The sequence below is a fragment of the Ziziphus jujuba genome, chromosome 9 (genome assembly GCF_031755915.1).
Source record: "Ziziphus jujuba cultivar Dongzao chromosome 9, ASM3175591v1".
Taxonomy (NCBI): domain Eukaryota; kingdom Viridiplantae; phylum Streptophyta; class Magnoliopsida; order Rosales; family Rhamnaceae; genus Ziziphus; species Ziziphus jujuba.
The window spans coordinates 9,266,906-9,338,994 of NC_083387.1; the positions used below are offsets into that span (position 1 = coordinate 9,266,906).

General features: G+C 32.0%; 4 protein-coding genes, 1 long non-coding RNA gene and 1 other non-coding gene across 7 annotated transcripts; 3 read left to right on the forward strand and 3 right to left on the reverse strand.

Moving 5' to 3' along the window:
• Positions 1 to 3,828: 3,828 nt before the first annotated feature.
• Positions 3,829 to 11,546, reverse strand: LOC107404303 (laccase-11). Its single transcript, XM_060820527.1, has 6 exons — positions 11,439 to 11,546; positions 11,190 to 11,341; positions 10,840 to 11,084; positions 10,587 to 10,715; positions 9,997 to 10,471; positions 3,829 to 4,408 (listed from the first exon to the last, which is right to left on the reverse strand). Exons 1-6 carry the CDS (start codon positions 11,544 to 11,546, stop codon positions 3,829 to 3,831), a joined length of 1,689 nt encoding a protein of 562 aa, XP_060676510.1.
• A 9,477-nt stretch (positions 11,547 to 21,023) lies between these two features.
• LOC107404302 (aureusidin synthase) lies at positions 21,024 to 26,751 on the forward strand. Of its 2 annotated transcripts, none has more exons than XM_016011249.4 (3): positions 21,024 to 21,179; positions 21,366 to 21,532; positions 24,934 to 26,751. In XM_016011249.4, the coding sequence occupies exons 2-3, from the start codon at positions 21,429 to 21,431 to the stop codon at positions 26,495 to 26,497; spliced, it is 1,668 nt and encodes a 555-aa protein (XP_015866735.3). In that variant the 5' UTR covers positions 21,024 to 21,179; positions 21,366 to 21,428; the 3' UTR covers positions 26,498 to 26,751. The 2 variants fall into 2 exon arrangements, with proteins under 2 accessions (XP_015866735.3, XP_048337374.2); XM_048481417.2 differs by lacking the exon at positions 21,024 to 21,179 and adding an exon at positions 21,676 to 21,751 and having other exon boundaries at positions 21,391 to 21,532.
• LOC112489642 (uncharacterized) lies at positions 26,609 to 27,972 on the reverse strand. Its single transcript, XR_003053936.3, has 3 exons — positions 27,367 to 27,972; positions 26,980 to 27,197; positions 26,609 to 26,885 (listed from the first exon to the last, which is right to left on the reverse strand). It is a non-coding gene; the product is annotated as an uncharacterized LOC112489642 (long non-coding RNA).
• A 3,783-nt stretch (positions 27,973 to 31,755) lies between these two features.
• On the forward strand, positions 31,756 to 31,843 carry LOC112489575 (small nucleolar RNA U30). Its single transcript, XR_003053851.1, has one exon. It is a non-coding gene; the product is annotated as a small nucleolar RNA U30 (small nucleolar RNA).
• A 1,873-nt stretch (positions 31,844 to 33,716) lies between these two features.
• On the forward strand, positions 33,717 to 35,509 carry LOC107404305 (uncharacterized). Its single transcript, XM_016011253.4, has 5 exons — positions 33,717 to 34,156; positions 34,275 to 34,354; positions 34,755 to 34,873; positions 34,971 to 35,047; positions 35,175 to 35,509. The coding sequence occupies exons 1-5, from the start codon at positions 33,922 to 33,924 to the stop codon at positions 35,198 to 35,200; spliced, it is 537 nt and encodes a 178-aa protein (XP_015866739.1). The 5' UTR covers positions 33,717 to 33,921; the 3' UTR covers positions 35,201 to 35,509.
• A 6,351-nt stretch (positions 35,510 to 41,860) lies between these two features.
• LOC107403364 (basic helix-loop-helix protein 79) lies at positions 41,861 to 45,903 on the reverse strand. The gene is made up of 7 exons (XM_016010242.4): positions 44,797 to 45,903; positions 44,194 to 44,427; positions 43,960 to 44,094; positions 43,773 to 43,844; positions 43,387 to 43,602; positions 43,161 to 43,263; positions 41,861 to 42,611 (listed from the first exon to the last, which is right to left on the reverse strand). Exons 1-7 carry the CDS (start codon positions 45,388 to 45,390, stop codon positions 42,574 to 42,576), a joined length of 1,392 nt encoding a protein of 463 aa, XP_015865728.2. The 5' UTR covers positions 45,391 to 45,903; the 3' UTR covers positions 41,861 to 42,573.
• Between the last annotated feature and the right edge of the window lie 26,186 nt (positions 45,904 to 72,089).

Here is a 72,089-nt window from a genome sequence, read left to right on the forward strand (position 1 = left end):
CGTACCATATAGTAATATCTAATATAATCCAAACAATCCTAACTCTAATAAATTTTTAAATTATACTACCGTTGCTAGTAGTTTTTGTTTTTAATAAGTTTAAACAATATTAACCTATTAAATCAATGAGAAAATTAAGATGAACACCTTCCATAATTTGTATGCTTTTCAAATTTGCTTCTGTGTTCTAAAATATTACATAAACAAGCTTACTACATTTCCATTTTCTTTGCAATGTCACACCATTCTTGTTCATAATTTTTGAAAATCTCACATGTGAATTTATGTCTCTTTATCATTCACTTTTTGTATGTGTCCCCTGAAGCAAATTTCATTCATAAATCATCTAGCACACAAATTAAATCTCAAAACTTGAAATTTAGTGGTGAGAGATTTTGACACAAATTAACTTCAGCAAAAACCCCCCAGGTCCTCCAAAGACAAACCTGTAATCCCAATAGGGAATGGGTGTGTTTTGATCATTTTGTAAAGTATAACACCCATATTTATCTAAAGTAATGTAGGCATAATTAGATGGAGCCGTTGGTACAGAACCTTTGGCCATAAACTGTACCATTCTGAAATGAGAAGCATAATCATAAAATCCATCTGGTTAATGACCACTACCTATTGGTGGGCTTGTTCCATCTTTAGAAGCTCTGCCAAGTCCTCTCCATGCTACCTCTGAAGCTCCATTTCCTGATTCTCCTACTATTTCCTTTGGCCTATACCCTATCACTGTCCTTTCTTGTACCACAAACCACCAATTTCCAGTTATTGTATCCTATACAATAAAAAAAATTAAAAAAAGAAAAAAAACCTCAAAATCAAAATTAGGTATAATATTGATTAATTTAAATACCATTTTAATTATTACCCGGTAGATCATAAATTGATAATCATATGTTGTTCCACCATAGATCGAAACTGATGAGAGAGAGGTTTTAGGACCTATATTTGGGTTTATTTCTTTAAAACCCCTTGCCCAATGAGTTAAAGCAACCCGATTTTTATCCATCTCCCTTTTCACCAAAATTCATCAATTAAAGCTAAATTAGTTACATTATTAATTGATTGTACAAGTTGTCAAATACGTACGGTCCAATAGACAAACAATCGAGGGTTGCTATCCCCGTTGGTGACACCTACAAAAAGTATAAGAAGTTGTTAATTTTCTCTGCCTGTCTCTTGAATGGAAGTGATAAGAATAAGATTTTCAAAAAAAAAAAAAAAAAAAAAAAATTTCAAGCAAAAACCCAAGAGGATGTAGATTGAAATGCATTACAGTCCAGCCAGCAGCGAGAATGTTAGGTCGGTCAGGAGGACCATTCTGAACCAAAACAGTGTCAAAGCTAGACCGGTCTTGTGCCACGGTTACATTGTATGATGACCCGCTTCCAAAATTCATATGGCCAATGTGGTGAAACATTTCATTTGAAGGATTTGTTGCCCTTTCTTCTTCATCTTCATCTGTTGCTCTATGTATGGGAATTGTTCCATAGGGGCATGCTTCCTTCTTAGACCTTGAAGTAATGGCGTAGTCCCAATGCATGAATTTTTCATCTCCTCCAATGGAAATTCACTTGGTCTTTAACTGCAAAAGATAATAATGAAATTCACTGTATTAATTAGAGGATCCAAAAGCTAGCTATGGTAATTAATTAATAATTAATAGCAACAAACTAGATTAGTAAAGCTAGTATATATATAACTGGCGGTTTTAATTTACAATTAACCCCTGTTAGTGAAATGAAACAGTTTACTAAGTTTCTCTTAATTTAATTTATGATGTCAGGAAAATCAACTGGAGAAATTTTCAACCGATGCTAACCATTGATGTACTCCAAGAATAATCAATGTTTATTATAAGTAATTATGCTAACTAAGCATTAATTAAAGTCAATGAAATTTACTTATTTCTCAATCTTTTGTATACATGGACTTTGTGAGTCTTGAGCAGAGGATGATCTAGTGCAGGTTGACTTTGCAGGCAATAATAATTGCATTGATGCACAATATTGAAAAACGATAGAAGAAAACAAAATGTTATTTGTAGTTTGCAGGATATATAGCAACCTTTAATATACATGTAAGACGACCTTTATGTTAATTGAATATTATTAGAAATAAATTATTTACGTAAAAACAAACCCTTATGAAGAGCAAAAGTCAATAAATTACCTGTATCGTTGTGACTGCTTTACAACCATAGCTTCTTAAAAAAAAACATAAAATTAACAAAACTGTAATGATGATTTTGGAAACCATATTGTTACTGTAATCAACCCACTACTGCTAAATAAAATAAGAATGCAAAACAATATATACTTATATATCATAGACACACACATACACATGCGTTGAGTACAGTAACCATTATAGCCAGTCTTGCCTTGCATGTCTTCCACATGTGGTAGGAAATATTAATACAGGGGTCTTAAATGTGAGGATGGAAAAATGAACTCAATTTTCTTTCCATAAAGATGTTATGCAGACAAATCCATTTTAAGAAGCTATGGTATTGGTTTCCCTTCCGTTTGATCACATGATTTTTGACAATTGACTATGGGTTGGTAAAATCTAACGGTTAACCGAGAAAGCCATTTTTTTTTTTTTTAATATTCTTCTTAAAATATATTCTTCTTTAGTAATTTCTTAGTATTCTTACCCTCATAAATGATAGAGGCATACAAGTCTCATCTCTATTTGCCCCAAAATAGAATTAGAAATGCTTTTCCATCTAATTAATTCCCTTCCAGCTGATTTTGAAAAATGATGCATTTATGGCATATTGCCTTTTTTTTTTTTAAAAAAATATTTATATATCTTCGTTAATTGTTGGGGAAAAAAAAGTGTTGACAACCTCCAGGTAACCTTCCTTAATATCTTTGCTAATGATCACTAGTGATAGCCTTAGATCCTAATTCGATCAAACTATAGCTAGTAAAAAAAAAATATATATATATATAGATATATATCTATACACACACGCACACTTGACTCCATATTGAGAGAAAGTATGACATGTAATCATTGCGCCGCATCAGAGTGCATCGTAAGTAGAATAAGAAATAGTCTTGTTCACTGTTGAACTCTACAAAACAATTGTTGAGCTTTCGGTATGCTTTACGAGAAAGTTGAGCTTCCATGGTCGACCAAGCATCCTAAACCTTCACTTCCACCTAGAATTGCACGTCATGTACTGAAAATATGAGAGACAATGGAAAGCATATTGCAATTGCCAAGCTCACATTTGTTGTATGAAGAGTTTGGAGCCAGCGGTCGAAACCTTGACACTTCCATTACCGTGGAGGTGCAGGGGCCAAAGTACAGCAGGGCGAATAAAAAGAAAGAAGAAGAGGAAGAGGTGTTGGTTAATGTTCATGGAATTGATGTTAAAACGAACATGTGCTCGTGAAGTTTGATGTGTACGTGAATGTAGATGAAGATGAAAGCTTTTTGGGTCACATTATTACAGCAAACCGAATCACGCATCTACACACCGGTTGATGGGAATACGTATATCGAGTACATGAGATGATGAATTGAATCAGTATAATTAAATCTTGAAGTCAAAAGGGTTCATTTTCAGTTTGATTGGGATGGAGAATTATTAATAATGAATCATAGATATCCAAGCACTGTAAATTCATCAAAATGTAACTACATTTGTGCAGAGATACATTAGTTCTGTCCATGATTAATTAATTTCATGAAACATATGGTTTTTATTAGAAGTAATTAGAAAAAGAATCGGTGGTGTACAAATTTTAACTTTATTACATATTTCAAAGAATTGGTATATATTCTCTGCATGTTGCAGGAATCCTAACAAGGTGGAAGGTCTTTAGGGGGAGGCGAAATAGATTGGTCTCTGCCTTTCCCATTTTCCACAACAAAAGCAGTTTTCAAACCCCAACCAGTGTGAAGCTCCAAATGACAATGCATGAACCACACTCCTGGATTGTCAGCCCTGAACCTTATAGCCGCCCATCCACCGGTTGGTACTCCAACTGTGTTTCTTTCAGGTGGATCAACCAAGTTGAACTTAGCCCGGTCGCTTTTAGGATCGAAATTCCCTATTCCACTACCAACAACAAAGAAATTATAGCCATGGAGGTGGAATGGATGGGATTCCACAGTGAGAAGATTGGTATCTTGAAGTATCAACTCCACACTTGAATTGAAAGCAATCTTGCTAACTCTGGTGCCTAATGTGGTGCCAAGGTTAGCCGTCAATGGTGCTCCCGTGTAGTTAAAAGGCATCGGAGGACGATCAGGAAAATCGGTTGTAAACACTCCTTTGATGTTGTAATAGTGAGCTTGAAGAAGACCAATCCGGGGCATCACAAAAGTGATGTTGTTCAAAGAAGCAGTGAGCCTTGTTCCATTGAGGCAAGTCAGGCATGTGAAGTCCAGCCGCACCAACCAACCGCACCAACCACACAACCTCACCAACCACAGCCTCACCAACCACAGCCACCATTGTTGACAGCCACCATTGTTGATCAACAATTGTGGGCTAAGATGTTGAAAAGTGTGGCCTTGTAAGCCTATAAATAGGCTCCTTACCATTTCATGAAAACCAAGCCAAGAGAGCAATCTCAATCCTCCCAAGTGAGGAGAATTGAGAGAAAACTCCAAGAGAGAGAGTTGTTTAAGTTCCAGAGAGAACTTGAGAGAAGAGTGAGCAATTCCAGAGAGAATTGGAGAGTGCAGAGAGAGGTTCCACGAGAGAATCCTCCATGAGAGAAGTTTTTATTTTTGTATTCTATTTTTAAGAGATTAATAGAATTCTTTTATTTTCTTCTCATATTTCTTCTCTAAAGTGGTCAGAGAACCACAACAAGTGGTATCAGAGCTCCTGGTTGAGAGCTTGGGTCCAAAATTTGAAGAAACAAAGCCATTGTTCTTCAAGTTGGTGTTTCGGAAAGTTGTTCAAATAATTAATTTGACAATCCCAGGTGAAAGTACCCGACGAGAGGAGAACAACGAAGTTCGCCGGAGAGAAAACGGACGTCCCACGCGCCCGCACGCGCCGACTGAAATTTTTCTGCAACTGTTCACGCGCCCACGCGCCGCACGCGCCGTCTGGAGGTTGAAGACGACCACGTCAGCAGCCACGTCATCAGCCACGTCAGCAGCCACGTCAGCACACCTGCCACGTCATCTGCCACGCCAGCCGACACGTCATCTGCCACGTGTCGCCACGTCATCTGACACGTCATCTGCCACGTGGTGCCACGTCAGCACCATCTGCCACGTCAGCAATATTTTCTGAAATTACGGAACAGCCCCTGAAGTTTCGGAAATTACGGAACAGCCCTGAATTATTGGAAATTACAGAGTGACCCCTGTAGTTTTCTGAAATTACGTTTTGCCCCAAAATTTCTGGTAATTATATTTTGACCCCGGAAGAGTCAAGTCCACCATTTTCGGCCGTTCCGGACGCAACGGTTAACTCCGTTTTGCCAAATTCAGCTCCAGTTTTGGTCAAGCCATAATGTCAATGGAAGAATCATCTTCGGGAGCTATGGTTAAGCTCACTGCCACAAATTATACACTTTGGAGACCTCGGATGGAAGATCTCCTCAATTGTAAGGATCTGTTTGATCCTATAGAAGCTAAAGGCGAAAACCCCGATCCCAGCAAAGTAGCAGAATGGAAGAAATTAAACAAGAAAACGATCGGTCAGATCAGGCAATGGATCGACCACAGTGTCTTCCATCATGTAGCGAAGGAAACGGATGCATATGCCCTCTGGACAAAATTGGAGGACATGTACCAGGCCAAGACTGCTCGGAACAAAGCCCTGTTGCTTAAGCGATTGGTACATCTCACATTACAGAGTGGAACTTCTGTAGCCGAGCATACCAGTGAGTTCCAGAGCTTGGTAAATCAACTATCTGCTGTGGATTACCAACTAGGGGATGAGGATCAGGCCCTCCTACTTCTAAGCTCTCTTCCAGACAGTTGGGAGACATTGGTAGTCTCTCTCAGCAATTCGGCCCCGAATGGCAAACTTACTATGGCTATGGTTAAGGATGCCCTATTTAATGAAGAGGCCAGGAGAAAGGACATTGGCATGGATCAGTCACATGCCCTCGTCATAGAGAGAGGAAGACAGCAAAGAGGTGGTCGAGATAGGGGGAGAGGCAGGAGCAAGAGCAGAGGCAGATCTACAGATGGCAGAAAATCATCGTATAAGTGCTATCATTGTGGCCTGGAGGGTCACATGAAGAAGAACTGCAGAAAGTTGTTGAGAGAGCAGAGACTCCAAGGTAATCAGCCGAAGAAGGATGGAGAGACACTAGTCACTTGTACAGGAGAAGTGGCGCTCTGCTCCACCGAAGAAGAGACATGCCTTCATATATCAACCCAAGATGTTGAGTGGGTAGTCGATACTGCAGCATCCTACCATGTCACTCCACACAGAGATTTCTTTAAAACGTATAAAGCAGGAGACTTTGGTACGGTAAAGATGGGAAATTCCAGTTTCGCAAAAATTATGGGAACTGGTGATATTCAGATAAAAACGAATGTTGGTTGTACAATCATTTTGAAGGATGTCCGTCATGTTCCAGATCTTCGGCTTAATCTACTTTCGGGAGTAGCTTTAGACAAGCAAGGCTATGACAACTACTTCAGCAAAGGCACATGGAAAATGACGAAAGGTGCCATAGTTGTCACCCGAGGACATATTTGTGGAACGTTGTACAAGACTCATGTGAAGATATGTGCAGACAGCCTCAATATTGCAGAAGGAGAGGCGTCTCAAAATCTGTGGCACCAGAGACTCGGTCACATAAGTGAAAAAGGATTGTCCACTTTGGCAAGGAAGAAGCTTATCATTGTTTGCAAGGATGCTGCGCTAGATCCTTGTAATCACTGCTTGTTTGGTAAGCAACATAGAGTCTCCTTCAGTTTCTCTGCATCGAGAAAATCAGAGTTGCTTAGTCTGGTGCACTCTGATGTTTGTGGTCCCATGGAGGTGGAATCATTAGGTGGCAACAAGTATTTCCTGACCTTCATTGATGATGCTTCACGGAAGGTGTGGGTATATTTCTTGAAGACAAAGGACCAGGTACTGGATTACTTCAAACTGTTTCATACCATGGTAGAGCGTGAAACAGGAAAGAAGCTGAAATGTCTCCGCTCAGATAATGGAGGCGAGTATACTTCCAAGGAGTTCGATGCCTACTGCAGAAGACACGGCATTCGACATGAGAAGACGGTCCCTCGCACCCCACAACATAATGGAATAGCAGAAAGAATGAACCGAACCATTATGGAAAAGGTCAGAAGTATGCTCAGTATGGCTAAGCTGCCAAAGCCATTCTGGGGAGAAGCTGTTCGTGCCGCCTGTTACTTAATCAACAGATCACCGTCAGTACCGTTGAATTTTGAAATTCCGGAGAAAGTGTGGTCGGGTAAGATTCCCTCCTACTCTCATTTAAGAGTGTTTGGTTGTATAGCTTATGTACATGTATCCAAGGAGCTCAGACAGAAGCTCGATGCAAGATCTACTCCATGCATCTTTATAGGATATGGAGACGAAGAATTTGGATACAGGTTATGGGACCCGAAAACCAAGAAGGTTATTAGAAGCAGGGATGTAGTATTCCAAGAAAACCAGAAAATGGAAGACATTGAAAAGCCCAGAATGTCTCCTAATTATAGTTCTAGTGCCGAGAATTTTTGTCCTAATCCAGCACCAGCACAAATAGCCACAGAGGATAATGAGGTGCATGAAGATATACCAGAAGCAGACCAGGAGGAAGAAGGGGATAATGAGCAGGGGGAGACTCAATCCTCTCAAGCAGCTGCAGGGCCATCACAGCGGTCAGATGATGGTACACCTCCTGAAACCAGTGGTTTACAAGTTCGGAGATCTGAGCGAGGCCGAATTCCATCAAAGAGATTTTCAGAATCTGAGTATATTCTGCTTACTGAAGAAGGGGAGCCAGAGAGTTTCCAGGAAGCTGTTTCTCATCAAGAGAAGGAAAAGTGGCTGCAAGCAATGCAAGATGAGATGGAATCCTTGCAGAAAAATCATACTTATGAGTTGGTTAAGCTTCCAACAGGAAAGAAGGCACTAAAGAATAAATGGGTGTTCAAGCTCAAGAAAGATGGCAGCGGAAAGGTGGTGAAACACAAAGCCCGAATGGTGGTCAAAGGATTTCTTCAGAAGAAAGGAATTGACTTTGATGAGATTTTTTCACCAGTGGTAAAAATGACTTCAATTCGAGTCATTTTTGGTTTAGTAGCAAGTCTAAACCTAGAGCTTGAGCAGATGGATGTGAAGACAGCATTTCTTCACGGTGATTTACATGAAGAAATCTACATGGAGCAGCCAGAAGGATTTGAGGTTTCAGGGAAAGAAAACCTCGTATGCAAGCTAAAGAAGAGCTTGTATGGCCTCAAGCAAGCACCAAGACAATGGTATAAGAAGTTTGACTCGTTTATGGTGAGTCAAGGCTATAAAAGGACTGCAGCAGACCAGTGTGTTTACATTCAAAAATTTTCAGGTGGAAACTTCATTGCACTTTTGCTATATGTGGACGACATGTTGATCGTTGGACAAGATGCAATGAAGATTAGTAAGCTGAAGAAAGAATTGTCTAAGTCTTTTGATATGAAAGACTTAGGACCAGCTCAACAAATTTTGGGAATGCAAATAATCCGAGACAGGAAGAAGAGAAGGTTATGGCTATCTCAAGAGAAGTATGTTGAACGGGTGATAAAGAGATTCAACATGGATAAAGCCAAACCGGTCAGCATTCCACTTGCAAATCATTTTAAGTTGAGTAAGAGAATGTGCCCCTCATCCAAAGAAGAGATAGAGGAGATGGCTTCAGTACCATATTCTTCAGCGGTAGGAAGTCTGATGTATGCAATGGTGTGTACCAGACCAAGCTCATGCAGTAGGTGTTGTGAGCAGATTTCTTTCAAATCCTGGAAAGAAACACTGGGAAGCAGTCAAATGGATTCTCAGGTATCTTAAAGGTACATCGAAGCTGTGCTTGTGCTACGGGGGAGGTGACCCAATCTTAGAAGGCTATACAGATGCAGATATGGCCGGAGACCCTGATAATAGAAAGTCTACATCAGGTTATCTCTACACTTTTGCAGGGGGAGCTGTGTCATGGCAGTCAAGATTGCAGAAGTGTGTTGCTTTATCCACTACTGAAGCAGAGTACATTGCCGCAGCGGAAGCGGGTAAGGAAATGTTGTGGTTAAAGCGTTTTCTCACAGAATTGGGCATCAAGCAAGAAGACTACAAGATACATTGTGATAACCAAAGTGCCATGGATTTGAGCAAAAACTCAATGTATCATTCCCGTACAAAGCACATTGACATTCGCTATCATTGGATACGCGAAGTAATAGGTCAACAGTTGCTGAAACTGTTGAAGATTCACACAAAAGAGAATCCAGCAGATATGCTAACAAAAGTTGTTGCTCAAGAGAAGCTGAAGCTATGCAGAGACATAGCTGGAATAGATGGCAGATGACCATCAGTTTTAAATGCGACTGGAGGGGGAGAATTGTGAAGTCCAGCCGCACCAACCAACCGCACCAACCACACAACCTCACCAACCACAGCCTCACCAACCACAGCCACCATTGTTGACAGCCACCATTGTTGATCAACAATTGTGGGCTAAGATGTTGAAAAGTGTGGCCTTGTAAGCCTATAAATAGGCTCCTTACCATTTCATGAAAACCAAGCCAAGAGAGCAATCTCAATCCTCCCAAGTGAGGAGAATTGAGAGAAAACTCCAAGAGAGAGAGTTGTTTAAGTTCCAGAGAGAACTTGAGAGAAGAGTGAGCAATTCCAGAGAGAATTGGAGAGTGCAGAGAGAGGTTCCACGAGAGAATCCTCCATGAGAGAAGTTTTTATTTTTGTATTCTATTTTTAAGAGATTAATAGAATTCTTTTATTTTCTTCTCATATTTCTTCTCTAAAGTGGTCAGAAAACCACAACAAGGCATTGGTTGATTCCCAAACCAATAGTGTAGAAAAGGTGTCTGTCAACTTTGAGAGGTACAGTTGCTGGGAAAGCAGGGGAGTTCAAACTTCTAAGCTTTGAATTATAGGTCAGAGCAAACTCTGTATCATCGGGAGCTGGGATTTGGGGAAGGATTGGAATCACAGAGTTTGGAATTCCTTTGTATTGAAGTATAGCCATGGCACTTTTGTTGTCGATGGAAAGTGGTGCGTCCATGAAAGGCCTAGCAGCCATGAAATATCTGCCAGGAGCTTGGTTGGTTTGGACAAGTACATTTGTGGTCTGTCCTGGTGCTATTAAAATTGCTTGGGTAGTAAATGGCTTCGTATACACTGCATCAATCTCTACCACCGTCATGTTATGTTCGGCGATGGCAAAGAACAGCTCATCATTAAGTGCAGCATTGATAATTCTTAGTAGATAGGTCTTTCCCTGTTCAACTTCCAATGCAAAAGTATCTACCAAAACAAAAAAAAAAAAAAAAAAAAAAAAAAAAAAAAAAAAAAACTATTGAGAATGGGAAAAAAGGCTCATCTAATACTCAATAGATTGCAATGACGAAATGGGCTTTACGTTTTTCAGAACAAGGGGAGAGAGGTCCTGGCTTGCCATTAATGGTGTGTGCATCTGAAGTATTTGGAGGCAAACCCAATTTGTTTCCTTGCTTTACAACATCTTCAACATCGTTATTCCACCACTCTCCTATACACCAAGCAATTAAATTAATGCCTTTAATCAAATGTCCTAATTATATAATAAAGAAATGGAATATATATATAGATATATTACTTATAAAATATTTGGTGGGTCGATTAATGTGATTTACCTAAGAGAATATTAGCTTCCCTATAAGGTTGTGGAAAAGGGAAAAGAGTTCCTTGTTTGGGGAGGATGACAATTGCACCATAAACTGTGGCCCTTAGCCAAAAGATGTGGGCGTGCCACCAAAGTGTTCCTCTTTGTCCTGTTATATTAAAATCGTAGGTGTAACTTTTCCCAGTTTTAATAGGACACTGTGTGATATAAGCTGGTCCATCTGCCCACCCATTTCGATATTGCTTTAATCCATGCCTGCAAAATTAACATCCACAAGATTAAGTACCAATGATTATTTTTTAATAAGTAGAACCAGTTAAATTCTTACTGCTATATATAGTTCCAATAAGGATTTCATACCAATGAATGGACATGTTATATCTTGCATAGTTTGTAACATTAACCAAAACTCTATCTCCTTCTCTAGCATAAATTGTAGGTCCTGGAAACATCCCATTAACAGTAACAATGGGCTTGGCATGGCATAGCCTACTAACATTCTTCACTTGTATCTGCAGGAAACAGAAGAATTGCGCAAAATCAATGTTACGTAATGTATAGGTACATATATATAAACATAAATTGTGATTTGAACTTTGAAGTGCTTACATCGAACTGGTATTTCTTTAAAGCAGCTTTGACAGGAACTGAAAATAGCCCAAATAAGCAAAAACAGAGAAACAGACAATCCAAGCCATGAGTGTTGCCTTTTGCCATTTTCAAAGCTTATAATTTGGAAAAAGGTAGAGAATGTCAAAGTTTGTTTGAATATGAGACTTGGGATGTCAAAGGCTGTTGGTTTTATAGGTAATACATAGAGCAGCTTAATAATTAGAATATTGTATATATGTTAGATGGCTGTCGTATTGTCGAATTAGGTGGTGATGCCTGTAAAAGTTGTACATGAAAGCTTGTAAGCAAGATATAGATAAAGACATTCAAGTGTCTTAAGCCCAGTCTTGAGAATGTACGTTAAAGATTGCTGCAAAATTCATGTTCTAGTAATAATATAAACTATATCTAAATTAGGGATATATATATATATATATATATATATTTATATATATAAAAGAATAAGACCTACGTAAAAATATAACCACTCAGATCTTTACCGTTAAGGAAAAGGGGTTGGTGGTTAATGTTATACAAGTATTAGCTAAAGGAATTTTCTCCATCACAAACTTTATACCTTAGACTTGTTTGGTAATGTTTCGGGCACCTGATTTGGAACCATGTAGTGTAGTTCATTTCGGGTTTGTATTTGGAATGTTTTTAGTTTGTGGGTGGCGTTTGGTCTTAGTTTTCCTTCTTTTTTTTAAAAAAAAAAAATTTGAAAAATATACAAATATAAAAGCATGGCTATGTAAATGTTTATTTTCAAAAGCTTTGTTAGACGATATGGAAATTTTATAAAAAGAAAATTTTTCCCTAAAAAGTCAAATTAAAAAATATATATATATATATATATATATATAATTAATCATTTTTGTACATATTAGTATTGGAGAAAATTAAATTGGTAATACATTTATATCATTTAAATTTCAATAATATTATTTTGCATAAATAGTAATTCACATTTACCATTGAATATGGTTTAATGGGGTAACAAGTCATTTATTCTTGGCCACTCAATAAAATTATTTTGTAAGATCTATATAGGATCTACATACTTTATTTTGATATTGTACAAAGTTGTAAAATTTTTGAATTATGTTGCTTGTTCAATTTATGTTACACATGATAAATGGTTGTTTCACAAATGATATGATGTGATAGTAAATCCAACTATATGTTGTCTAAATATGCAGGCTTGCCATTTTAGAATAATTAACAAGATTTAATTGTCTTAATGATTAAATAATTTTAAAAATAAAATTTTAATTAAGAAAAATTGAGTAATTAAAATAAATTCTAATAATAATAAATTAAATAGTTTAGAATCTTATAGTTATATTTAAAGTTTTGTGAGATCTGGTCCATTTCAAATATTTAAGATATTTCAAATATATAAGTGATGAGCTTGTCAATATGCCTGTATTTTCGATTTGGAACTTTTTTTCCTTGTATTGCTTTAATGAATTCCATTTATATTGGTAAAGATTTAAAATTTTTCACTTTTTAAACCATGTGGAACATTGTATTCTTCTTCAATATTTGACATTTTTTATTAATAATAAAAATAATATTTGAATAATCGAATATTAAATTGATAAAATTCCAATTTATGGTCCAAACAATAATTTTAAATTCAGAAATGAAAGATTTTATCATTTTAAAACTTATGTGATTAAACTCAGTTATTGTTATCTTAGACTGTTTTCCAAAAAAACTAGCCGCCTGATGCTCTGTGCTTGCATTGGGCAGCAGAGAGTATCGTTGTAAACATTATATCTATCATTTCTAATTTTGACTGTATTTTTTTTGGTTGGGCACCAAGGAAGGCAAACAAGTTAGCACACACAATGGCAAAATGGGCGGCTAAACAAGGTTTTAGTGGCTTAATTGACCCTCATTGGCTACCTCTCTCCTTTAGCGGGTGTGAGACTCGGGACAGTGCACCTTTGGAAACTCCCCGAGTCTAGGATATATTTCTTGTTTCATGTTTTTGTTTTAATGGAATCCCAATTTTAGCCAAAAAAAAAAAAAACAAAGAATGATACGGGGAGTTTGCCCCTTATTTATTTATTTATTTTTTAATGGGTGATAATTAAGGGGAGTTCTTGAAACCATAATTTTTCTCTTTTTTTGAGCGCTCAATTGATGTATAAGAGGATTTATAATACCCTAGTGATTAAGATGAACAAGCATATTATATTTGATACTGTAGTAGGTATGACTTTTGTGGCTCTCAAATCTTTTCGAGAAATTATTATATAGAGTAGATATCTCAACCAATTTTATGCCGAGAGAAAAGACAAATTAAAAAAATAACAATAATATTACCAAAAAAATTAAAAACAAAATAAATATGTCCCTTGGACATTCATCCCTGACCATAAAATCCATTAATATTACTGTCAGCAATTTACAAAAGATTAATGTATTATTCATAGGTTTGATCTGGTCAAATGGTAAAAACATTTAAAATATACTTTTCAAATTCAATGACGAAACCTTTAACCTAAGGTAAAATTTCATCTCCTAGTAGTAATGAACTTAATATGATTCACAAAAAATTAAAGAAATTAATACTAAAAAATTGGACCAAATAAATGTTTAGTAGTCGAGCGAGCTGGATTAAGATCATATAAATAGACCAATTGATTTCTTGTCGGATGCTTGAGAACGCTGACCTAGCGGAGGTGACCCGCAAAACAGTCCATGACCACCAAATTCAGTTTTTTTTATCCTCGAGGATAGTTTTATTTATTTATTTATTTATGTATTTTTATAAATGTCCTTGGAAATAGTTTGAGGTTACAAGAGTATTTTTAATGGCATATGCACTTTTCTTATTGATATTTTTTGAGTTTAGCATTGATATAAGTTTTTCAATGATAAATGTCAATATCAAAGCTAAATTTTAATATTGGTTCTCCCATGTACATGCTAAAAAGTGACCTTAGTAAATTATAAATATTTATTGAATGATTATGGATCTACTTTTATTAATTAAAAAGTAAAATTATAATAAGTTAAATATTAAAAATTAAAATTATAATAATTTAAACATTAAAGTAAAAGAAATAAAGTATAAAACGATAGTGAATCCTACAAACTTTATTATAACGGAATTCACTTTTAAAATTTGGCAATTGCATTACTAAATTTCGTGTCATTAGAGAATTTAACAACTTCTCTTACGCCAAAATTTGGTGTTGCAACAGTAAATGTTATTTTGTCATTAGCATTTTAAAAATTTGGCATTAGCATGAGAGCATCTCAAATGCATTTTGCTGTTGATATTTCTAAATTTTGGCATTGATATATCTTCTCCAATGCTAAATGTCAATGTTAAAGCCAAATTTTGGTATTACATCTCCAATTGCATTAGGCAAAAATTAGCATTGACAAACATATATTTTATTTAATTATATTATTATATTGGGCTAGATCCCTCTTTCTTTAATTTTAACAATTAAAAATTTAAAATCTATACTATTTAATGATGTGGACCTCACAGATTTTATTGTAATATATGATCTATTATTAAAAAATGTCAATTACATTTTTGATATCAAATTGACATAAAAGTACAATTGATATTTTTTGCAATGTGCCATCTGACAGCACGAAAACTATAATTATGCTATTTTTTGACGTTATAATGGAAAAAGGAAAAATATAATGTCATTGGACATACTTTAGGCTTTTAAATGGTAAATATCAATGCTAATGTCAAATTTTATCATTCATGCTCCAATGACAAATTTCATCACTCATGAAATTCACTTTTGGATTTTTTTTTACCAATTAAACATAAAATAATATTAATTAATTCATTAAATGATATGAGATTTACATGCCTTATAAAAATGGAACCCAATGTTAAATTTTACCAATTGTAAATTTGAATGATATGAGATTTACATACCTTATAAAAATGGAATCCAATTTTAAATTTTACCAATTGTAAATTTGATGTCAAACTTAACTCCAAATTTGTCAATGACAAATTTTACAATTTTCTATTAAAAAAGCTAAGTGGAAAAAAAAAATATTATAGATAATGGCATGCTATCGGATATACTTTAACATCAAAACAGTTCCTGTCCCCCAAGTTTGGAAAAACTTTTTTGGTGTCACATATAAGTGATGGACAAGACGATATCCCATTTTCATTTAATTGTAGACATTTACAACTTTTCCATATAAAATTTTAATATTAAAAACTTTTGTTTATATAATTCGATCCGTATTTAAGACGGGTTTCGCGGTTGATGGAGGAGGCGGAATTTAAGACAAGGTTATCGCTTTTGCCACCGAGCTCTCTCCTCTCGGGACCCATTCATGTGGTACTAGTACTACTAAACAAAACGCAAACGTTTTCTCTTTGCCACCTATCAAAATCGAAAATAATTTTTATATATTTCTTTTTTTTTTTAAATAAAAGTTTATAATGATATTTATGATTCGGAATATAAAAATTAAATATAACAATCATAGGATAATATTACGTTTTAAATTATTTTTGTATAACTTAAACTAAAAATTAAATATGAAAAACTATGAAAAAAAAAAACATATTTCATTGTTGGATTCTCATCATAATGTTTTTGGGAAAATACGCAGATATTTCATAATATTGAAACGGAAATTAATTTCTGCTAATCATTTTAGGTTTTCATGGAGTCGATATTATATTAAAATCCTACATTTATATATAGGCATGTCTACTTTTCTGGGTTTAGGCCACAACCATAATAAAAGAAGAAATATGAAAAAGATGAATGGGGCTATGTATAAAATTCACAGAACAATATAGGGAATTACATAATATTTGCATTGAATTTTGATTAATAAGTTAATTTTTTCAAATAAAAATAAGGGTTAATTATTGCAATTCCATATCTTTGATTTATAGGATTTTAGAATGAGACTTTCAATTTTTAAAAATAACTATTTAGGTCTTTAATTTTTAAATTTTTTGTATATTGGTCAAATCTCTAATTTTGATTAAATAAGCTGATAATGGTGATGCTTTTGTTTTCATTGATCAACATTTTAATTTTTTTTCTCATAGACTATTGTAAATTGTTTGAACGTTTGTTTGTTTAAAATTTAGAATTTAATCTATTTGCACAATTTAAAAATTAAACATCTAAATCGTTAAATTTTAAAAATAAAAAATTTAAATTATAAAATTTTTACAAATCAAAAATATTAAAATACAATTAATCATAAATATAATAATATTATTTTCTTTTGTAAAGGCATTGTCTTAATTTTTATTATTTATTTATATATATATATATATATATATACACAAATATAAATTTTTTATAATAAATTTTTTAAAAACTATCATCTTTACATAAATTCGTTTGATAAAAACGTGTGGATATCTACATTACATAAATTCGTTTGATAAAAACGTGTGGATATCTACACCTTAGACGGACTCTATAAAGCATAATCTTAATATTGGTGGTTGGATGTTGATATGCGACTTCTCTTATAAATGCACGAAGGCGTAAATATTTTTGAGCTCAATTTGAAATTCTTTTATTGTGACGAAAAACCACTAGAATGCCCTCGAACGAAATGGTTTTGTTTCAGCAATTATTCAAGCTTGTAGAGGATTAATTATTATTTATTTTGGTTTGTGAATTTAAAAATTATTTTTTTATATGGTCTATCGACTTTATGGTGGTGGGATCGGCTGCCTTTTCAATCGCTAGATTGGCTTTCGTAAACCAAATCATAATTATATGATTTATAAATTTTAAATTTCAAAATTGTAAACAAATCATATTAAATAAAATTGAGTCAATTAATATACTACTTTCTAAACCACAATATTTATAAAGAAATAAAATAAAATAAAATAAAACAAAGGTTTACACATACCCTATAGCTTGGGGAAATTGGATTTTCGGTCTTCCCATTTAAATTGTTTCAATTTACTTATTCAAGTTTTAATTAATTTATTGTATTTTGGTCTGATTGGATATTTTGGCTAACGGTCATTACCGATTCTATCATATTTAATCAATATTAAATACAATTTTTAACAATTTAAACTTTCTAGTTTTAATTTATTACAATTTAAGTCTTCTAATTAAAATAAAAAAATTATATTTTAATATCCAAAACTGTCCATTCTCGTTAGTCAAAAATTCAATTAGATCAAATACAATAAATTGAAAGTTAGTTTAAATTGAAACCTTTCAAACTTGAAAGCCAAAAGTAGAATTATCTAAAACTGAAATAAAAAGAAAAAAATGCTAAAATGTAAGTCATTGGGAAATAATTTAAAGCTTAGATTTTGGAAGAAACCAATCAAAAAATTTCTACCACTCCGAAGTACTTGATAGTTGGATACTCCTCCATATGATTTAATGCCATGTGGATTATGTTTCCACACCAAAGAAACAAGCCATTCTCTCTATAACGTCCACCCATTTCTCCCCCAAACATGGCTCGCTCACAGCCCCATTTTTTGTCTCTTCTGCAGTCAAAAAAAAATAATAACTATAAATAATCTTTTACACGTTGACATTAAAGAATAATTTTAAAATTAATTATATATTTATATCATTTAAATGATATTAATATATCACATAAACAGCAATTTATATTTATTATTTAATCTGTTCATATGTTAATTAGATTTAGATAATAAATTTTTTTATACCACATAACTAAGCAATTTACATTCATTATACTTTATGCACAAAAAAAAACTTAAAGAAAACATTCAGTGAATTCATGATACATCAAAAAATTATTATTTTTATTTTTTTATTGTTTTATTTATATTTTTTAAAATAATATTATTTATATCTTTTTAGAAGAGTTAAGTTGTAATTTTTAAAATTTTAAAGATTAAATTATAATTAATGTGAATTTTAAAAAGTTCATATGTAGTATTTTCTTTATTCTACTATTATGAAAGACAGTGTTTATTTTTTAATGGGACGGACTGTTTGGTTACACTCATAATCATGTATAATCATTACCTAATTACACGCTAATGCATTCATCGGATGGTAATAAATAATTGTCGTAGATTGGGGACATCGCACACAGTAGTGCGTATGTATATATATATGTATATATGAATCAGTTGCTACTATATAAAAAGATTTTGCAATATCAATCCACCATACAAACATGTCTGATTTATATATATATATATATATATCAGTTTTGAACCTTTTTTATTTTATTTTGAGGATTATTCATTCAATATAGATATAAAGTTTCATATTTTGAACTATTATACATAATTTTGTATTATACATATGTTATAAGGAATGAAAACTACATAAATTAAAATTTTTATTTATTTTTTCTTTTACACTATGATCCTCAACTAAATCTCTCTTGGTCAAATGAAATAAGTTGATATAGTGATAAGTCCTTCACACTATAAAGTTGTGAATACAAAATATGCTTGTTTCCCTTCTAAAATAAAATTTCTGTAACCAGATAAAAAAAAATCCATCTCTCTTGGTTGGTCCTATTCCTGGATGGACCAAATGTATCCATCCTGCTAGAGATTCATGTAAATGCTATGACGACAATTTCATTTACAATTTAATTCCCAATGTGTACCAGTCGCAAAACATGCCAAATTTTTCAGAAAAAGAGAAAATTAAATAAGCATGCCAATTAATAACTGCCACAGACTCCCTGTGTTGGACATTATTACATTATCAATTGATAAGGATTTGCGGGGCACGGCTCTTTTCTTTTCCCAAAAAAAGAAAAAAAAAAGAAAAAAAAAAGATGTGGGCTATGGTTTGAAATTTCTTTTTCATATATATACAGGGACATTTTTGTTTCTTTCATTTGACTAGTAGAAAATAGATTTTTAAGCACCAAAATTTCAGATTGCGTTTGGAATTTGAGTTCCATGAAGGAAAACAAAAAAAATAAAAAAAGGAAATCTTGGAGATATTATTTTTTCTTTTTCTTTTCTTTTTTTAAAAAAATATCTTCTTAATTATAACTTAATAATTATGATTGAGAATTTATAACTTAATATCTATTAATTTGAGCCAAAAAAAGTCAATATCTATTAATTTTGAATGTTTATAAATAATCACATCATTTGTCATATTAGCAGGTAAACAAAATTAATTTCTGCATTTATCCTCATAACAAAATCAGTGGACACTTAATAATTGTCCTTACGGTTGGGTGTCCTTTTCTAACATTTCTCACCTGTTTTCAGGGTTTGGACATGGAAAGATGTTTTCATTTCTATTTTAATTTAATTTTGTGATACGGATCCACGATTAAAGGATATAGAAACAAGGCAATTAATATTAAATATAAAATTATTTTTTCTATCGATCAAATATTTAATATCAATTGCACGTATGTGGTTTTGCTTAATTAATTTACTGAATTCAATTTATTTTTTATTTAGACATATTTATTCATGTATCACATATATATATATATATATATACATTAATTATATTCAATTAACTATATTGGAGATCTGGGTATAGGTTTAACTGATCTTAGAACATTTTTATTAATCAGTTATATTCAATTAAGAAATAAACCTAGATTTAAATTATCTTTAATCTTATATTATCGGTTTTTTAAATTTAAAAAAAAAAAACTTAATAGTGGATTCTGCTTGATGATACATGTGGAGGAGCCCTGTTCATGATAGAAGGTTTATAATTCCAGATTTTGGCGATGGCGGCAGAAGCAAAAGAGTAAGAGAAAGATAGAGAGTTTTGTTGCTGAAGGGGCTGGCGGCGGTTCCAAAATTCTGGTTCTTTGTCCCATACATGTGTCTAAGGCGCATCATAGACCCATTCCACTGAAGCATTATTATAACACTTGTGAGAGAAAAAAAGAGTTTGAATACAACATGTAAATGTATGGCCTTGTTTTTTTAAGAAATAAACAAGATATAAATATATATATATATATATATATATATATATTTATATATATGTATTTTTTTTTTGGTCAATTGGAAAGAGAGATTTCATTACCAAATTTTAAACCCAATATTTGAGGGTTGTCGTCATCAATGATAATTATTAACTTGATTATCTTAAAAATTCAATATTTAAAGGTTGCTATCAATTATAATTGCTAACTGCATTATGTTAAAAGAACAATAAACACATACAACATAGACATTAATTATTGGAAAAATAAAAAAATGTTAAGCATATATGTGCATTACAAAATTTGACCAAAAAAATAATTTGTATTACAAGATAAATGATTTTTTTTATTAATTGTCGTATATGCATTACTTTTTCGTTTAACTAAACACTGCATACCCAAAAAAAAAAAGAAAAAAGAAAAAAAAAAAAGACACTGCTCCCAGATTGTAAAGTGCATGAATAATACGGCTATATATATAATTTTCAAAAAGAAAATATAGTTTTTTTTTTTTTTGTTTTTTTTTTTTTTTTTGTTTGCTGAACTGCATTAAGTATAGACGTAGCTATCATGAACTTGTGGCATGCAATTATTCGACGAATAATACATACACAGTTTATTTATTACGCTTGAAATGACTAATATATATATATATATATGTTGCCAGCGTAGATGGACTATATATTTAAAAGAATAGCCATGAGGGCGTGAAAAAGGTCATCATTCTCTTTCACCCCCAATTAAAAATTCTTGTTTCCAAACCTGACCAGGCAGACCTCAACCTGATGGAATACTAGCTATTACTTCTTCAGAAGCACAAAGGTATACAATTATTTCATCATTTCTTTCTGATATCAATCCCTCTTTTCGAATATAATATACAAAAAAAAAAAAAATAGGTTCATTATCTATTACAGAATCAATATTCAAATGATATATAAAAATGGCCGTACGTGCAAGGCAGTTTCTTTAATTAATTGGTTAATTTGCTTACCATTCTTTGAACAGGTGGGTAATTAAGTTGCAGTTTTAGCAAAACTTGAGCAGTTGTGTTGGGGAATTTGGCAAAATATGGATGCAGCAAAGGAATGTGGTTTTGCAGTCAGCTTGACGTTCATTATAGCTGCATTAATATCTCTCACCACACTTCTCACCTTCAACTCAGATGAACTTTGGTACGTCTTATTTATGTACTTTATTATTTTGCTCCCCTAGTTTACAGAGCCGTTATCGATGCATATATACCCATCCAGTTGGTAAGAGGAGACGCTCCATTTCTTTGTCAACAAGGGTTTGATTAATTCTTATATTTGGACAGCAATCTGGGAGTTTTATAGCTTCTAAATACACCAGGCCGATATGGGAAAGTGCCCTCTTTAAGATTTCTGGATGAGGTATTAGTCGAGGTGTACAAATGCTTACCAAACACACTCTAACCCCTTTAATGCCAAAAAATAAAAAGAAAAAAAATCCCTAACCTCGTTAATAGCAAAGAAGAAACAAACAAAATATATATATATATATATATATACACTCTATATATATATAGAAACAATATTTTTCTAAAAAAAAAAAAATTCAACATGTTTTAAAAACAATTTTTTTATTTGGTTTATCTATTTATTTATTTTTATGATGTGATACCATATCATTGGTTGATATAAATAGTGATAAAAAAAATAAAAAAAAATAAAAAAAAGCCAGAGATCTGGATCCATAAAACTTCATTGTTCATAGGATTCTCTCTGGTGATCTTTCTACATGTATATTTAACTTCCTAGAAAACAGTATAGACGGCCATGAAAGTTAAGAAATATTCCAAGCTAGAATTCACAAGACTAGAGATCTATGGATATCGGTCGCTTTCGTGAAATTTCATAGTTCACCAAAGATTCTGCTTTGAGCTTGATTAGCTAGCAAATTCAGACTTTTAGTGTAGTCTCAAAGTCGAAAATGATTCTTTCTGGGTGTGGCAGTATATTGAAAGAGCTCATTCGTTACGTTACGCAAGGCATTTAGTTTTACTTTTCTTCATATATTATACATACTGTTAACAAAAAGAATTCATTCATGTGGATGAATGAGTAAGTGAGATTGGTTTAGTTGATAAATCCTTCTATCTAGAAGATTGTAGATTCAAAATATTAAAATAAGGAGATTGTTATAAATGCATACAGAGGATTGAGTCTCTAGTTCATCCAAACCATCTTTTCTGTAACTGTGTCATTAATTTGTTGGTTGTTCGTTACTACGAAAAAAAAACCATAAAACAATTAATTTGGAAAAATCGAATTTAGATTGGTTAATTTTTATTATCACTTGAACTAAACAGCATTATTGGTTTTAAATAGTATAATTACGGATTAAGCTGGTTGTATTAGCATAATTGTTTATATATGTAGTGGCTCTTTCATTCACAAATTTTAGATAAATTTTAATCTAAAATTTATTAATAGGCTGCCTTTTACTAATATATTATTATAAAAATAATTAAAAATTATTCTGAATAAATATATTCAGGATTCTTGTATAAGATATTATTATTTATGAAAAATATTATTTGATATCTGGTGATGAAGATTAGCAAGACATAGCAAATGACTATTTAATTGACTATCATTAAAAGCTTTGTTTTTTTTTATTAGATTTTTAATATTTAAAAACAAAAAATAAAATTCCCTAATTAATAGTTGCCACAAAGATATTAGTAACTAAATATATATATATATATATATATATAGCTATATTTAAATAAAATATTTAATATGAGAATAATTGTGAAGTTTCGTTATTTGAATCTTATCAATTATTGATATTAAAAATTATATTTATTAATTATCAAATTTTAACAAAATATAATTTTTTTAAATATAATTTTAGTTTGTTATTAAATACATATTTGATTTTTTTTTATTTTTTATTTTCAAATGGTAATACTTGATATGATTTAATAATCATAAAGAATAAGTAAAATGAATTTTACTTGAAATTGATTGTATATATAACAATAAGTCTCTAATATAGGAATCTTAGATTTTATTAAATTCAAGATTCTAGACCGTTAAATTTGACCAAAGGTCCAGATTTGATGTTTAAGAAACTTAAATGCCCTTTCAAAACTCTAATACGTGTTTTGTGTGTTCTTACCGTCACCCGTCTCCATCGTCAACATCTTCTGTTAATGGAGAATCGTTCTTCAAGTCGCATTTGTGTTTTTTAGTTGTCCACGATAATTGCTATTTTATTTATTTATTTATTTTTTACCTTCTTATTGAAAAATTAATCCGGCTAGAAAATTGAGAAGGAAAAAAAAAGAAAAAAGAAAAAAGAAAAAAGAAAAACACCAACCTATTTCTCCACTCCACACTATTATAATTAACAAATAAAGACAAGAATATCGATCCCCTCATTTCGAGAACCACCAAAGTCAGATTATAAAAATTTATTTATGCATATGGTATGATGCAGTTTAAGAAGCCATTCCAAGTCCAAGTGCAACATTGTCCTAAATTGTCCTAAATCATGGTTATTACTCCGGTAGTTTAGTGGATTGAATATAATCTCCAAAATATTTGCTTTTAGGGAACTAATTGTGGATTGATTTTGATTTGGTGTTATTTATGTAGAAACAATGTGGTAAATTGAGGCAACGGAGTATAATGAGGAATGCTAGTGGAGCGAGAGTCGAGAGCATATGAACGCGAGATAAAGGAGTGAGATAGGAGGAAAAAGTCACATGAGTTTCTTAAACATAATATCTAATATAGATCTTTGATTATATGACGATGAATATTTAAATCCTGAATTAAAATATAATTCAAGATTTTTATATTAAAATTTTATTTATAAATATAAATACGTATATATATAATTTTAATAAATGTAATTTTTTTTTATCTATTAAAAAAGATTGATATCTAAAAAATTTAAAATTAATTTTTAAAACAATTTAAAAACTAATGATAAATGTCCCCATAATTATATATTTTACTCTAATAAGCGGTAAGCCAAAATGACTACCTTAGGTTATAGGGTGTACACGTTCTTCTTTGAGTATGTCATATATTCTTTGTCGTCGAATGCAAAGACTAAAGCCCAAAAACAACAAAACTATATACATAAGCAAGAATATTCTGAAGTCCTTCCGCAAAATAATAATAATAATAAAAAAAGAATATTCTCAATTATTATTTTTTTTTTTGACAAAAAGAATATTCTGAAGTCGGAGTAAGTATTTTTCTAATCAGAATACATCAAAAAGAATATCTTCATATTTTTTTTTTTTTTAAATAACTCTATACAATCTCAGGGTATTCATTTTTATAAGCTTGAAAACCGTAATATATATTTTTGTATTACCATATTGCTGGATTATTATGTAAAATTCAATACTAATAATTAGGTATAAATAAATGATAAGAACGATATAAATTGCAATCTCTATAAATCTTTTTATTAAAATTTGACAAAATTAACTAACTGTTATTCAAAATAACTATATGTTCATTATGTCTTTGAATAATAGTAAAAATGAACTGACATAACACAACATGGGATTTTTATTTTTTATTTTCAGGGAATTCAGACACAAAATCTTTAGAATTAATGGAACTATTGATTCAGACGAGGATGTAATGAGTCCAAACTTAACAAGCTGCCACCAATCTTATGGTCGAGACGATCTCCTAGTCTACTGTTGTCCTCCTGAAAATCCACAAAACCTTAAATTCATTGACTTCAAATTCCCGGAGCCTTCAAAACCTCTAAGAGTTCGCAAACCAGCTCATCTCCTAGACGAAGACTACATATCCAAGTACAGCAGAGCAGTGTCTATAATGAAATCCTTACCCTACTCAGACCCTCGAAGCTTTTCTCGCCAAGCCAACCTCCATTGCATCTTCTGCACAGGTGCTTATGATCAGAAATACTCCAATATCTCTCTCAACATCCACAGAGCATGGTTCTTTTTCCCATGGCACCGAATGTTTCTTCATTTCCATGAACGTATTCTCGGAAGTTTAATTGGGGATGACACTTTTGCTCTCCCATTTTGGAACTGGGATTCCCCTGAAGGGATGACAATCCCTGAAATGTATATGAATGAGCCTTTGAATCATAAAGAACGCGATGGCTCTCATTTTCCACCCAAAGTTGCTGATATTGATTTTGTTGATAAAGAGAGTGGATTAGGACCTCAAGAACAGATTGAGAAGAACTTGGCTATGATGTATAATCAGCTTGTGTCCGGTGCCAAGAAGACAGAGCTGTTCATGGGCTGCTCTTATTATCCCGGAGAGGGAGGGACTTGTGATGGACCTGGTACTGTGGAGCTTGCACCTCATAACACATTGCATACTTGGGTTGGTAGTAGCTTCAATCCTCAGAGGGAGGACATGGGAGCTTTCTACTCTGCAGCTAGAGATCCTCTGTTCTATGCACACCACTCAAACATAGATCGAATGTGGGAGGTTTGGAGGGAGATTCATGGCAAAAACTTGCCCATATCGGATCCTGCTTGGCTTGGTTCTTATTTTTATTTCTACGATGAGAATTTACAACTTGTTAGAATCAAAGTTAGTGACGTTCTTGATCTGTCAAAGCTTCGCTATGCTTATGAGAAAGTCAATCTTCCTTGGCTGAATAAGCGTCCTAAACCTTCAGTTTCTCCCAAACTTGCTCGTCAGGTATTGAACTTGAGAGACACTGGTGGAAGCAGGTTTTTATATGCAGAATTTGGAGGAAATGCTCGTAATCTAGAGGCTTCTATGACAGTGAAAGTGTATAGACCAGAATACCAAAGGACAAAGAAAGAGAAAGAAGAAGAGGAGGAAGTCTTGGTTGTTTATGGAATCGATGTTGAATCAAACATGTACGTGAAGTTCGATGTGTATGTGAACATAGCCGATGAGATGAAAATTAATCCAGGTTTTAGAGAGTTTGCAGGTACTTTTGTTCGGCTACCTCAAGCTAGGAGTACAGATATTGGAAGTAGGAAAAGTACTCTTAAGTTGGGGATTTCAGAACTAATAGAAGACCTGGAAGCAGATGGAGATGATAGCATTTGGGTGACATTGTTACCGCGAACCACATCATGCATGAACACAACGATCGATGGAATATGTATAGAATATATGAGATGATTAATGAACTCAAAGTTTGTTGGATTTTTAGCTATAGAGAGAGAATGATAAATTTTTAGTATTGCATATTCTATATTAGTTTGAGGATAGTACTATTAAAGGGGCATGCTCTGGTTAGGTAGATATAACTGATTATTGAATTTCCTAGCTTGTAATAAGTTTGTACACCATCAAAGCCTATGATCACATTATTACTTGATTGTAATAAAGAGGTAAATAGAGTGCTTATAATGAACTTCTCTTGAAGTGGGTTAGCTGATGCCCAAATCGATCTTTCCCTACAGTCATGTCTTTTGTCAAAAATGGAGCAGCCTTGTGACCTTTTCAACTCTTTTTGACCTATTTGCACCAACGCCATAACACTTGTACTGTCCATACTACACAGTAACTGCATACATGCAACAAAAACAATACATTCAAAATTTCTCACGAATTCTTCTTTGATTAGGATTTAAATGATGAGCTAGCTATATATATGGTACCTATGGGTTGTACGGTTTCCGCAGTCATCCCATCCCTGAGTCGTTACAGTGCTGGACAGTAAGTAAGAGCAAAAACCACCCTAGAGTAAGAGCTTCATGGCCTTCCAACAAGAGCAGCTCCAGTAGAGCCTCTGATTTTGTAGCCTAAGAAGGTAAACCGGGTATTCTTTGTTGAAGATGTCCGGTGTTGAGCAGTTACAGGCTTGCAAATGGCACCTCTACATGTAAAAACAGTTTCTTTATCAATACTTGATATTTATTTCATATGCAAAATGTTATGAATCAATTCTCACGCGCTTTTGGTCAAACACCTAACGAGCTCTAGGATTATGACACAATATATGAAACCAACAAGAAAGAACAATAAAGCAAACAAGAATTTTTTACGAGGTTCAGTTGCAGAAGCATCCCACGTCCTCGGTAAGGTCCTCACAAAGAAACTCCTGCCCTATGAATTCAAGATTGTACATTCTGATTTTCTTCGCTGGTTTACAAAAAGATTGATCTCTTAACTCTTTAAACCGCACAAAATCCCTTTACACCCTCTCTCTCTCTTCACTGATTCTCTCACCCAGAAAGAACCCTAAGACTCAGAGAAGAAAGAAGGAGATAAACGAATTACAGAGAAGTTTCAGAAGAAAAACCCATTGCTCTCTGATCCACTGTAGAGCATAAGATAAGCTTTTCATACGTGTTTCTCAGAAAAAAGTAAAACCAGCCAACGCCCAAAACTGATTCTTGAAGTCAAATAAAACGCACAATTTCACTTCTTTTCCACAAGTGCTAGGAATGTGACCTTCTAAACCAAAAACAGTGTCGTTTTACGCTAGCAGCTTCTCAACTCCTTTAAATCAGATTCTTTCTTGCTAATTTCTCATTAAACTAACTAAAACAAAGGAAGCTCTTAATTTTTTTTTTTTTAAAACTTCATTTTTATCTCAATTATTGTTTCTATGCACACGCATAGAGTCCTTTTAGTATATGCATAAACAGTGTCGTTTTACGCTAGCAGCTTCTCAACTCTTTTAAATCAGATTCTTAAAATTAAAAATGGGTGAAACAGGGGTATAAAACAGAGGGTGGGGTGATGTAGAGTGTCTAAGTTATTAGGCACAATGCTTGCTTGTTTCTCAGGGAAATTAAATAAATGGATGTAAAATAACTTGAACCCGCTACACAATTCAAAAGTCAAAGTGGGACAGCAAAAAAAGTATTGTAGTTCTTCTTCCTACCTGTCAAAAGGTTTTTAAATATATATATATATATATATATTTTTTTTTTGGTATAGGTGATTGATATTGGTCATGTGTGAACCATAATTTTCTTACTTAAAGTATAATTTCTCATCCAATCATGTTAATGAAATTGAAGTTTTATAATTTGAGCTAAACAAAATCATAAGCCGAAACAGAGAGAGTTTGGCCTAGATGGACTATATATTTAAATGACCAATATATATGAAATATATTGCCGGCCAAGATGGATTATATATTTAGAAGAATGGAGTGTTGAGGGCTTGAAAAAGGTCATCATTTTCTTTCACAACCGATGAAAAGTTCTCGTTTCCAAACCTGAGGTAGACGCCTCAACCTAATCTTTCTCTCTCTTGATCGAATATGCTAGCTACCACTTCTTCAGAAGCATAAAGGCATTATTATTTCTTCATTTTTTTTTTTTTTTCTGATTTCAATCCCTTTTTTTTTTTTTAAAAATATAATGTACAAAAAGCTTTATTATACGCTTACAGAAATCAATATTCAAATATACATGGTATAAATGATACATAAAATGGCAGTGCATGGAAGTTTCTTTAATTAATTGGTTAATTTGCTTATCATTCTTGTAACAGGTGGTTAATTAATCAAGCACTTGAGGAGTTGTGTTGGGGAATTTGGCAAATATGGAAGTGGCAAAGAAATGTGGTTTTGCAGTTACCTTGACGTCCATTATAGCTGTATTAATGTCTCTGACTCTTCTCATTGTCAATTCAGATGAAGTTTGGTATGTCTTAATTATATACTATATTATTTTGCTCCCCTAATTTACTAAGCCCTTATCAATGCATATAGCTAGAAAAAGTATAATACATACCCACAAGGGTTAGTCCAGTTGATAAGGGAAAATGCTCCCTTTCTCTGTGACAAGGTTTGATTTTGTGGGAAGCACTTCGGGAGTGTTATAACTTCTGAATGTACCATGCAAAGATATGGGAAAATGTACCCTAAAGATCTCTTGAAAAGATAGTAGGAGGGGAATATAAGGATGCAATTAGCCAAATTGATAAAGGTCATACTTTTTTATATTTTTTTGTCCAAGTTCGAACATGTGATAAATTGGAGAAACGTTAATTATTAAAAATAAAAAATAAAAAAAATAAAAGGTGAATATAATAATAATAATAATAAAAATCTCGATGACCTCTTTAATATTGAAAAAGAAAAATAAAATCAAGCAAAGGGGAAAAGTATATACATATATAAACATATTTACAAGATAAAGATTTTTTGTTTTCAAGATAAAGATCTTTTCATTTCATTTTCTTTATCCTTATTCTTATTTTTGTATGATTAGTAATTTTCATTTCATTTTAAAAATAGATTCTTTTGAATTTTGTTTATTATATTTCTTTTGTCAATGATGTGATATTATATTCTTGGTAGACATGAATAAAGACATCAACAACAAAAAAGAAAATGGAAAATTAAAATCCTTAAAACTTTAGTACCGTTCGTAGGATTCTTTCTTTTGATCTTCCTATATGCATATTTAACTTCTCAAAATGCGTATAGACGACCATGAAAGTTGAGAAATATTCCAAGCAGGAATTCACTGGACTATAGGTCTGCGGATCTCGTTTTGGGGAAAATGGATACTTCATCAAATATTCTGCTTTGTATTATGAGCCGGCAAGTTCAGATCTTTTGGAATAGACCATAACCAGAAGTAGAATTAGCGTAGAGCAAGGCATTTAGCTTAATTGTTCTTTATATATATATTCTTAATAGAAATTGAGAAATCCTTTTTGGATAGCCCAGTGGCATATAACCTTCAATTTTGGATTCAAAATTTGGTGACAAATTCCTTTTTTTCTAATTTATTAAAAAAAAATAGAGAAATGAGTCTGCAGTTCTTTCAGACCTTCTTTTTGTATAACTAATATCATTTGTTGTATAATTATTTTAGATCGGTTAACTATTTAGTTAAATAGTCCACCAAATCATTATTTGATACATATGTACTTTTTGGACTCAAAAAGCTTATATCATACGCACGCTTGGCCCAAAAATGGAATCAAATTGTAACATCCAAAAACAAAATAAACCCCGTTCTTTTGTTGTAGAAACCAACAATCCCTACCTTTTGTTATAGAGTATATGCCCCGTTCTTCTTCTTTGACTATAGATCATCTTCTTTCTCGTCGAGTGCAAAGACTAAAGCCCCAAAACAACAAGAGTACTACATCTAAAGAAAGAATATGCTGGATTAATGTCGAAGCTTATGAGTTCGACAGACGAGCATGAGCAATACCGTTTAATGAGATATGCGATGAAGAAATTCTCAGTATTCGATTTACTAAGACCTCTATGGTTGGTGGATTGTGCTTTGGGATGTTCAGCGCTGCATTTTTTGGGTTTGCAAAATCTGATTGCTGAGAAGCGGGGTGTTCGTGATGATATCAATGTTTGGTGGGGCGAGTTCAGCCACTGCTGCTAATTGTTGGTCTTATACTAACTTCTTTACTCTCTTTGCCCCTCATACTACTATTATGGTACTTGAAATGCCTAAAACCTCTGAAGAGAAAAAGAACTGTATGGACTCTTGCAACATTTGCATATCTAACTTGCTTTCTTTTTCTATCATAAACCAATGCCAGGATCACTCCAACGGCGTGTGATAATTATTATTATTATTATTATTATTATTTACTTCAAAGATATGCTGTGACTACACATAAGTAATTAAATTAAAATATGCCCGTTAGTTATAAAAATAATTGATTAATTAATTAAATTAATATGGCAAAAAACTTTGTATTACAGCATGATGTAAACATAAAGTGAATTGAAGCTTTCCCTTAACTTTTACACTTATTCTAATTAGTTAAATTATTAATGTGTTCATGCACTTTTCTTCATGCAAAGTAATGACACCGAAAATTTTGAGAACTTTGTCCATAAGGTACAATTCATTTGGTCAAGGAATGTCCTTGGTATCACATGCTGCATAAATGTAAACCTTACATCTTTTTTTTTTTTTTTTTTCTTTCCCCCAATATATATTGATGTAAATCTTACTTTAAATGTACATTTTTATCACTCTATTTACATGTGAAAATTAAAAATAAAATAAAATTATGAATATAAAAAAGAAGTGACAATTACGACAAAATTAGAAGGTAAATAAAATTAATATTATCTGATAAATTATCCCCCAAAAAAAAAAAATGGAAAGCTTCTAATCGATATCTTTTCTAAGGCCCGAACCAGTAAATGGGTCGAATCAAAAGTCCAAAGAACAGCAGGCCAAGGATCCAGTTAATTCGAATAACATGGGAAGGGCATTTAAGTAAAAACGCAAATACCAACCCATCCGGCTATAAATACAAGGATGAAAAACCCTAGCTCCCAAATTTATTTGAATGGAGTCTGCTTGATCTGCAACTCTTTCTGTTTCTCTCTCTATCTCTATGTTCGTCTAAGGCAAGCCCTTATCAAATTCCAATCTGTTTGTGTTTATATAAAATATATATGTTTGTTTTTGTTTATAAGAGAAGGTTGCAATGATGATGAGAAATTCATAATCTCGTTAATCCGATTTCTATGTGAGGATAACTTTCTTATCCATTCTTTCTCTGTTTCTGAGCACCTTTTCTTTCTTCTTTTCGTTTTGGTTTAGTTTGTATTTTAATTTTAATTTTAATTTTTTTCCTTTCCTCCAATTTTGTAGTTATTGACAAATTTATTCTGGTGATATTTACAATAAAATAAAACGTTTTTTTTAATAGTTTATCAAAAAATTCTGCTGTGATTCTGAAGAGCCAATCAGACCCAAGAAAAGATTTTAGCAAATGAAGACTGATGAGAGCTTGTGCATTGAATATTTACGGCAGTAACTGCATTAGTTCATTCATTCTGAGGTTAAAATAACGACCCGGCTTGAGTCATTGCCACCGGGCTATATAGAACATCTATTGGTAAAAAAATAAAAAGCGCGGATTTAACTTTAATTTTTTGGGTGATGTAAGTTGCTTAATAAACTACATGCCAAAAGTAAATAAATAAATGAAAACCATACGTTTTGTAGGATTTTAAATTTTAATGAATAATATGTCAAAGAATAATAATAATAATAATAATATAATACGGGTCATGAGGCTGACTAAACTCGAGCTGGTCATCTTATTACTTATTGGGCTATCGATATTTTAGCATCTCATTTCATTATTAATATAATCCAAATCCAATCAAAATTACAAATAATAATAATAATAATAAATAGTAATTACCAATCAAAGTTTACAAAATATATATATCTAATCAAAAATATTAAAACTATATATATATTTTTTTCAATAGAACTATTAAAACTTTTTTTGTTCTAATATTGGCTAGACTGATTTTTTTTTTTTTTAAATAAAAATAAAATATTAATGAACCACCTACCTTGGACCCTTTTCCAACCACAGAGTAGAAAAAACACAAAGAAAAACCAAATTTTGCTACAGCAAGAGCAGCTGCGTTCGTACTGGTAGGAGAGAAAGAACAAGGAAAGCCCGGAAACTGATTCAGCAAAAGAGGAACCCATCAAGAATTTAGACACTCTTGGATCAAAGGCTCCACTTTATCATAGATCAAAACAATACGCCTGTAGAGAATCTGTTTCTATAACCCCACTTTGATGAGAAACCATAGTCAACAGCAAAGATACAAAACCCCTCATGAATGGCTATGGCTGGCTATTAACTCCGCTGCTAAAAGGAGAACTCTGCTGAGGGATTTGCTTGCCAACTCCCACTCATCATTCCTGATAACCACCCCAATTTCCCAAGCTACTGCCTGCTCTTTGAAAGCACCTTCAGTGTTGATTTTCACAACAACTAACTAGACTGATTGAATTGATGTCATCTATAAAAATTATTTTGAATTTTAATATCATATATAACTATCAAATAATTTTCACATTTGACAAGTATATTTATAACTTAGAATATAAGTGTAACCTTATATTTATTTGTGAATATTTTTGTCTACTTTATCAAAAGAAAAGTAAAGTAGAATAAGAACATTTCAATGCAATGGTCTAAATATTATCAAAATAATAAATGTCTCATTTTCTGTTAGACAAGTTAAAATTTTTTTAAAAGCAAAAGTTTAATTGAAAATTCACAAATTATTTTTTTATACGCATTATCATTAAAAAATAATTTTAAAATTAATTATGTATTTATTATATAAATTAAAATTAAATATTATTAATTTTTATACTACAGATAAATCTGAATAATCCATTGTTGGACATGCTTTACTACTGGTAAATTGTGATCGGTCAAATTGAAAAAGATTTAACCAGACACATACGCAAATTTTAATAAAATTAATTTGATTAGTCTATCACTGTGAAATGAAAATTACGTCTTAACAAATAAGTAGAATGGATTAAGAAAAAAAGAAAAAAGAAGAAGGGGAATGAATAGGCGCACAATTGAGTTGAGACACGCAACCAATGGGCGAAGAAAGAAAAAGGGAAAAGGGGCACGCAGTCCGTCTGGGCTGGCTCCATTCCAAATAGCATATTGACCAAAAAACAAGTTCCCTTTTTTATTTCCATTCCATTTCCTCCATTTTTCATTTTCTACCTTCCCAAACACCCCCACCCAACAACCAAACCGAACCGAAACCAACAAAACGAAGCAAGCAAGCAAACAATCTGGGAAATCCGATCATGGAGACGCTGATGGAAGAAGAGGAAGAATACAGCTGGAGAGATGTGAAGCTTCCTTCATTGATTCCAGTTGTACCAGAACCAGAGCTGGAGAGGGAAACAGGGGAAAGAAGGCGAGGCAGAGATTTAATCATAGCCATAGATCATGGTCCCAAAAGCAAACATGCTTTTGATTGGGCCCTTATCCATCTTTGCAGGCTCGCTGATACTATTCATCTTGTTCATGCTGTTTCCAGTTAATTATTAACATCCTATCTCTCCTTTAACTATTTTTTTTTTTTTTTTTGAAAGGTTGCAATTTGATAATTTCGCTGTCCTTATTTGAAATTATTTTTTGTGTATATGTAATATAGGTGTGAAGAACGAGGTTGTTTATGAGGCAACCCAAAGACTAATGGAGAAGCTTGCTGTTGAGGCTTTTGAGGTCGCAATGGTGAGTAAATGTTCATCATCAATTGCCCCATTTTAAGTACCCCTTTTTTTATGTTTCGAATAATTGTGATGAACTAGATAGTTAATTATTATTATTATTATTATTATTATTATTATTATTATTAGATTTTAATTTTCTAGGAACATGAAATTTATTCTTTGATAACTTTAGGGTAGCTGATCCAAATAGACACGTAGAATAGTAAAATCAAACCAACCAAAATAATAATAAATCATATTGGATAAACCAATTTAGGTGACCCAACTTAGCATAAACTTTTCTTTCTTCTTCTTCTTCTTTTTAAAAAAAAAAATAAAATCAAATCAAAGAATTAAACAAATTCAGAATACAATGATTTTTAATGGGTATTATTTTAATGCTTATTCTTTGATGAAAATAGGTGAAGACTAAGGCTAGGATAGTAGAAGGAGAAGCAGGAAAAGTGATATGCAAAGAAGCAGAGAGGTTAAAACCAGCAGCTGTGGTTATGGGTACTAGAGGCAGAAGTTTATTACAAAGGTGATGATTATGATCTTGTTTACCTTTTTCTGCTTTGTTTACAGACAAAAAAATGAACAAAAATATAATAAAATTGGATTGGTGGGATTTTGTTCAGTGTACTGCAGGGGAGTGTAAGCGAGCATTGCTTTCATAATTGCAAATCAGCTCCGGTTGTGATTGTACCTGGGAAAGGTATTCTTTCCTAGCTACCTACCCACACATAACAATTTGCATACCTTGATGCTCAGTTTCGTATGGTGCATGGGAGTAGAATGTGCTGAAACAATTAACATTTATTTTGGAATCTTTAAATTTTCAGAAGATGGTGATGAGTCGTTGGCCTAGTGGAAATCACGCTGCTCTCAAATTCCTGAATGCCTTATACCTGTAATCATCTTATATATTTGTATATTGTATTGGGGGGACTGTCTGAGTTGAAGAAAGATTGTATAAATTATGTAGCTAGGAATTCTAAATCAGAGCAAGTTTCTTTTGGTTTTTATTAAGTATGAATTTGAATTTATTGTATTTTTAGTATAGTATTCGATGTTCGATTGGGGTTGTAACAAAGAATATGTAGATTTTAGTTAGTCTAGTTTTCTATTCTTAATAGAATAGGGTTTTTTGGGGAATGCATCACCAAGATTTCTTGTTTCTCTTTCTCTCTCTCTCTCTCTCTCAGTTATTTATTTCTTCAGATTGCTCTTTTTCATTCTAACAATAAAATCATTAAAAAAAATTTAAGTGAATGTGAAATGAGTTTATTAAGCATTTCCAGAATTTGTGCTCATGCTTGAATCGTCGTGTCCTGGATCTTCTTTTTAGTTTTTCTAAGCCAAAAAAAAAACCATATATATAAGAATCAAATTAATAATATCACTTCGACCCAAAAAAAAAGAAAGAAAAAAAGAGGGAAGGAAGAAATTACAGTCTCAATTAGTTAATACTTATGAGATTTAAAAGAGTTGAGGAAGACAATATCTTCCTTAAAACATTACCAAGACATTCGCTAATTGAGCAAGAGAAGAGAATCACAAGTTTCGTTTTATTGTCGATTAGTCTATAATAATTTTATGTATTAAAAAAAGAAAAAACACTTTAATCGACGAAATAATATTTACTTATTTCAGTATTGAGTAATAAAAAAGAAAAAGAACAAAAATTATCTATGCTTTTACTTACTAATGGTAGAGGTAGTACATTAAAAGGGTCAACACAAAATTTTATAAAATTCAATTAATCTGTAAAGTAAAAGAAGAAAAAGAAAAAGAAGAAGAGGAAGATTGGAAAAGAACATAAATAGCAAACGATCAAAACCCAAATCTTTTTGGCGCAAAATATGATAAATCTTATTACCGAGTTTTCCTTTAAAGGACAATTATTTTATTAGAGTTTGAACATATAAGTCCATTCATTAAATTAATAAATAAAAGGGTAAGGCCAGTTTAGAATGCAGGATTGAAGACTTGAAGTTGAACTTGAACTATTTGAAATTTTGTCCAACCAACTTCGATTAATTTAAAATAATCTAATTATAAACTTAACATAGTCCGATACTGCGTCTTAATAGAGGGATTATCCCATTGTGGTGTGGAATGCTCTTCTATTTCACATTTTACGGGGTAAAAACCAACATTTCAATGGTTTAGTATTCTGTTTGGGCTTCCTCTACTTGCTCTGGCCCAGTAATGGCCTTCGGTTTCTACTCAGGCTGTGTATTGGGTTTGGGCTCAATCTCTGTATTAGGCTTAGGATCAGGCTCAGTATTGGGTTTTGTCTGTGGATTGGTCTTGGGTAATTCCTGCGTCTGCCCCAGCCCCTATAGGGCGCAGCTTTAGGCCGATCCACATATCCATTACTGCGTTCTTGCTCATATTTGTTTGCCGTTTGCAAATTCTTCTCTGTGTTGACAATTGATAGTGAAAAATTAATAACCGTAATCAATTATTTATTGAAGTTAAAATGAGTAGATAGTATTAGCACTCCTGCTCAAATATTAACAAAACATTTTTTTAGATAATGAGAAAGAAACATAGTTACAATTTTGCAATTAAATAAATTAAAAGGAACTAGGTAAAAGCAATTAATATGAGAGAATAAATTTTCATGCTGAATTATAAAAGGGTAAATTATAAATATTACATTGATAAAGAAAGAAAGAGAGAAAAACCTGTGATTACTGAATTGAGGTATTCAGTATTAGTGTGAGTAATCTCAGGATTCTCAGCAAGTTGGCGTGATAATACTTGATAATACTTGATAATACAGAACATGTGTGGCTGTTAAGAGAAGGAGAATAATATTAAGACAAGTATTCGTGTATTTCATGTTTCTGCACAAAGGTAGAGGAATTTGATCGATAAGCAGAATAAGAAAATCTTCTTTGTAATCCCTTTACACCTGAGTAATGGATGAAAGAATATAATGACTTTTTATACAGAGATAATGAGAGGGTGATTCCAAGCACTCCACCTGTCGAGTTTAATTTGTTAGACTATAAACTAGCTCGAAGAGTCAAATTTAATTTTAATTGGGATATTAAATGTTGTTTCAAAGTTTTTAATGTTTTTAATTGGATATTCATAGACTACCTATTAAAAAAAAAAAAAAAGTTTTTTTGCAAACATTTAATGTCAGACTATTTTTCGAAAAAGTAATAATAAATAAAAAGGTCATGCAACATGACTTTTAATATTTCATCTAACTAATGAAATTGACCAGTTTCCCGTTCATTTAATTTGGGTTGCTTTTTTCTTCTTTTTTTAATAGAAACTGTAATATATTTTTGGATTTCATTCAATCACAAACTTGGTCAAGTTCAGGATTTGAAAGTGTAATTTAATGGTTTACTACTAGGTCAAGTTTGTTAATACCTTTCGGACTAAATTAATTTCTTTCTCAAATTTCAAATTAGACAAGAACAATAAATTTATTGACTAATTATAAAAGGAAAGAGGTCACATCAAAAAATTTTGTCAATCTAAGATCAAAAATGTTAAATAAGGTTCGCTTAATTGATATGCTTTCATATCCATGTAGGTTATTTTCTCCACTTCCTTTTAAATTAAAAATTGTTGTAATGCTAATATATATATATATATATATATATATGTATATATACTTACAAATATATATATATTAATATATGTAAAAGTAAAGTTTTATTAGACAAATGAAACAAAGCATTGCAATAAATAGTGGGTCACGTATATATATATATATATACGATTTGTTTGGATAGAAGGAACTGTAAAATAAAGAAAGAGAACCAAAATCTAGTTCTACGCAAAGCCAATGTACATATATTACAATAGCATAGGAAAAACACTAACTCTATAAGAAGAGCGGAGAACCAAACAAAAAAGAAAGAAAAAATACACACAGCGCAGACACAAAGCTGGATAGATATAAATTTCTCAACTACTCATAACTTGCTCTTTGTCATACAAGCATCATCCAAACACTGTATTACTGCCGTTATTGATTTCATATTACATTAATGGAGACACCAAATTAATTAAATTTAAATAAATTATTAGTTTTGTTGGAGGAGAATTGTGTCCAGCAACTGGTTTACACAGCAGATTAAGAAAAGCTGGTTTGCGGTATTGGCATATAAACTGTGTGGATGGAATATTCATTCCATCTTCCACTTTGTTTCCCACCTCCTTTGCTTGCCCATTGCAATTACTCCTATACACCTCCTCTTCTACATCATAAATATTGATTAATTAATTGTTTCTATAGCCTTTTTATTAACAATAATACTATTATATATGGATATGAAATTGTTTTAACAATAATATCACTTGATCCAATTGATGATGATGAAATAAAGAGGATCGAAATAGATAAACACACCCATGGAAACTTCACAGGAGATTACCAGGAGTAGAACAATAAGCACAAGATCTATGAAGTGGAAATTAGTCTTAACGTTAGCCATTAATTTTACCTTTGAAACATATGAATCAATCCAACATTACAATTAAGTTTTTGGGGAGATGGATGAAATTGACCTATTGTTGCTGTGGCATGGAGATATACAAATATTTGAAAAGAAAAAAGATCTATGCATGGATCCCCAAATTTTTAACTATTAGTGTTCCAAGGTCTAACACAAATCTCAAGTTCTGATCGAGACGAGAGGCTTCTTTTACTTTCATTTGCTATTTTTTATTTCCCAGTGATTTTGAAGAGATGATAAGCCAGAAAAAAACAAACAATAAAAAAAAAAAAAAAAAAAAAACAAAGGTTGAGAAGGTAGATATCAAACTTTTATTTATTTCATAAAGTATGATTGACTCAATAGCTAAGCTATTCGTGTCTAAAACTGCCCAACTATAAGTATTAAACATAAGGTTAGAGAAAATTATTTTAAATGTTCAAAAAAAATTTTTTTTGTTTATTTCAACAAAATTGCTAATTTGAATTGTAAATTAAAGATTACATAAGGTAAAATCCTTAGATGAATACAAAAGGCAACGTTTTAGATTTGCGTATCTTATCAATACATTTTTGTACATTATATATATAAAACATTCAATAATTTATTTACTTTAGACTAGTATGGTAGTTTAGTTGGTAAGAGCAATCTTACCTACGCTTCCTACTTTGGATTCTAGTCTACCAGAGGACAAGGGGTGTCTAAGGTCACGTAATCAGTCAAAATTAAAAAAAAAAAAAAGAAAAAAAAACAATTTATTTACTTTTGAAAACGAAATAGATAAAAATCAATTAGCAGCTAACAATCCTACGTTTGGTGATGGTGGTCTAGTGCGCAAAAATTAAGGTGAGGTGATATTAATGTTTATAGGGTTAGTTGCGTTTTGGTATTTTAATTTTTAAAGTTTTACAATTTCATGTCTTTTTATTTTAGTATGTTATAATTTAAGCCGTATTTGAATTTTGATTATAAAATTTAACAGTGGTCTTATTAATAAAGTGTAAAATATTAAAACTATTTTTAAAATTTTGAATTTTGATACCCCTTCCATTTAAAAAAAAAAAAAGTGCATAAATTATTTGATTGTTATTAAACTGTATTTGATTTCAAAGTAAAAGATTTTAAAAATGCATATTTTAAAATTTAGTTCTAAAATTTTACAATTTCAATATTTTTCAATTCAAAATTTGACATAAATTAATATTAGCCATGTAAGATAGTTATTAAATTATATTAATTAAAAGTTACAAAGGCCTAAATTGAAATAAATTGAAAAATTGATAGTGTAAATATTAAGTTGAAAAGTCTCTTTTGTTAAAAGGTTAGAAAATGTATTTATTCTATTATGCAGTATTTTTTTCACAAATTTGATACTAATATATATAAATAGATATCTTATAATATAAGATGAAAATTTCTCATATCTGTGTAAAATTATTGATGATGATTTTTTTAAAATTTTTTATCTTTTTAAAAGTTCTTATGATAAAAAAAAAAAATTACTAATATTCCATCATAAAAATGACTCTATATATATATATATATAATTGTTAAGTTTTTTTTTTTTCCCCTGAATAAAAGAAAGGTCTTCTGTAATATATATGAGGCCAATCGCACTGAACCACATAGTATTGCGACATAGGACCTTTAGCTTTTAAACTCAGCAAACGTAATGGTTGGTCAACTCTGTTCTACGTTGCTTGTATTCTATCCTCTTTGTTTTAGTACTTTTTTTACCCTCCCTCCTTGGCAGAGGGCATAATTTCATAGGGGCTGATGAGAGGTAGCCTTTTTGGATTCTTTCAACAAGAAAGAGACACAGATTTAGGACTTGAGTTTGCTCCAAACAAATCTTTAAGAGATGCACTCTGCTAGTTGCACCGAGCCAAAAGAATATTTATGGGTTTTAGCTTTTTTATACCTTGGAACTACACCATGTGAGTGAAAGGGGATAGAGTGAGCAACCTCAAAGATATCAGAATGCCAAAAATAAATAAATAAATAAAAATTCACCACCAAATTGGAGGTGGACCCAAGAAAGGGAAAAGGCAAAATCATCTTTCACCATCCTTAGGAACAAAGAGAATCAAAGCGATCTCTCCAATGGATGAGACTAGGCCCACTTCTTTTGTTGATGTTGTATAAGGCTTTGAAAATGAAGGAATAGCCTTATAGCCTCGGTCTTTTTGGGACTCCAAGAGCAAGAGAAGGTGCACACAAGATGGTTTAGGCAATTTTTCATGGTCCCCCACTCCTAGCCATGTTCGCTGCCCCAAACACTCAAAAGATCTTTTCTTATTCACTCAAACATCAAATATAACTATAGGATTTTTTGTGCCTCTCTTTGTTGTTGTTGTTGTTGTTTTTTTTTTTTTTTAAATAATAATTAAAAAATGGTAGATAAATCATTTCATGGTTGGAGAATTGGAATCTATATTATATGTAGAATTTGAGCAACAAATTTACTTGGGATTGTTTTTTATAATAATAGCAATGATAAAAAGACAAACATCCTCTTATATGTGACCACATTCATTCAAGTATGATATATGTGGTACAATTCTCTCTCGCTCCCACGCACGCCTGCACAAAAACACATTCTCCACCTTCCAAAGGGCGAGAAATAAATGACGACGTTTCATAGCTTAGTGAATGTCTATATCATTGTCTCACCAATAGTACAGTATTTTTTTTTTTTTTTTTTTTTGTCTCACCAATAGTACAGTTGTTTTTTTAACCCCATTAATATCATCTTTCATATAAAATATTCCGACAGAAACAGCCCAGTAACAAAATCATCATTCTATGTCTAACAAAGATTTAGTGTTCTAATCCCTCATCGTTATTATTTAAAAAGATAAAGAGAAAGAAAGAAATCCATCTTAGTGGTATTTCTTTAAACTGGGTAACACATTTGAGGTCGTGGATCGACAATTTTACCCAAAATATACTGCTAAACAAGGGCTGGCAGGAACTTATTAGCGAGTGAGTACAAACTTTTTCATATGGACTGAAGAAATTGTAATGGTGTTCAAAATATTAATTATTTTTCTCAAAAAAAAAAAAAAAAAAATTCTCATTCTTTATAGCAATCTCGTTATTTATTATACATGCATTTAATGCCTGTGGAATACGGTGGGGGGACAATACATGAAAGCAATTTGAAGGAAATGGATGTGTTTGTTTGCTGAGTGTCTGGTACAAATTGCTTTCGATATTTTTGCTGCATTAAAATTGTTGTCGCTGCTCCAAATCCATAACCATCACTCTAATATCCTAATATATATATATACACACACACACTATCAGCGTCTCCATCAACAAATTAACGTTGCTAATCTGCATCAAAAGGGAGCCGAGGGTGGTCCACCATTGTCGTGGTAAGGAGAACTTGGTTGAAATTGGTCTGTGAGGTTGCATCCATTAGAGAGACATACAACTTGTGCCACTCGCAGCACAAATTAATATATTGTTTCGATTCTTGCATACTAGTCACAGCTGGTGCTTTCAACCCCAGAAAAGGTAACCATGGTAGGCTAGGCATTTTGCAAACGAAAGGGCTTTTTTTTTTTTTTTTTTTTTTTGGGAGGTAAATGAGTATTTATATTTATTGGCACTATATTGCAAGTATACATACATACTAATATTTATATGTTATATGTACGTAGAGAATAAAAATAATATGGATCAAAAGCGCATGAGCAGTAGAGTAATGTAGAGTAAACTCAATCCAAAATTTTTTTGTATGATTGATATTTTTTGCTGCTTCTTATCACATCTCCATTTTCAGATTGCTTGCTTCAATTGGACCTGCAAAATTTATTTGGATGCAACTTTTATAAATCAAAAGCTAGCATAGAAAGTAGTGGAAAATATAGAAGATATATATAAATTACAAGTAGTACTTGAGAAAATACATTACCAAAACAATTAAAAAGCATCATCATCATCATTTTTTGATTGTTTGACTGTGTGAATGGTAGACTTGTCTCTCTCTAAAAATTGGGGACCCCATTAAATTTTTGAGCAGGACTTTACACAATGAATTGGCACCATTTATTCATAAAGATACCCATTATGTTAGTTCACAAAGAGTCAAAATCCACCACTCCTTTCAATTCCAATGACTTTTTATTTTTTATTTTTTTATTTTATCAAACAGTTGTTGGGATATTATGGTCATTGAAAAATATCTGTGGTTTTTTTATCATTCCCGGAAGATTGAAAAAAAAAAAAAAAAGAAAAAAAAAAACAACCATGGGGTCTATTTTAGAGTTAAGAAGCAATATATATAAGCTTGGTTAGGAAAATTTGACATGACAGTTTACAGTATATGTATATATATACATATATATGTACCTGCAAATGGTTGGGATGGAAAAGGTGTTGATCTTCCTTGATGAAATTCCACATTGAAAAGGTTTTGTAATTCTGTATCCCAAGTTGCAGGAGGCTGTAGTTGCTGTACAAGGTAAATGAATAAGATCAAATTAATGTCAATATATAGATTTAAAAAAAAAGAAAAAATAATAAAATTTAGAGTAATTGCTTGATGAACAAATATGTAAGACTAAGAAGAAATTACAGTGAAGCAGGATGTGTCAAGAAATAATTCAGGAATCGAAACCGGGGCACTAATGGTTCTTCGGAGCCCCAAATCCGGAGAGTTGTTATTTGCCCCAACTTCCATTCCACAGCACGAGACTAGTTGTTGTGAAGGATTGAACTGAAGGTAGGCTGAATTGGTCATTTCTGATGACATCCCTATTGGCTGAAAACCAGCCGAGCAAGCAGGAAACATCTGTTGTTTCAAATAATTTTCAAGCAAAATGAGAATCAGTGATTGAGTTTTGAACAATGACAAAATGGAATTAAAAGAAATTTCTTCTTCTTTTTTTTAATGATAAGTAATTGATTAAATTGTATGCATGCTTTAATGCCACTTTCATTGGCTGAATTTTTCTTAATTACCTCTTTTGCAAACAAGTCATCATTGTTGAAATCAAGTCTGGGATTCACAGCAGCTAGTTTCATGGACAAGAACTGTTTTAAGGTAATTAAAGAAGATATATCATATTTAAAAACATAGGAATAAACGAATATTTAATGTTCGAAGAATTACAATTATATGATAGAATCAAACATTTTGTAATATTACCTCTACTTGTCGTTGAAGAGATTGAACGTAATTGATAATTTCATCGAGCATTCCAGCTTTGCTAGTGATCTTGTTGCATCCTGGTACTAAATCTTGCAGATATTTCATTCTCTCACTGATTTTTTCCCTCCTCACCTACATGATCATCAAAATCCCCACAACATCAGATGAATATTACCAAAATGTATATTAATTTTCATAATATTAAACTATGAGGATCAAATATTTACTCACTCTTTCAGCTAAACTATGGCTATCAGTAGCTTGGCCTCGACGAGCTCGGACGTGAATATAATCAGGCTTTTGAACCTCAGAATTAGCCTTTGAATTTTCTTTTGAAGTATCAGCAGAAGATTCCCTGTTGTTGCTATTATTGTTCTTTGTACTATTTTGCTCTGTTATCTTTGACTCACCCTCCTCAGCATTTCCTTTGATCCTCTTCTCTTTTGTATCATCCTCTACACCAACCTAGAAAATGTAAAACAATTATATATTATTTGCTCTTATGACCCTTTGCTCTTCTTAAACTAGAATTTGAAATTGAATTTCGTAACACCATAATTACTCTTTAATTCAAAAAGGATCATCTTCGACAATTGGATACATCTAGCGCATGAATATTATAATAATATTCATGTCAAGGCTAAAACAGAATCAAATAAAACATTGAAAACAGAGTAAACATAGATCCAGCGTTTTTTCACACTTGGTATTCGTATGTTTGGTTTACTAGTAAATCTTTGGTTCGACTGATTTATTTAGAATATATTATAATCCTTGATTATTAAATTAAAAAAATAAAAAATAAAAAATAAAAACAAAAAACACCGACAATACCTTGGTGTTGGGGATCTTATCGGCCTTCCTTTTCTTGAAGCTATCCTTGCCAGCGGCGGAGCTCAGTTTCTCGTGAAGAACGGCTTCTTTGGCTTTGATATCGGTTGTGTTGGCTGCAGGCACTGCAGGTGGACAACTAGCTGTTCTAGAGATGGCACTATTATTCATTTGGAACCCATGATTACCATTCACCAACGACCCACAACCCAAATTCGGCATCTCAGTACATTTGCCCAATTCGGGCCACCCATTTTCCAAACCCGGGTCGGGTTTCACAGACCGAGTTGTCACCGTCTGACCATCTAGCATAGATTCGCAGCCAAGCACCAAGCCTTGAAAACCACCTTGAACATCAGCTGCTTGATGAGTTGCCGAAGAAAATACCTCACTAATAAGCTCGCTTCCACTGAAATAGCTCTGCTGGTTCTGATTCAGATTCTGATTCTGTTGCTGATGAATCTGATCATGCTGCCACTTCATGCGATCTCTCTGTCTTTCCAGCACCGTCATGTCCGTACAATTCCCGGCGAAATTCCCCGGCGCTGAGTTGTTGTTCATACAGTGTAACATCTCCGGCAACAACGCTCTGTTCATCACCACCAATTTTACCCAAAATAATAATAATAAGAGAATAGATACAAACACACTACCCGAGATAGCCTGCTGCTAAATCACGCAGAGTAGGTGGTTTAATTAAGGTCCCAAAAAAGGGAAAAAAAATTACCCAAAAAAAAAAAAAAAGAGGAAAGAAAAGGTGGTGGCACTGTTAAAGATTAGGCAGCTTTGCAAATAGTAGTGTTTCTCATGCTCCACACGTTGAATTGTGTTTCAGGTACTCTGCTTTTTGCTAACGTATGCATTCACACACACACTCTGTTTGCTAAAATGCACAAGTGGGTGATGCAGTTTGTTGAAAGAGAGAGAATTTGGAAAGGGAAAGAGAAAGAACGAGTGAAAGAGATATAAGGGAGCGTAAAGGGGATTGGAGAAGAGTGGGGTATATATATAGAGTGAGCCAAGAAAAAAAAGAAAGGAAGGGGATTGGCCGGAATCTGATTAAGGAAGTAGCCGGAATTATTAGGAGAGAGAAAGAGGATAGAGGAGAGAAGTAGTAGAGAGAAGCCCAAGTGTCTGGGGCAGAGAGCCCATCGAATGTATCCCATAACCAGTCGCCGTGGGTAGTGGGCCCCTTTTGACATGACCGCCACGTGGTCTTGTCTAACCAAACCCTGTAAAATCTTAGACCACCACCAACGACTTATTTTATTTTATTTTTTGCTTTAGGATTGTGTTTTACGTAATATTACACCACCCCATAATTTCCATGCACGTAATCCCAACCATAATTATACCTTAAACAGCTTTTATCCTACTTTATAACACTATTTGATTTCGTCACTTTTGTTAATTATTCTCAACAAATATTTTATTATTATGCTAGATCAATATATCATAAAGTTGATGTACTATCAATTAATCAATTATTAGATGGATTTGATTTTTTTTATTTTTTTAAAGAAAGTAGGTTGACATCGAATTGATTTTTTCCACACCAAACAATTTGAACAGTAAAAAGGGGTCAAAGTTTCACAAACACATAAACTACCAGATTCATGTACATCTGTGACTTCTGATTTACTCCCAAGGTGGAAGTTGGTTGTTAGATTTTTGCTCTTTTTTTTTTTTTTTTTTTTTGGGTTAATTTATTATTATATTATTTGTTTGTAAGCATTAATTATTTGGGTTTTTGGACCCCGTGAGGAATGCCCCGAAACCAGGCATAGGATTACGTATATACCCACATGGCCAGTCGCACGTGGCAGTCACCCTTGCCTTAGATCTGACATGTCAGATTGGTGACGTGGAAGATGACGTGGTGAAACGGGGTGTTTGCCCTGGTTTTCGATTGGTATTAAGTACTGGGAAGTTGTAAGAGATTTCAGAAACGCCACCAGACAAATCCTACGGTGGAAATCCTCATCCACTCGTGCATAGAGCGCGTGATATGAACGGAGATTTTCTACTGATAGTTTATAGGCTGTTGTATCTCAGAAGCGTGAGGATGCAGATAATTGATTACACGCTTTAGATGGGGAATCTGCGGGTATTAGGGACGTGTCAGAGCCTTCTAAAAATAGTAAGACACTTATATAACTCCCTTATGTGTATCTGTCTTTAATAGAATGCTAATGTAACTAACTTTCTACTTAAACCGCTAAACATCATCTCCTATAATAAAATATATGATTATATAAAAATAGAAAATTCATCTTCGTTTTTCTTTACTTTATTTTATTTTATTTTATTTATTGAAAAAAATGAAAAAGCTAGCCAAATCCATCCGAAGCTTCAATTGCAATTGATTTCTCAACTAATCTTTGTTCTTTAAGTCAAAGATAGACTAATTTGGATAGTTTATTCGTTAAGTCTTTTGTTGTTACTAGGTTTCAAAGTTACAAAAATTTTAACTTCCCGTTTTGTCCTGCTTGTGTTGAATTTTAATAGTATAAGCAAATAAAGTAAGTCTTTTTTTATTTATTTTGGGAAACAAAGAAAGAGATTGATGGATTAAGAAAAAGAAAATAAAAATAAAAATCTCTTTCCTATAAAATAAACCCACTTAAAAAGGCGACAACTAGACCTCGGAGGCTACTAATTAAAGTGACAAAACATTTTAGTAGCTAGTGAAATGGAATTGAAAGATTGAAACAACACACAATCTAGTTGTTTGTCTATAAGATTATAAAACATCATTTGCCTTTTCAGTTTAATATTGAACACAACAAATAGAAAAGAATAGCCTGATCATGCTATCTAGCTAGCATTTGCTTAAAACGTTGACATCCCCAGAAATATTGGAATTAAATCTTTGGTGGTAAAACTATAGAGGTAAAGTGGCTTATATAATAATGCATGCTCGAGTGAGAAGTTGCACCTCAGAATAGCTATTTATGTTTCTATAGAGGCATTTTTATGGGGTCCAAATCTTGGTTTTGCTTTCAAAATTTAAGCAGCCATTTGAAGATTGAAGCAAAGCTAGGTGGGGGTACCTGATATAATTTGGATTGGTGGGAACAAGTCCAGAGAGGATGAAGGCTACTTCCATTATCATCCAGTGGGACCCCCGTTTCTATCCCCACTATACCCTCTTTCTACTTTATAACACATACTCTCTCTCTCTCTCTCTCTCTCTATACTAGTTGCATGCACATATACTTGACCTTAGACAACCGCTAAAGGCAACTGGGTCCTGCCTTTCTCTATCTAATTTCTTCTATCACTTTCTATGTGGTCTTCATCACTAGAGAAAATTGTTTATGTGTGTTTTATTTTTTTCTTTCTTTTTTTATTTTTTTTTTATTTTTATTTTTTTGGCCCCAAACCCCTTGTACATGCTTTCATCTTTGTTTTGGGTTTGATTATAGTTTCAATTATAGAGTAGCTAGTATATTTATTTTCAAAACCATGTTTAAGTTTGGAAATTGATTAATTAAATTAAGCATGAAGGCTAAGTACTTAAGGGTACGAAAAAGTGCAAAATCTTTGGGAATCCAAAAACATAATATTTTATGCAAACAAAGACGATGGAATAGTAGATGGATCACTTTCTCAAAATAGCAAAACTAGGTACCCAGTCTTCAGACCTTGATGACAATAGAATGAGACATCGAGCAAGTAGCTACAACTATTTTGTTGCTGATATGCATATTGTGCCACGGTGGTCCTATTAAATTCCATGGTGAGCCTTGCTCTCCCTCGTGGCCGATCGAATAAGATGTCTCAGCTCTTGCATATATTATAATAATAACAACAAATAAGCTATTAGCATTTCCCAAATGATCATAGAGGACAATAATTGCTAAAACGGGACATACTGCATGAAATTTTATTCGATCGATATTGGACAGTCCATGTAACCTAATTGAAGTTGATTACATGTATTCTGAGGTAAAAATACCTATAAATTATAGGTAATTGGACATATGTCATGTAATATATATATATATATATATATATATATAAGATGTTTGATGTCGTTTAGAAGAATATTATTGTAAAATTTTACTGATACTATATATAAAATTTTCATAATATTCAAAACATATTGTGCTCTGAAAATATGGTAAATTTTAAATTATTAAATGAAGTTGCAAGTTTAATATCTCAGCAAGTTATAAAACAGAACATATATATAGATGGCAATTGGTGATTGGTGTGTCTTATAAGTAAGTATTGCACTAGCTATATATGCATCCTAAAATATGTCCTTGAGTCCCAAAAAAAAAAAAAAGGATCAAGAAGCTTGGTAGCTCAAAGTGTCGTTGAAATTGTAAAATTATCCATGGAAGTTGCTTGCTCTTATCTTATCTTTAAAAGACAGATGAGAGTGAATAAAATAAAAATAATAGAGGTGAGAGAGATGGGTGAGGGAGAGGAGGCAATGAAATATAGCAGCAGATCCGATGTATAGGGAATCCTAGTTCTTGCAGGCCCTCTAATATATATTATTATATATATTTATATATTTATTAATAGTGAAAGAGAAAGAGAAAGCAAAGAAGGTGAAGTTAGATTTGTTTGGAAACTTTGTTGTGACTATGCCTTCATTCCGCCACTTGCAACTATCATTTGTAATTAACCACATACAAACGAATACTATGGGCTTCCTTCTCTCTTTAATGCATTCCATTGCACCCACTATCTTCCCCGGAGATCAATCAATTGATCACCACTTCCTTTATTTATTTTATATTTTATCCATATGGACATGCTTTCAATGAACAATTTATATCAAACACGTTATGTGCAAATTCGCCTATTTCTCTATGCACGCGGTGATATAAGAGCCAAATCAATCACAAGGCAACTCGTGTCATTTGATAAAACATGTGTACGACGTTTTGATATCCTAATTAACAACAAGTTCAATGCTTTTCGTGTTTATACGATTTTGTTCAATGCTTTTCGTGTTTATACGATTTTTTACATTGTCCTTTAGTAATTGTTTTTCCGTACTTTTACACTAGTGTGGTATTTTTTAAGATCATGTACAATGAGGGGTGAATAATGTTGGTGGAGGTTAAAAATTAAAAAAAGGAAAAAACAAATACAAATGCGACAAATGTGTGTATATATATCCCAACTTTTCTTGAAAATGAAATCTATGATAGGAGTGTCAATTTGTCATGCTTAAAATGTGAATCCCGTCGTCGCTTATAGTGGTACATAGAACGTGTATTCAACTAGGTATGGTACATATTCACCCCACAAAACAAAAACAAAAAAAAAAAAAAAAAAAAAAAACTAGGTATGGTACATATGTTATGTTATATATTCAACAAGTAAGATATTGGTGGCGGTATATCTGTCTTTTGTGTTTTTTTTGTTTATTTTTTTAATTTTTTTGCTATGCCCCCAGGCACCCCCTTTTCCTAGTAGACTTAATCCTGCACAGTAAGCTTAAGTGGTGGTGTTCATACCAATTGAGAGTTACCGTACAAACAGAGCTACCACACTCGTCTAACGGTATATCTGTCTTGAATGCTTTGAATTAATCAAGCTATATATGATGCAGGATACAGTACACAAAGCTAGCTAGCTAGCTAGCTAGGTCAATTCCTAACGAGTTGAGCATAAAAGTGTTTGAAAACTGTAGTGCATCCAACAAAAAGCCACATCCAATATAGCCTTTTTCCTTTTTACCATTTCCAACCCAAAAAAAAAAAAATGTATGATAATACAGAAGCCAGAATCACGAGAAAAGAACACAAGCACCTGAGAGCCAGTCAACTTGACGATAGGAAAATAAGAAAGCATCTATCTATTTATGCATTTATATAATGCTTTCATGAATTTAGATTTTTTCAAGTTCCAAGCACCTGACGTTTGATGCCACTTTGCATAGAAAAATGCTACCTCTAATGTTTTGCTAACAGTACTTGTACCAAAATAAAGGGTTTTGACCATTATAATTTTGACCTTAAATATGTACATTCAACAGTACTGCATAAGTTGTAACTTTAACTATATACCATCTATAACTTGAGTGCTTGTACTTCTTTATATGAATTGATTGGCTAATTATAAAATGAAATTTTATCAAATGCATACAGTTCGTTCACATGGAATACACTCTCCAGTATGTATACTTGGTTATCAGATAGATTTGTATGTATGTTTTATGGATGGCTAAGAATTTTCTATCCCTTTTTTTTTTTTTAATTCCCCTATCATGTTATATAATCTTAATTCATTTCAAAATTCATTTTCTTACTTGATTTATTCTATTTTTTTAATATTTTTAAATGAAGTAGCATCGTATCATTAGTGGCTAAAGATAAAAACATAAAACAAAAAACAAAAGCAAAAGATTTGTACTCTCTATTAGTAACATGTACCAAATACAAGAAATATGAGGTGGCTACGTTTCGATATATCAAATATTAACAAAGATACCATAATTAAAATAGTTTAAATTCGAAATATAATTGGGTTAATAACAAAATTTTGTACTTGGCATGTAATAGTTTCCCAATGCATCAAAATCCATATATACATACTTAATGAGTTTTATAATATATTATTATTTATTAATTTTTGAAAATGTGTCTATATATTATATTTGTGATGGCCAAAAAGATACGTCTCTCTTTGAATCCCTTGATGTACAGACTTACCGGATATATATTCTATATTCCCCTAACTACAACAGTTAAGCTATTTTGTCGATATAGTAGGTATGAAATTTGTGCATTGGTGTTCTTTTATTATTATATATAGTCCCTCAAGATTGGGGATTGATCTTATCTCTTTGGAGAATCACATTAAAAAAATAATAATAATAATGTCTAACTAGTCTACTAGTCAAGACGTAGTCAAGACGTGTATGTTATTTGAACTTCAATAATATTAACTTTGCTGATACCATATTAAATTATTATTATTTTGAAAAAATTTAAATTATTAAAAAATAGATTATTGTTTCTTTTATATATTTTTTATCAAATAGGTTGCCATATATGCAAAACATGTGTAAAATTGATTAAATGCATGAAAAGAGAGCATAAAATTTATAAAAATATAAGGAAAATGAAAATTTTATTTACAATATAACTGCTTGAAGGAAAGATACTGTAGATATTGAGCGTAGGAGTGCCCTAGGATGAATTATTATATATAGGGAAAATGATTCTCTAATTATTTGTAATGATTTAGATTCCTATTTGAAAGCATTTGCTGTTGAGGGCGAGGCATAAAGTAGGTTTCACAACCCTTAACATTGAGTTTGGCCCAAAAAAACCACAGCTCGCACCCAAGACATGTCATGTTTTTCTGATGCCACACCATTTCGCAAGAGCAACAGAAAAGCTTATTACCATAATCAAAGCAACAGAAAGCTGCTTATCATTTTGTTTTCTTAACAAAATATTTCTAGGTTTTATATGACCCCCACCTAAAAGGCATTTTAACTAAGTGGGGTAAAGAGTACCCAAAAAAAAACAGAAAAAAGAAGGCGCACACACACACACACACACACACACACAAACCATATGTCGGTGCTTTTATCATTTATTTCTTTTGGGTTTGGAACGTCAATTGGTAACCTTACAAAAGCTTTAACTTGGACTTATTTTTAAACTTATTAACGCGCTTTTTTTTCCCTGTAAAATTGATACGTTGATTTTTTGAATATTAAATTTTTTTTAGCTTTGAGAAATTGAATATTAGTTAGTTAGTATCTATAGCTATATCTATATATATATATATATAACAAGGATATAATATAATTAACTTATATATCGTACTTGCATAATTTTGTAATTAATTAGGCTATGTATAATTTCCAATGTGCAATTTCAGCAATGGAAACTTTGACTATTTAATTGGTACACGCCGATGAATAAATGAATATAAAAGTAATATCATAATACAAAGTTTTAGACAGTTATATATTAAAAAAAAAATTTAATGTATTAGAGCGCACACATGCATGCACACATACAAACACATATATATTTATTTATTTATTTTACGTATTTATAAAAGAAATATATATATATATATTTGTTATAAAAGAAAATATATGTATAAAACATTATCCTTGTAAATTTTAAAGGATTAATATATAGCTTATGAAATTATTATCATGCTTAAAATTGTTTATGTTAGCATATATATATTTTACACATAATATGCTTTGAATTTGAGGTTTTGGAATTTTGAGTAAATTTCATCGATTGAAAAAGATTAAATCCAAACGGAGAAAGTAGAAATCATATCGATCTTTCAATAGAACGAAAAAAAGCTATAGATGTGGCTATGTATATATATATGTTTAGAAATGCTGAAACTTGAGAGGCTAGCTTTACTTTCCAGGGAGACGAATAAACGAAATTTTTGCAAAAAGATGATAAAATATGGAGCGGAAATTGATAATATTAGAAAGAAAAATAGAAAAAAAAGAAAAAAAAATTATGAATAATAAGAGGATATATAAGACGAGACCTGAATGTAAGGGGTCCTAAATAGCTTTTTGTAAAGGGAAAACTGCATGGATGCATGCATTGGCAACGGGTATTGAATAGAATATTAGTGTAGATTATTTAAAAGTAGAAGCTACTACAATTGCATATTTTTAGAATTAATTTTAAACTTTTATATTTTAATATTTTATAGTTGGAATTTTTTTAGTTTATATTTGTAACATCCCGTACCAAAATATACATATTTTAACCAAGTTTGACCAAGTTGATTAAGTTTGACCGAGTGAACAATATATGGATCCAAGTTGACTTTTTCAATAGCCAATATTTTTAGTTTGACTGAGATACCATTGTGTAGATCTCGTTTATACGAATTCATAGACTGGTGGCATGTCAAATTTCGGATTACAGATAAAAAGTTATGGTTCTGAGAAATTTTAAGCATAAGTTTTATATCAGTGTCCAAATCAGTTCCAGTTTTTGTCTGTTAGTGACCTTAGACTCTATATAAGCTCGATAAATGTGCCAAATAGGAAGCAAATCCCAAAATACCCATTTCATCTCCAAAACCCAAGATATTCTCCCCCAGACCCATAGGTTCAAACTGGGTCATTTCGACCAATTTACCGTCGAACCAGGTCACCACCGTTTTGTCCATCTCCAGCCAACCATCACTTACACGCGCCATCCACGTAGAAAGGTCACTTGAAGGTGAGATGAACCGTGAAATTTCACGGCGAGAGACAATTGGACGCGCCCAGATCAGGCCCGCGAAGTCCGCTGCGGTCGGCGAGGTGGGTTGCCGGATTTTCTTGATTTTTGGCCTTTTCAGGCCAACCCATACACTTTTTCCACTATTTTCACCCCTTTGAACTCATTCCCATGGTTATTTTTCCCAGATTCCTCACTGTTTGAGAGATCCGACAACAGGAAGTTTGGCCGACGCTTCAACAGTGTTTTCCGGCCACCGGAGGAATCTTTGGACCAAGGTGAGCATACTGCTAGGTTCCTTGTCTCTTGGGCTTCTCATGGATATAAATTTGTGTATTTTGGAGGTTGCTTGATAATTTTTTTATTTTTGGGTCAATTAGTTCATTTTCGGATAAGTTGTGACTGCGTTTGACAAAATTGGTTAAATTGGTTAAAATTGGGGTTGGATTAGTGAAATTGGATATTATTAGGACCCATTAGGTGGTTCAATTTCAAAAAATTAAGTTTTGGATGAAAATTTCCAATTTTGGATACCGGATCCTAAGGGTACGAGTTGTAATTGGACTGTTAAGTGTCCAATTTATGTAATTTTATCGTATCATAAATTATTTTAAGACGTTTGAATCATACAAATGTCTTTGGTTTAGTTATTTGGAATCTGAGAAATATTTTATTATATTACAGGCACTCGAGTTGAGCCAAGAGGTGATTCTGCAAATGAGCAGGAGTGAGCATCTGTAGTACTGTGAGTGATTATAATTTTAAAAAATATTTTGGATGTATAGTATATTATATATATGCTTTGAGTATTTTACTTATATCTATCGTTTGATTTGAATGTTCATTTTATGGATATGTAAGAATCTGCTTTTACATATATGTGTTATTATTTTATATTACTTTTGTCAATATTTTAAACATTTAGTAATTCTAATGAGTTCATGAATGAACTTGTGGTATTTAAATCACTTTGGTATTTGAATTCAAGTTTTAAATCACTTTAGAAAATAATTGATTTGAGAAAGCAGATTGAAAATTATATGATTTTAACCATGTTCAAGTATTTTAAAATTTTATATGCTTAAAATTGGTTTATGGTGAATATGCTTCACTGTGGTATTTCTGATTTATATGAAATGATGATTTGAAATTTTTGGAATATTTAAATAAGCAGATAAATTTGGAAATTAAATAAGGACTCATGATACAGTATTGTTCAGAAACGTATTTGAGATATTACAAGATTATTTTTAAGAATACTGTATCAGTTGTTTTTAATTGATGTACTATGTAGTACCAGAGTTTTGATTCAGTATTATATTACAGCGCACTGAGTTTACCACGGTGCTGTGAGATTGGTTTCATTCAACGGTTATCAATTATTATCACAGACTGTGAGGTCGGATTTATCCAACAGTTTATTATTATTATTACCACAATGCCGTGAGGTTAGTTTCATCCAATGGTTATCTATTATTACCACGAACTGTGAGGGTTGGGTTTATCCGACGGTTTTTATTATTATTACCATGGTGCTGTGAGATTGGTTTCACCTAACGGTTTATTATTGCCACAGACCGTGAGGTTGGATACGTCCCGACGGTTATTTATTATTTCCACGACACCATTCGTATATTGAAGGTCGTGAGGTGGGTGTATCTCAGGGGTTTACAGATTGATACATCATATGGTACATTGTATACATTTGAATATATTGTTGATTAACAAATATTGTGGTGATTTCTGCATTTTGATATTTATTTAGTGGAATTGTGTTTATTATATTTTATGCTCAAATATTTATATCTTGATTTGAGACATTTTATAACATTACAATGATTGTTCATTCATACTTTTGAGCATCGATTTTTTATGATATTAAATTAGGGTACAAGTTTGGATTTTGTGAAATAATTTTTAAATGGGAAACTTTTCAAACTAGTGGAACGAGAAGTTTTGAGAGAAAGATTTTTCAGAAATAAATTATTATTTTTCTATTATACTATGCCACTCACTTAGATTTCTTTATCTTATGTTTTATTTGTTTTAAATTCGTTCCCCTAGGCCCAAACAGCTAGTAGCAGTTTACCTTGCGCACAGCTTATTGCTTTTTTCCTTCCACTACAGCAGTTGTATTTATCCTTTCTTTATCTATTGTTATCTTCTAGACTTATTTATTATTTATTTGTACTCCTAGACTTCGTTGACACTCTTAAAATACTCTGATTTTAAATATGGGACTCAGTAGAGACTATGGTACTTATGTGTGTAGTTATGGCCTGTAGTACAGTAAGCCGGTTGTGGACTTTACACTGTTGTGGATTTATTTTTATATATACATATTGAGGTATTATTGCTATCGCATGTATTCGTTGTCCACGTTTTAAGGTGAGGTTCCATTGAATATTCTCTAAGGGTTCCCGAGAACACCCGGGAGATCTTGGGAGGGTTCCCGAGACAAGTCCTGTCAGCTGTAAATCTCATGAGTTGGTTTTGTAGCATCTTCTTTTGGGTGATGATTTTAGATAATTGTTTTGATATTTTGTTTTCTTGGAGATTGAGGATTTTATGCCAACGATATTCTATGGATCTGAGGTGGTTGATATTTTTTATGATAAATTAATCTCCTAAGGAATATGATTTTTGGAGCATAGCTAGATTATAAGAAAGTGATTAATGTTTCCTTATGGTTTGAGGATCTAGTAACTAGTTCTTAGCACTTGGTTGTGATATTAGAACTAAGATTTATATTAGAATTAAGATTTAAATTTCTTTATTGCTTGAGGTATAAATTCTTAGAGTTTGTTTGAAGTTGGAAGAATTTGAGGTTTCTTCAAGAATGATATTTGAGATGATGAGGGGACTCGAACTCGATCTTTTGGCTTTATATTTCTTAGTGTTGACAATCTTGAGGATTTCTTTTAGGCTTTATGAGCAATCTAAAGCTCTCCATTGGAATAAATATGAGGAACTTCGTTTTATGACTTTGATGAATTTGGTTAAAAGAAAGATGTTTGTTGAGGTTAAGGAAATTGGATAATCAATGAGGAACATGGATCTTATAATTGTAAGTACTAGGAGTGTAATCAGAGGCGAAAAGAATAATCTAAATTTTAACTTTGTGACACTAGTATTTGGTTTGAGGAAATTCGATTTAAGTTCTAAGCCTTCCTTTTGAATTAATTGATGGATTTTCTTTTAGAAAGTTATGAGTTGTTACTTATGCTTCTAGACAGTCAAAGAAGCACGAGATGAATTATTCGACTCATAATTTAGGGTTCGCTACAGTGATCTTTATACTAAAGGCTTGGAGGCACTACTTGTATGGAGCCACTTGTCGGATCTTTATCGATCATAAGAACTTTAAGTATTTGTTTACTCAGAAGGAGTTGAACTTAAGGCAAAAGACATGGATGAGGTTGCTCAAGTATTATGATTGCACTATTCCTTTGATGTTTGAGTTGCAATGGTTGGGTGTAAATTTGTGGATGCGTAATTCTGGAGCACTTTTTGCTAGCTTCTAGCTGCAACCGATACTTATGGATTGTGTTCTTGAAGCCTAATTTGAAAATCCTTACTTGATAAGCATAAGAAGGAAAGTTAAACAAGGGGGAAATCAGATTTTGCTATTAAAGGCAATAGAGCCTTGGTAATTGGTTCTAGGCACTGTTTTCCAACTAATGAAGAGCTAAAAAAAAGCAAATATTGGAAGAAGCCCATAATTTCGCCTATGCTATGTACCCTGGTAGTACCAAGAAGTACCATATCCTGAAAGAGTATTATTGGTGGATACGGATGAAAAGAGAAGATGTTGAATATGTATTCTAGTATTTCATTTGCCAACAAGTGAAGGTAGAAAGACAAAAGCCTTCTGGACTTCTACAACCTTTATCGATCCCAAATAGAAATGGAAGTGCAATACAATAGATTTTATATTCAAATACAGGATGGTATTTTGGTGATAATGGATCGACTCATCAAGTCCGCACATTTCCTACCCATTCGGGAGAGGTTTTCTCCTCAGAAGTTATCGAAACTCTTTATGAATCATATTGTGAGCTTGCATGCGGTGCCAGTATCGATTGTATCTGACAAAGATCCACGGTTCACTTCTAGGTTTTGGTAGAGATTAATGAATGAACTTGGTGTCAGTTGAATTTGAGTATTGCTTTTCACCCTCACAGCGATGGACAATCTGAGAGGACTATTCATATCTTGGAGGACATGTGGAGGTTATATGTACTACAGTTCAAAGGGAATTGGAATGAGTATCTATCTTTAGCAGAGTTCACCTACAACAATAATTGTCACTCGAGCATCGAGATGTCACCTTATGAGGCGTTGCATGGGAGACAATGTCGGACTCCATTATATTGGAATGAGACGGTGAAAGGAAATTTCTAGGCCCTGAGATTGTACAGGCGATAGTGGACAAGGTCAATATTATACGGGCCAAGTTGAAAGCAGCACAAGACAAGCAAAAGAGCTATGTGGATGTGCTAAGGAAGGATCTTGAGTTCGAGGTTGGCGATCGAGTATTCTTGAAGCTCTCTCCTTAGAAAGTGTAGTACGTTTTGGAAAACGAGGAAAGCTAAATCCTCGCTACATTGGACCATATGAGATAGTAGAGAGGATAGGTCCAGTGGCTTACAGGATTGACTTGCCGGAGGAGCTTTCTCGAGTTCATGATGTTTTTCACATCTCCATATTCCGCAGGTATATCTCAGACCCATCACATGCGTTGGAGACACCGAAGATTGAATTGGGGGATGACTTATCTTATGAGGAACAGCCAGTGCAGATTTTAGGAAGGAAAGAGAAAAGGCTTCGCAACAAGACTATACCTTTGGTGAACATTCTTTGGATAAATCACCTTATCGAGGAAGCGATTTGGGAGCGAGAAGATCAAATACGGAGTCAATATCGTCACCTCTTCCAAAACTAAGGTACTAATTTCGTGCACAAAATTTCTTTAAGAGGGGTAGGTTGTAACACTCCGTACCCAAATACACATATTTCAAGCAAGTTTGACCAAGTTGACTAAGTTTGACCAAGTGAACAATATGTGGGTCCAAGTTGACTTTTCAATAGCCGATATTTTTTGGTTTGACTGAGGTGTCATTGTGTAAATCTCGTTGATACGAGTTCATAGACTTATGGCACATCAAATTCCGAGTTACGGATAAAAAGTTATGGTTCTGAGAAGTTTTAAGCATAAGTTTTATATTAGTGTTCAAATCAGTCCCAGTTTTTATCTGTTAGTGATCTTAGGCTCTATATAAACCCCGGTAAGCGTTCTAAATAGGAAGCAAACCCCAAAATATCCATTTCATCTCCAAAACCCGAGATATTCTTCCCCCAAACCCATGGGTTTGAATTGGGTCGTTTCGACCCATTTATCGTCGAACCGAATCACCACCATTTTGTCCATCTCTGGCCAACCATCATTTACACGCACCATCTACATAGAAAGGTCACTTGAAGGCGAGATGAACCATGAAATTTCACGCCGATAGACGGTTGGATGCGCCCAGATCGGGCCAGTGAAGTCCGCAGCGGCCGGCGAGGTGGGTCACCGGATTTTCTTACTTTTTGGCCATTTCAGGCCAACCCATACACCTTTTCCACTATTTTTGACCCCTTTGAACTCATTCCAGTGGTTATTTTTCCCAGATTCCTCTCCGTTTGAGAGATCCGACAATGGGAAGTTTGGCCGATGCTTCAATAGTGTTTTCTAGCCACCAGAGAATCTTTGGACCGAGGTGAGCATACTACTGGGTTCCTTGTCTCTTGCGCTTTCCGTGGATATAAAGTTTGTGAATTTTAAAGGTCGTTTAATAATTTTTCCATTTTTGAGTCAATTAGTTAATTTTTGGATAAGTTGGAATTGTGTTTGGACAAAATTAGTTAAATTGGTTAAAATTAGGTTGGATTAGTGAAATTGGATATTATTAGCACCCATTAGGTGGTTCAATTTCGAAAAATTAGGCTTTGGATGAAAATTCCAATTTTGGGTACCGGGTCCTAAGGGTACACAGTGTAATTGGACTGTTCAGTGTGCAATTTATGTAATTTTATAATATCATAAATTATTTTAAGACATTTAGGTCATACAATTGTTTTTTGTTTAGTTATTTGGAGCCTGAGAAATATTTTATTATATTACAGGCACTCGAGATGAGCCTGGAAGTGATCCTGTAGATAAGCAGAGTGAGCATCTGTAGTACTGTGAGTGATTATGACTTTAAAAATTGTTTTGGGTGTATAGTATAATATATGTGTGGTTTAAGTATTTTACTTATACCTATCATTTGATTTGAATGTTCATTTTATGGATATATGCGAATCTGCTTTTACATATATATGTTATCATTTTATATGACTTTTGTCAATATTTTAAACATTGGGCAATTCTAATGAGTTCATGAATGAACTTGTGGTATTTAAATATTTTGGTATTTGAATTGAAGTTTTAAATCACTTTAGAAAATAATTGATTTGAGAAAGCAGATTGAAAATTATATGATTTTAACTATGTTCAAGTATTTTAAAATTTTATACGCTTAAAATTGGTTTATGGTGAATATGTTTCACTGTGGCATTTATGGTTTTATATGAAATGATGATTTGAAATTTTTGGAATATTTAAATAAGTAGATAAATTTAGAAATTAAATAAGGATTCATGATACAGTATTGTTCGGAAAAGTATTTGAGATATTACAAGATTATTTTTAAGAATACTCTATCGGTTGTTTTTAATTGATGTACCATGTAGTACTAGAGTTTCAATTCAGTATTATATTACAGCGCACTAGGTTTACCACAGTGCCGTAAGGTTGGTTTCATCCAACGGTTATCTATTATTACCACGGACTGTGAGATCGAGTTTATCCGACAATTTATTATTATTATTACCACGGTGCCGTAAGGTTGGTTTCATCCAACGATTATCTATTATTACCATGGACTATGAGGTCAGATTTATCCGACGGTTTATTATTATTACCACGGTACCATGAGATTGGTTTCACCCAACGATTTATTATTGCCACAGACCGTGAGGTTGGGTACATTCCGACGGTTATTTATTATTTCCACAACAACGTTCGTATATTGAGGGTCATGAGGTGGGTATATCCCAGAGTTTATAGATTGGTACATCGTATAGTATATTGTATACGTTTAAATATATTGTTGATTTACAAATATGGTGGTGATTAAATTGGGTATAAGTTTGGATTTTGTGAAATGATTTTTAAATGGGAAACTTTTCAAACGAGTGGAACGAGAGGTCTTGAGAGAAAGATTTTTCAGAAATAAATTATTATTTTTCTATTATACTATGCCACTCACTGAGATTTCTTTATCTCACATTTTATTTGTTTTAAATTCATTCTTCTAGGCCCAGGCAGCTAGTAGCAGTTTACCTCGCGCATAACTTATCGCTTGTTTTCTTCCACTACAGTAGCCGTATTTATCCTTTCTTTATCTATTGTTATCTTTTGGGCTTATTTATTATTTATTTATACTCGTAGACTTTGTTGACACTTGTAGAATGCTCTAATTTTAAATATGAGATTCAGTAGAGACCATGGTACTTATGTGTGAGTTATGGCCTGTAGTACAGTAGGCCGGTTGTAGACTTTACGTTGTTGTGGATTTATTTTTATATATACATATTAAGGTATTATTGTTATCGCATGTGTTCGTTATCCACGTTTTAAGGTGAGGTTCCATTGGATATTCTCTAAGGATTATCTGATGGTACTTCACCAGACGGGACCACCCGGGAGATCCTGGGAGGGTTCCCAGGACGGGTCCTGTCAATATTAGTTATATAAAATGATTTAAAACCCTATTATTTAAAAGTCAAAAGAATCCAAATTATAACAAATTAAAAATTGAAAACCTAAATTATTATTTCAAAAGTTAAAAATTTAAATTGCGAAATTTTAAAATGAAGGATAGCAACATGCAATTAACTCTTATATGCTTTACCATCATGCCCACCCAAGCATGCCACATTAAATGCTACCTCTCTCTCTCACTCATTATTTTAGGCTTTTTTTTTTAAAGTTTTTACGTATATATTTTATTTTTTTATGTGGAATTGTCGAGTTTTCAACTAAAGCTTTTTAGATTGTTGATTCTTATACCAAATTAAATTATCACTTTTTCCAAAAGTATAAAAGGAAAATATGTGGGCTTTCATATCTCTTAGATTTTTTTTCTCATACCAAAGAGGAGTTTTGTTTTACAATATCAAATTAACTCTATACAATACCATAAAATCTAAATTTACCAACAAACCCTCATCCTTTTCATTCCTCTGTTAGAGTAAGAGTTTCCGCCCCAAGTAGCTGCCACTAGGAGGATTGGCATTGCCTTTCAGCAAGGGCGGTGGATTCACACTGGGGCTTCAGCATCCTTGACCACGGTGAGGCCCCTAAAACGTTTTTAGGTCCTGGCCAAAGTGTGAACTTCAACAATATCGTTATTTTAAGATAACTAACTCACAAAAACTTATTAAAAAGTCTAAACTAGTTACCCAAATGCATTGATGTAGTTTACATAATGATAAGAAATATCTGCACTCTTCGAGTTAGTGCCCAACTCCTTTCACAGGAGTTTTTTTCATTCAACAACATCCTAGGCAAAATGCTGCCTTACAGATTATATAGTCCCCTCTTTTAAATTTTACTCTCAACAAATAATAACAAAATAACCAAATTGGATAACAAAAAACAGTTATGAGCTCTGAGCTATGGCTCTCCAAAAAAGTCTCAGTGCTGGCCTGGCGTAACAAAATCCTTGAGCCAGCATGGTCTCGCATGTTTCCTGGCTTCACGAAGCATGCCTGACTCCTTTGTGAGCTTCTTCTCGTTTCCTTCGGCTTCGTCTTTGTTCCCAGCCTCAAAACGACCCTTCCTTGCACTTGTTTCATCTTTACTGCTATCCTGGATCTCTTCCTCGTGGGCCTCACTTTTAGCCCACTTATCCATTTGGTCTTGGACCTAATTGCTGTCCAAAAGCACCTCAGCCTGGTGACTATCACATAATCCACTTTTTCAGGATAAAGATCAACCTGTAAATAAAAAAAACATTATAACAAATCAATTTTTCTTTAAATCTAAACTAACCATCACCAATATATATATATATATATATATATATATGTATGTGATTTGAAGAAAAACCAACCATCACCTTTGGTTAAAAGCTGTTGTCTGTATCTAGATCCCTGCCACACCTAATCCATTCGTGGTCACCACTAATAAATTGAAGAATTTTTATTTTCAAAAATATTCAAATCTAAAAAATAAAAAGAAAATATAAGGATAATTTTGAAAGTTTAAAAATTGAAACTGTATAAAGTTATTTTGATATTGCAAGTAAAAATTCTTCTTACTGAAACACACTTCTCTCCCCCTCTCTATCTAGAAAATGGGAGAAAAACTTACATGCAATGGCTATATATGCCCACATACATCAACTATCTAATTGTCATTTAAGGTCACATACAAGATTGTAAACAAACAATCTATTAATAATTTTACACAATATCAAAATAAAATATGTAAATTTTTTGGGAGTCCTATAAAATAATCGTTAAATATTTATTTATTTTTAAATAAATAATTTGTTATATTATATCATCTATACAATTATAATCAATATATATATATATATATATATATAATTTTGATATGGTAAGAAATTTATAAAAAATTATTAAAAAATTTAATGTTTGTATATATTGTCTGTCATAATTTTTTTCTATAAATCTTTTATTATATTATTTCTATAAATATCATATATATTATATATATTAATTTTATAAGAGTTTTTCTATTTCTATGGATTCTTCGACAATTAGTATTAATTTTTAGTAAAAAAAAAAAAGGACAATTGAAATTATTAAGCTTTAGAAGTTTCAAGTAAGGTGTTTCTAAAAAATAATAATAATAATAATAATCAAGTAAGGTTTATGGATCTCAAAATTAACTTGGGCCGAACTCAGCTCGGACCGACTTGCTTTCGGTTTGTATCAATTGTATCTAAACTTTTTTTGGATGAAAATCTAACTTTTTGCCTAATACGACATAAACAGACCTGCTTCAGTATTAATTTGTCTTGAAATAATTAAATGAGTAAATGAATGGCAGTTTTTCCTATCTAAATTCTTTCTTTCGGGAAGATAAACTGTTTTGACACGTTCATTTGTTTATATAATTAGGTGATAGAGAATGTATTAATGTTAGCTAGAAATCTTTTTTAATTTTTTTTTTAATGTACAGAATAATACTCTGTGGGAAAAGGCATTAATTACATAGATGGTATCTTAAATGTTAATATTCACAATATAGGAATGTCACAGCGAATTAAACTTTCTTTTTTCTTTTTTTCCTCACAGAATACATCAGAAAGCAAAAGATGCCAACCATCTTTGGAATAGATCTAGTTCCATTCTAATCTATATATCCTATATATAGTATTTTTTTTTTTTTAGGTGAAAGATATAAAGATAAGGGATTGATATAGCAATATATAAATCATCACAGAATTTTTAATTTCTGTCACTCTTTGTTCTATAATGTTTTTATATTCCAGATTCATTAATTATATTAAATTTATGAAAGTACAATTCGGAAACACCAAAAAAAGTACTTCCACACCATTCTTAAAGGCTGCTCCACAAATCAAAAATATTTTGTTTTGTTTTTCTTTTCCAAATAAAGGGTCGGGGATCATATATGTATATTAAAGAAGAAAATAGAAAAAGGCAAAAGACAGAGTCACATGGAAGGGTTTTGGATAGGTATTGAGAAGAAAGACATGGAAATGGGTAAATGATATGGCATAGTGGATTATGTAGATTTTTGTAGGGGTGGAAGTAGAGCATGGTTAGGAATATTTTAAAGGTTTGATGAGGTTAATTGACTGGAGGGAAGGAGACCGTTGGCTTAGGGAGTGTTTTTGGAGGATCTTTGTCACTCTCACACACCAAATGTATTTGTTTTCCAATTTCCAAATTGTTTGAGGAAAAAAAACCACCTAATCTCAAATTTTGGCTACATTTTCCTTATAGCCATCTTCTCATTCTTTGCTTGTGTCCCCTTCCTACCCCATCTGTACCTACTGTTGATGTATACTTGCCAACTTATTAGCATTCTCTACTCTCTTTCTTCCAATCTTAATTCACATTGTTTTTTAATATGAGAGAGAGAGAGAGAGAGAGAGAGAGAGAGAGAATTAGAGATATTGTTAAATTTAGCACTCTTTTCATAATATGTACTTTAATTTTTCATTTCAATCATTCATCCATATTACATAAAAGAAAAAAAAAAAGTTCATTAAGAAATTAATGTTAATTTAAAATATCATAGGAACTCCTCCAACTGAATAAAATATTAGGTAACAAGTTGTAGCAATATCTAAAGCCATGATATCATATTTAATTAGCTGAGTACAGCAACACCATAGCATTGTTTTTTAGACTTTAGTGCAACATTTTTTTTTTTTCCCTTGTTATTATTAATTTAGGAATGGAGAATTCAAACACTGGACCTTTATTAGAGAAAACAGCCGTTCATCATCAAGTTCTTGAATATTGTCCATGACCATGAATAAATTAGTGCATATATAATAAATTTATTAATGTTGTTGGTCCCACTTATAATGAAATCACGACAGGTACAGCATATCCCAGATTTTTTGTTCTTTGGTCATTCTGTATACAGGTCACGAAAATTTATGCACTAGACAATTACTATGATATCTTGTGATCCTTGCTGGCATGAATACAGTTTTCTAAACATATACTTCACCAAGCCGTCATGGTTTTCAATATGTATAACGTTGTGAACAAAAATTTCTGGGCTTAAGACGAAATTTATACAATTCAAATTAAGAAACCAACTCGCTTGACTAATAATTTGATGATATGACTGCAATTCATTGTTTTTATTTGCGCTGTAACACATGAGAAAACCAGTCTAGAAAGTGAAATATTCTTATAAATTCGAAGTTAAATGAAAGACACATGCATTCATGAAACATGCTGATTTTTTTATCAGGTATAATTTCTATCAGGTATCATAATTGTTTGGATTTTTTTTTTTATATATTTGTTTAATTGGATTATAAATATCCCTTAAAAATAAATTTAAAAAATTAATTTGATAGATTTTTAGTATAACATAATCATCTTGATAAAAGACAAACTATATTTATATAGAATCAAATTCATATTAGATTAGCCTAATAATTTTTACATAAAAATTTTATTAGCTTTCAAAACGTTTTAAGTGACTGATTTAAAAGTGCATTATTTGTCTAATATAAACATAGCAAAATACTAAACCCTAGACATGAATCCAAAAATCTATTAATTTATTAATAAATTCTCAAACCTAATAATTTAATAAGGACAATAATAGAATTACTTTTGATGGTAAAATTATCGACTTGATAGGGGTTTTATATATGTATATATAGTTTTCTTAACCATATTACATGGTCCAATTCTCTCTCATAATTAGAACGTGAAGTACTCGTATATGTAGTTTTCAATTTATTAATATTTGTGTTTCTCTTCTTCATATTCTGACATGATTCTATATTATGTGTCCTGTGTTCCTTGAAAAAAATGTAATCAGAAATTAAAAAGTAAAAAAGTAATGGGATTTGGCTGGGAAATTTGAATGTGGGCAACCCAACTGTAAAGTTGGTGGGGGAATTAGTCCTCCAAGATTATGATGGTGCTTGGTCGGGAGTAGGCAAAGTCAATTTGATTTCGAGAGAGCCAGCTGTACAAAACTTATTGTTGTAATATGATAAATGATAGATTTCATATCACACACATAAAAATATAGTTTTTTTTTTATTTATTTTTTTTTATATTGGATACTTAATGATATAATAAAAATTAAGAGTTGTTATTTATCTATTAAAATTTTAGTATTAATTTATTAATTAAGATGTTATTTTGCATATATATTCTTTTAACACTTATCAAATCAGTACATATAGTCTGAAAGAAAATAATATTTATATTCCCCACATATAAAAATTGTATTATTTTCATATCATAATATTTTAGATCTGATAACATTCATATAAATATAAATCATAATTTTATTTTAAATGATTTGCATTATATTTCAATTTTATTTTAATACTTTGGCTCAAATCAGGATAACCCATCTATATAATATAGTTGTATCACATTCTATTTTATAGATTAAAGACGTCATTATATGGTCAAGACTATATGTTTTCCTCAAATACATAATTTTTTTTAAGGAAAATATGTAAATGATATTTAATCATATTATAATCTATTTCTAGAAACATATGGAAAATATGAAAAGCAAGAATCAAGATCCAGTACCTTTCAAAGTCCCAGTGATAAAAATTCGGATTGATAAATACCTTGGAGATTGCATTATGATTGCTTTTTATTCAATCTTTTTTATTTTATTTTTCTTTTTCGAATTTTTGGTTTTGGAGGGCATAAACTTCCCTATCAACCAAAAAATGAAAGAAAAAAAAAAACAAAAAAGAAGAAGAAGATTTCAGTCATTCAGTGTCATTAATTCAACTTCTGATTTTAAAGAGAGCGCGAGAGAAAGAAAGAAGAAAAAAGAAACGTTTTACTTTTTGGTTTCTGAGTTTTTCGCTGGTATTTTGTCTTTTTACTAATAAATTTTAATTCCAATTTCATATTTTAGACTAAAAAGAGTAATTTAGGGAAACAAAAGCCTAGAATCAAAGATAATTTATGTAAAAGATGTAAATATAAATTCTTGCAATTATTCCTTCTTCTTTTACAACATTTCAAGTTGTAACAACTTCTAAGAGCTTCAACTGCCTGCTTCTAAATAAAAATAATAGTCTTTTTAATTCTTTTCTTACATTTAATTTTTTTTCTTTTCCATGCTTAATTGACCAAATATCTAGTCAATGTTTTACTTCTATTAATGAACTCTTACAACATTTGTAAAAAATAAAATAAAAGAACTTTATTAAAAAAAAAAAATTCTGAAGTGTTTAAATATAAAATCCAATTCAAACACTTAAAATGTAATATAAAGGATGTTGGTCTAGTAGTGACATCCTCATACCTACAGATCTTTTTTATTTTTTTATTTTATTTTATTTTTTTAATGCCCCATACCTACAATCCTGAATTAATAATTAGTTGCTGCTTTTACCAAAAAATAATAATAATAATAATAATAATAATCAGTTACTGGTAGCCCATCTCTAAGCCCAAAAAGGTTAACTTGGAGTCCAGGTTGAAATGCAGATTTTCCATGCTTGGTTTTCATAGGTCCCCGTCCCCAGGAAGGGATTGTTTGGGTTTTAACCACCATCTCCACCAAGTAGTCCATTTAGTTGGGCCCAGTAAAGTTCTACGAGTCGGCGTCAGGCCTAGTTATCAGTATACCGACCCATTTACAGGTACAACGAAGTAGGCCTTATAAAGAATGATTTGGGCTGCCTTGCTGGACTTACTGGAATATTATTTTAAAAGCCTTTTTTTTCTTTTTTTCTTTTTTTTCGTTTAATTTTTCTCTTGTTCTCCGACTAGAGAGCTGAAGTAACACTCTGATAACGTCTTTTTTTTACTAAATTATGGCTATAAAAAAAAAAAAATTCTATTTTTAGTAAAAACAAGTACAACACGGATCAAATAAAAGCGAATAGAATATTTTTGGTTAATAAAGTAAATAGAATATTATATTGAATTGATATTCAAAAAAAATTGAAAATATAGACGGAAAGAAAAAAGAGCGACTCTATTCTCTTAGGTCACTTTCATGTGATTGAAGAAAAGATACCGGAGCATTCACAATTTTACATTAAACCAAAAATAAAATGAGAATGATTAAGTTAAACACCCTCATTTATAGCCCCAAGGAGAAAAACTTTTTTTTATTGATCACTAAGGTTACTTGAAGATAGAACCTCACAAGTATGGTGTAATATGAACATTACCACTTGGTTCTTTCCTCGTAGACGAAAAATAAATAAATAAGCACTCCCTCAATGGTTAAAATTAAAGTTATATATCATAACCGCAGATACATTTGGGAATAGGAATTTGGAAGCACAATTTGAGGGTACTCAGAAACACTTTGATATAAATACTCATGACAAATTTTGGTTCGTTAAAGATGTATATAACATAGTTTTTTTTTTTTTTTTTTTTTCTCTTTTTCCTTTTTCTTTCTAACTCTGTCTAATTCCTGAATCAAACTCAAGCCACAAACCAATTATCTTCTAGGCTATCCATTTTTCTCCGCCTGCCAAACCTCATATAGTTTATTTTCACTACTAATTATCTCCTCACAAAATTACATACTTTTTCCATATATATGTACATCCAAATTGCAGAAAGACAAATATCTGTAATAATTAGGGATACCCATTGGTTGGTACTCAGTACTTCTGCTTCTATCTGCTTATCCTCAAATCAACAATCACCGAAAGAACACTAAAAAAGTTATTTAAAAAAAAAAAAAATTTGGTTTTCAAAATCAAAGATGCTCTTACTCTATATCTGTTTTATGCCTTACCCTAGTGATTGCGTGGACCAGTTCTGCGTGGTGGACTTGTTCAGATCTTTTTAAAAAAAAAAAAAAAAAATTAGAGTCATTTTTTCTTTTATTTTCCATATGACCCATCTACAATAGCTAAAGCTATTCAAAGCCAAAGTTCTTTTGTAGGGCTTGATTTTTGACAAAGAGTTTGGCTACGTAGACAAGTTATGGTTCACAAACCCTATACCAATCCAAACTTATACCTTTCCTAAAGGACCTAATACTAATTCCAACTTGTTGGGAAGGACCACCTAACATATACCCTAGGAAAAACTCAGACAGGTATAGTTATAGCTATGGAATGGAACAATATTGGTCTTAGACTTACATTTGATGATATCTAAATAAATAAATAAAAACAATAACATTTCAATTTTAATTTTAATGGTATCTTGTTTTTTAATATAGTGAGGACCACCTTTCATATGCAAAGTATAGCCCCACTTATTTTTCGTCCCCTTTACATCCAATGATCAACAACCAGACCTTTTTTCGTCGATCAATAATGTGGAAATCATAAGGTTTCCCAATCAAAGTGACAGTTTTCCTAGTGGGGTACGCTTTGCTTTTTTAACGATTTTTCTCGGAGTACCACAGTTTTGTATATATGATTAGATAATACGTACGGGTCATTGAATGGAGTCCGTGTTTAATGTCTTCATATTTTTGGCCTTTATTGTTTGAGAGAATTGTTATTAAATGGAGAAAATATATAACCACATAAAAAAGAAAGCAAAAAAGTTCGAGTACAAGATATGTATCAGATGCAGGAGATTATGTCCGGCTCCTTAGGACACATGCTGACCTGAATGTTTTATGAGAATTTCCCTTGTTTGGCCAGAGGGAGTGTTCTCAATTAATTGGCTAACAATGGGGGTGAAAAATAAAAACAATAAGGGGGAAAAAAAAATGTTCAATGTCTTTTCTGTTTATAACTTTGATCAGTTTATTCTCCATCTTAAAATGGCTACTCAACCGAATTAATAATAAAAATGATGATAACGATTTTTTTTCGTTGAGCAAAAAGTTGAATCTATGTTATCACCAAAAAAAAAAAAAAAAAAAAAAAAAAAAAAAAAAGAAGAAGAAGAAGAAGAATGTATGTTTAATTTGGGTCATATCGAATGTGTGTATATAATTGTTAAATTTCTTTTCATATAGTTCACAGGAGAAACCATAACATATAATTCATCTACCTAGCTACTATTAGACATGTGACGTGCCTACATACATAACATAATGTGTTTATATTAAACAATTTTTTTTTTTTTTTTTGGAAGCAAAATGATCAAAAAGAATAGTTAATTAACTGACTCTAGCAGGAAGATATATTGTATATTATGGATATTGTTTTTAAAAAAATAAATTAAGGAAAAATAACAAGACTGATTTTTATAATTAACCTCCACAATTAAATATAGAAACAGAAAAACAGATCGAAACCACAAATTTGTTGGAATTCATTCTCTATCTGCTTTATTATTTTGTTATTTTATTTATTTTTTACCAGGTTGGTGATCCATTCAACTAAGCAAACTATAAGACCTCGATTTGATACGTCAAAGGTTGATATGTGTTAGAAAGTTATGGATATTTTAGTTTTATGATTTGTATATGGTTAGATATATTTATTTAATGGACAATATAATATTTCTTAGAAATCTTTTTCAAATTATTTTGTATATGACAGAAATCTTTTTCAAAGTATTTTGTATATAAAACGACCCCTCTGTAAGAATTTATAAAGTCGAAGTGGGAATATTCATCAATAAAAAAAGTTGAAGTAAGAATAAAAGTCAGAGGAATATTCAGCAATAAAAAAAGTTGAAGCGAGAATAAAAATCAGAGCACTTTCATATACAAGTATAGGCAACAGTTGAAGTGAGAATAAAAGTCAGATAACTTTCATGCACATGTATAGCCGCGTCGCAGCAGATTCACTTCTTTTTTTTTGGTTGATTTGCCCCCAGGCACCCTTTTCCTCCCTGTAGACTCAAATCCAGCGTAAGAAGCATAGACAGTAGTATTTGTACCAACTGAATTACCATACTCATCTACAGCAGATTTACTTGTCGTGTCCATTTTAATACATAACAAGGGAATATATTTTCAAAATGTCACTTTATTTTGTTAAAAAGCAGATATTATGTATTTGATAAGAGATTATATGTAATTATCACTTAGGTCAAATTACACCGTATCCGCATTTTGACAAAATTAAAATATTAGAGGATTATATATCCGTAGAATTATCATTTTTGATACCATTTTTCAGTTTTATATACCCTGATTAGCTTTACATCTTTACAAAATCCTTATAAGTTATAACAATATGATTCCATCCCTTGTTGATGTGCTTAGTGTAGTCTTTTTTTTTTTCCTTCTTTTTTTTTTCGTGGTCTGAATGGCCCCAAAAAAATCAAAATAATCATTAAAGAAATGAAAAAAACAATACATATATAAGTATGATATTAATCATGAGTTTTATA

Bases quoted from the DNA above. Each gene is read 5' to 3' on its own strand.
- LOC107404303 (XM_060820527.1), bottom strand. From the start codon at position 11,546: ATGGCAAAAGGCAACACTCATGGCTTGGATTGTCTGTTTCTCTGTTTT. The intron at 11,085-11,189 runs GTATGAAATCCT...TTAATTTTGCAG, and splicing joins TATAACATGTCCATTCATTG to GCATGGATTAAAGCAATATC. The intron at 10,472-10,586 runs GTAAAGCCCATT...TTGTTTTGGTAG, and splicing joins CTCCCCTTGTTCTGAAAAAC to ATACTTTTGCATTGGAAGTT.
- LOC107404302 (XM_016011249.4), top strand. From the start codon at position 21,429: ATGGATGCAGCAAAGGAATGTGGTTTTGCAGTCAGCTTGACGTTCATT. The intron at 21,533-24,933 runs GTACGTCTTATT...TTTTATTTTCAG, and splicing joins TTCAACTCAGATGAACTTTG to GGAATTCAGACACAAAATCT.
- LOC107404305 (XM_016011253.4), top strand. From the start codon at position 33,922: ATGGAGACGCTGATGGAAGAAGAGGAAGAATACAGCTGGAGAGATGTG. The intron at 34,355-34,754 runs GTGAGTAAATGT...TGATGAAAATAG, and splicing joins AGGCTTTTGAGGTCGCAATG to GTGAAGACTAAGGCTAGGAT. The intron at 35,048-35,174 runs GTATTCTTTCCT...TTAAATTTTCAG, and splicing joins TGTGATTGTACCTGGGAAAG to AAGATGGTGATGAGTCGTTG.
- LOC107403364 (XM_016010242.4), bottom strand. From the start codon at position 45,390: ATGAACAGAGCGTTGTTGCCGGAGATGTTACACTGTATGAACAACAAC. The intron at 43,845-43,959 runs GTAATATTACAA...ACCTTAAAACAG, and splicing joins CTCTTCAACGACAAGTAGAG to TTCTTGTCCATGAAACTAGC. The intron at 43,603-43,772 runs GTAATTAAGAAA...TTGAAACAACAG, and splicing joins ATGACTTGTTTGCAAAAGAG to ATGTTTCCTGCTTGCTCGGC.